The sequence below is a fragment of the Lathyrus oleraceus genome, chromosome 1, assembly GCF_024323335.1.
Source record: "Lathyrus oleraceus cultivar Zhongwan6 chromosome 1, CAAS_Psat_ZW6_1.0, whole genome shotgun sequence".
Taxonomy (NCBI): Eukaryota; Viridiplantae; Streptophyta; class Magnoliopsida; order Fabales; family Fabaceae; genus Lathyrus; species Lathyrus oleraceus.
In genome coordinates, this window is record NC_066579.1 from 113447395 (window position 1) to 113519483 (window position 72089).

General features: G+C 39.0%; 1 protein-coding gene, 1 long non-coding RNA gene and 1 pseudogene across 10 annotated transcripts; 2 read left to right on the forward strand and 1 right to left on the reverse strand.

Annotated features, from left to right (window-relative positions):
- The first annotated feature begins 25091 nt into the window (after positions 1-25091).
- LOC127094556 (uncharacterized) lies at positions 25092-50557 on the forward strand (annotated as a pseudogene).
- Positions 50558-52619: 2062 nt separating this feature from the next.
- LOC127115502 (probable endo-1,3(4)-beta-glucanase ARB_01444) lies at positions 52620-55050 on the forward strand. Its single transcript, XM_051047033.1, has one exon. The coding sequence runs from the start codon at positions 52868-52870 to the stop codon at positions 54956-54958; it is 2091 nt and encodes a 696-aa protein (XP_050902990.1). The 5' UTR covers positions 52620-52867; the 3' UTR covers positions 54959-55050.
- A 2368-nt stretch (positions 55051-57418) lies between these two features.
- LOC127120494 (uncharacterized) lies at positions 57419-59962 on the reverse strand. Of its 9 annotated transcripts, XR_007803218.1 has the most exons (6): positions 59048-59958; positions 58809-58968; positions 58575-58715; positions 58337-58455; positions 58017-58146; positions 57419-57917 (listed from the first exon to the last, which is right to left on the reverse strand). It is a non-coding gene; the product is annotated as an uncharacterized LOC127120494 (long non-coding RNA). The 9 variants fall into 9 exon arrangements; XR_007803217.1 differs by having other exon boundaries at positions 57419-57929; positions 58017-58455; positions 59048-59962; XR_007803216.1 differs by having other exon boundaries at positions 58006-58455; positions 59048-59961.
- Between the last annotated feature and the right edge of the window lie 12127 nt (positions 59963-72089).

Consider the following 72089-nt stretch of genomic DNA (forward strand, 5'->3'; position numbering starts at 1 on the left):
TTGCTGGCTTCTCCCCAGCATGTCAAAGATTGTTGTTTTCCCCGTAGAATGCGTTGGTGGTTTCTTCCCCAGCGAAGTCCCCAAGTGGATCGGGTTCAGTGGAGGTCATCCCTGGTGAGGGTTGTCCTTTTCCCAGCAGCAGCGCTATTCCCCAGCAAGGTGGAGGTTGGAGTGTTAGTGGGTTCCTCAGCAGAGTGCCTCGAGCTCCCCAGAAGAGTCCCTTGAGGGGGATGCTTTTTATGCATTCATCATTTAGATAAGCATGGCATATCGCATACCTAATTGCGTAGCATTTCCATAATTATGGAGCATTACGTTGAAAAAAAATCATGCATCATCATTGCAAGCATGAGCTGGTCTCAAGCCGTGGTTACCGTTTGAGATTTGGTTTCGCCAGTTGGTGAAGATGCTACCCTAGTCGTGGTTACCGTTTGAGGAGTGGTTTCGCTAGTTGGAAGATCAACATCAGCATTGCAAGCACCGGTTACTCAAGCCGTGGTTACCGCCTGAGAATCGGTTTCATCGGATGGTGAAGATGTTACTCCGAGGAGTTTAGCATCGTGGTGTTGGGTCAACCGTATTCCCCAGTAGTGCGATACTGGAGGAGATTTCTGTCGTGCGAGATAGAAGTTGGAAGATGTTACTCTGAGGAGTTCGGCATCATAACGTTGGAGCAACAATGTTCCCCAGTAGTGCGATATTGGTGGAAACCTTTCCGTCGGGCGGAGATGGAAATGAAGATCAAAGAACGTTACGCGATCAGCGCGAAAATCGAAGAATGGAGAAAAGGAAGTGTTGCGGCATTTTCTGGAGAGCGGGGTTCAAACGGAGATTGGAGTTGAAGATTATATCCGGGATGAGGTCCTTAGGATGGTCTTCTAATCATGTGTCACCTTAGACTTTGGCTGAGGCCGACAGAAGTCGTTATAGGTGTCTTCTGAGGAAGAGATGCACATGTTACCTTCCTTTCGTAAAGGTGTACCCTCTGATATGTCGCTATCAGAGTGGTGTTTTGGTGTTATTTCCGACGTTGCCAGCAGAATTATCACAAGAAAGGGGAGAACGGGGTCCAAATGGAAAAAGGGAAGTGTTGTGGCATTTTCTGGAGAACGGGGTTTAAATGGAGAGAAGGAGATGCTGGGCATTTTCTGGAGAACGGGGATCAAATGGAGAAAGGGAGACACGAGGTGTTTTCTGGAGAGCGGGGTTCACAACGGCGATCGCGAGTTATCGTCAGGCGACTGGGGTTCAACTGGAGAGCGGGGTTCATTGTTTGGCAAACAAGACTACTATGAAGATGTCGGGGTTCAAATGCGGTGATCGGGGATCATCTGCACGAAAGAAAATATTTGTTCGGGGTTCAAGAAAATGAAAAAAAGGAAATCAATCAGAAAGTTTCGGGGTTCAAGAAAAAGTAAAAGAAAGGATAATATAATCCCCAGCGGATACGGCGTTCAGGCCATGGTTATTCCTGTGTTACCATTTATTTTGGGTATCCAGGTCAACATTCTGTTTCGGTATTCAAGCCGACTTTTTCTGTACCAGACGGATTCTTCTTTTGAGATTGCTTCTTCGCCGATTCTGACAGGCATTGTTAATTATTTCCCATCAGAGTGCAAATTGTTCGTTTGTTCTTGGTATTCAATCACTCTTCACCCTGATCATCTGAAAGCCGAGGCTGTTCATATCGACAGGTTCACAGTGGATTGAATAGGGGCAGCTGTAACACCTCAAAATTTGCCCTCCTCTCTTGGGACTAGCTTAGCATATTGCATTTCATTTTACAGGACTTTAGGCATTACATATTGCATATCTTGTGAGAACAAGCAAGTCACCCTCCAAAGTCTTTCTCAGAAGATTGAGAGGTTAAGAGATGCAAGCCTGAGGGTCTTATTGAATTGATCACCAATCATCTGAGGTTTGTGCTTCAATTAGGGTTTCTTGGTTCTTCAAGGAGGTTGGGTATTATCTTGGTTGAAATGGTACATCACCATCATCATGGTCTTATCATCACCAAGAGGTTCATTGTTCATGCTCAGATTCTTTGGGATTAGGGTTTTGACCTCTGGTCAACCCTAATCAGTTGCATTATACCAGTCAGGGTTTTACAAGGAGATGAGGTCTTTAATGAGATGGAGATCATCATGTGATTTTATTGAGCTTGTATAAGCTAGGGTTTCATGTTGGAGTTATTTCATCAAGTGGTTGAGGCTCAAAATCATCTGTGCATGACCAAGTCCTCTGTCAACCATAAAAGTCAATTGCAAGGTCAACTGTTGGATTTGGAGGTGGAAAGTGATTAGAGACATTTCATTCATGTTCAAACAAGTCTCATTTGACATTTCAAACATCAACATTGAGGAATTTAAAGTCAGGTCAAAACATGCCAAAAATAGAAAGTGACCTGTAATTTGAACTTGCCAAAAATGGAAAGGTTTTCAACTCAAGATTACATCATCAAGAAAGCTTCAAATGAAATTTTGTTGAACATGAACGTTGTAGATCTTTATCTCCCATTTCCAAAACGTCCAAGATCATCAATTTCTCATGTGTGGTTAAGGAGATATGATCAAAATTTGACAAAGTGTACATTGAACTTCAAATGGGCATAACTTCTCAACCAAAACTCCAAATTGGATGGCTCTTTTTGCATTGTTCTTATTTTGATCTCTAGTTTCCAAATCTTGCATTACATGACATGCATTATCATCACATGAGCATTTGGAAATTCACTTGATTTTTGGAGGGAAAATGTGGAATTTAAAATTAGTGCATGGCTTGATCTTTTTTCCATTACCATTGGCTCCAAAATGAAATTTGAAGTGAATTTGAAGGCAAACCCGTGCACTGTTCACCATGCATTTTCATGCATAGGTTGAAAATCACAATTTGCATTTACACTCCATTTTGCTAATTCCACTTAACCAATAGCTTAAGCATGATTAGAGAGTGATTAGTAGGAGGTATAAAGCCAAAACCCTAACTGTTTTTCATAACAAGAATCACAATTTCAGATCTAGATCAAAACACCAAAAAATTTCTCTCACTTTTTTCTTGCAATTTCTCCACATTCAATCCATTCCTTTTGCTTGATCCTTGTTTCTGAGTTGTTCTTGAGCAGGTTTACACGTGGAGTTGAAGAAAACAGTGCAACATTGAAGCATTTGTGAAGCTTGGAAGCATCCATGGCAGATCCAAATTCTGGCAAAATCGTGTGCAATTGAACCTCAATTCTTCCTCCAATCATCCATACAAGTGTTGTAGAAGAACTGTTGAGCATCACAAAGCCTTGAATCACACAAATTCTAAAGCTGCACTTCAAGAGGTCACAAAATCGATCTCTTTATTTCTTAAAATTATTATGCTATTGTTGTAGATCTCTTAATGTTGAGTAATTTGAGCTTCGAATCATGAAAATCCATGCTGTTTTGAGTGAGATCTGCTTGTTTAAAGTCTTGATGTTGAATCTTCTTCACTTCGATTCATGCATGTGTGATGGTTTCTTGATGAAATGATTGTTGATTATTGATGTGTGATGAAAGATCTACACGATGCCATGCTTATTTTTAATTTCTGGACACTTTGAGATTTTCTGGAAAAATTGGATGAAGATCTTCGTGATCTTCATCGTGTTCTTCATATGTTCATGCATCTCCAGATTTCATGTGGAATTACCTGCGGAACGCATACGTCTTCCTGCGGATTTTGTTACGTGTTCGTGCATATTACCTGCGGATTCTTTAAATGCCATGCATGCGCGCGCTAGGGTTTGGGCCAATACGTTGTCGTTTCAGCCTTGGCGCGCATCAGTTTGAATTGTCACTTGGTTCGATCCTCCGTGCCAGCATTTTTCATATCCTTCATCCATTTTCCATGTTTTCAGGTGCTATGTGTAACACCCCAATTAAAATAAGATAATTATTTAATTTAAATTAATATTTTATTTATTAATTTAATTGAATAATTGGAAGTTGGATTATCATTATTATTTTGGAATAATCATTATTGGATTATTATTTTATTGGAATAAAATAAGTTGGAATAATAAAAAGTCCCATTTGTGGTAAAAAGGGTTTTCACGTGAAAAGGAACAGAGAAGCGGCTGAAAGTGGAAAAAAGGCAAAGAGGCAGAGCAAAAGGAGAGGAAAAGCTTGAAGCTAACGGAAGTGCCGGATTAACTCAGGTAAGGGGGGTTTATCATCGATTAACGGGTATTATGGGATAGTATGTGATGGGTAGTGAGAAACCATTGAAATTGCCTCTGATTGAATGATATATGTGATGAACTTGTGACTTATTGATGAACGAATTTGGGTGATGATTGATGAGAAATTCGTAGGAATTAGAGGTAGAAAGGTTAACAATTTGTGAAATCGAGAATGTATGATTCGTGTTAGATGTTATGTGTAATATTGTGTGAAATTTGGACTGTGGAAGGGTAAATTGGATAGGTCTCGTAGCAGAGAAAGCCATTGCAGATCTGAGAGTTCTGGTTTCTGGTCATACGCGTATGGCACTAGGCAATACGCGTATGAGATGGCTGGTACGCATATGGCACTAGGCAATACGCGTATGGATGAGGAAGATGATGTTTTGAACGTGTTTTGGTCTCTGTTGGTACGCGTATGGGAATGTGATACGCGTAGCATACGCGTATGGGCGTGGGCATTACGCGTATGGATTTGGTCAGGCGTGGGCAATACGCGTATGGGCATAGGCAATACGCGTATGGGCAGAATTGTGATTTTCTGTGCTGTTGTTGTGCAGTTTTTGGTTGTTTAGGCTGAGTGATGTACTTAGCTGATGTATGATGTAGTAGGGATCATTTCCCGTTGTTTTGAGTAGTATAGGTATTAGTAGAATGTGCTAATACTGTATTTGATTATGTGGCATGATGTGATATGCTTTTGTGATAAAATGTATTAATGATGTGTGATGATAAGCATGATGCTGTGAATGTATCAGTTATGTATGCATTTGTGAATAGACTGTTTTATGGCTTAGAGTGTGAGCTTATGTCTATTCTTGAATTGTTGCTGTTGTTGTTGCATTGCTAGGTGATTAGCATGCTTATTCTAGCCTTTGGGGCTGTAGCTAATTCCCATGGTGAGGAATTAGTGAGTGAACCATGGTGGGTTTGTTGTTGATGTTTGCATGCTAGATGATTAGTGTGCATAGTCTAGCCTTCGGGGCTGTAGCTAATTCCCATGGTGAGGAATTGGTGAGTGAGTCATTAGATCTCAAATGAGTGGGACTAGTGAGCTTAGTAGCCGTATCTGGATTTGATCGGTGAGCTTGAACTGTATGTTCAAGAATAGTCGGTACCGCATGTGTGGAGTCTCATTTCATGATGAATGTATGGCATATAATATGAATGGATGTATTCCAGTATTATATGTGTGTTATGTGTTGTGTTGTTGATGTTGAGTATGGTTGAGATTATACATATGCTCTATATTACTGTTGAATATGATGTTTGAACGGATATTGCCGTTGCTGAGTGCGTAGTCTGATTAGGGTGAATTGATGTGTTATTTACTTAGCATTACATGTTGTTCTATAATGCTTATTATATTGATTGAGGAACTCACCCTTACATCTATTTTTCAGGTAACGAGCAGTGAGTTGAGTAGAAGCTAGTGCTATGGAGTCTAGTGTCGTCCTTAGTGGGTCATGCTCTGGTAGATGTAACATCGGGAGGGAATGTTTGACTATGTTTTAATTTAGTTGTTGATTCAACTTTACATGTAATGTAGTACATGATTTGAATGTCGATGTTTTGTACCCGCTGCGAATTATGCAAAAGAGACTTATTTTGATTTAATAAATGAGCATGACAGGATATTTTGATAATTGTTGGGAAATGATTGTGTGACACCCTTCGGGGCATAATTACTCTGATTGATATGTTATTATTTTAACTAAATATTTTGGGGTATTTAGAAGGGTGTTACATTAGTGGTATCAGAGCATAGTCGGTCGAGTCGAGTCGTAATTATTCTGTTTCCCCTGTACGGTATAGGTGTTGTGTAACCTATCAGTACTCATTGTTTTAGTTTGTTTGGGTTTTCAGAGTAGAGATGGCTGGAAGAGGTAGAGATGATGCTGCAATTGCTGAGGCTCTGGGTATGCTAGCTGGAGTACTTGGAGGAAATCCGAATGTTGTGGGAATGGGAGCTGCTCGTCAACTGAGTGAGTTCCAGAAGAACAATCCTCCAATGTTTAAGGGAGCATACGATCCAGATGGCGCTCAGAAGTGGTTGAAGGAGATCGAGAGAATCTTCCGAGTAACTGAGTGTGCCGATAACCAGAAGGTCAGGTTCGGTGCGCATATGCTATCAGAGGAAGCTGATGATTGGTGGGTTGCTACCCGCACTGAGTTGGAATCTGCTGGAAATGCTGAGATCACTTGGGCTGTGTTCAGAGAGAGATTTCTGAGGAAGTACTTTCCAGAGGATGTCAGAGGAAAGAAAGAAATAGAATTCTTGGAATTGAAGCAGGGTAACCGGTCTGTTACTGAGTATGCTGCTAAGTTCACAGAGCTGTCAAAGTATTATACTCCCTATAGTGAGGCTACTGGGGAATTTTCCAAATGTGTGAAGTTTGAGAACGGGTTGCGTCCCGAGATCAAGCAGGCGATTGGATATCAGCGGATCAGAGTGTTTTCTGATTTGGTTGACTGTTGCAGGATTTTCGAACAGGATTCCAAGGCTAGAGCAGAGAGCTATCAGCAAAGGGTTGATAGGAAAGGTAAGAATCAGATTGATCGTGGAAAACCGTATGCAGCTGGCAAAAGTTTCCAGCGGCAGAGTGGGATGAAGAGGCCTAGTGGGGGAGACTCTAGTGCTCCTGTTAAGTGTTACAGATGTGGTCGGGCTGGACATCGTGTTCATGAGTGTACCAGTGCTGAGATGAAGTGTTTCAAGTGTGGAAAAGGTGGTCATTTGGCTGCAGAGTGTCGGTTGAAGACTGTGACTTGTTTCAACTGTGGAGAGGTGGGTCATATCAGTCCACAGTGTCCTAAGCCGAAGAGAGAGAACCAGTTGGGAGGCAAGGTCTTTGCTTTATCGGGTTCTGAGACTTCTGCAGATGATCGTTTGATCCGAGGTACGTGTTATATTAATGGCTTTCCTCTTGTAGCTATCATTGACACCGGTGCTACTCATTCCTTTATATCTTTGGATTGTGCTGTGAAACTTAAGTTAGAGATATCTAAGATGCTGGGAAGTATGGTGATTGATACTCCTGCGAAGGGTTCAGTGACTACTACTTCAGTTTGTTTGAGTTGTCCTTTGAGTATTTTTGGTAGAGACTTTGGGATAGACCTTGTGTGTCTTCCACTAGTGCAGATTGATGTTATCTTGGGAATGAACTGGTTGGTGTTTAACCGGGTTTCCATCAACTGTTTTGATAAGACTGTAATATTTCCTGAGGTTGAGGCAGGAGAGAGTGTGGTTCTATCAGCGAGGCAGGTGAATGAGGAAGTAGCAGATGGGGTAGAGTTGTTTATGCTGTTAGCGACTTTAGAGGCTAAAGATAAACTAGCAATTTGTGATCTAGCCGTGGTGTGTGATTTTCCTGATGTGTTTCCTGAAGAAGTGAATGAATTGCCGCCAGAGCGTGAAGTTGAGTTCTCGATTGATTTGGTACCTGGTACTAGACCGATATCGATGGCTCCGTACCGTATGTCTGCTGTTGAGTTAGCTGAATTGAAGAGTCAGCTGGAAGATCTGTTGGATAAGAAATTTATTCGTCCGAGTGTGTCACCGTGGGGTGCACCAGTGTTGTTGGTTAAGAAGAAAGAAGGTACTATGAGGTTGTGTGTGGACTACAGGCAACTGAATAAAGTGACGATCAAGAATCGGTATCCTTTGCCGAGGATTGATGATTTGATGGATCAATTGGTTGGTGCGAGTGTGTTCAGCAAAATAGATTTGAGATCTGGGTATCATCAGATACGTGTGAAAACTGAAGATATTCAGAAGACTGCTTTCAGAACAAGGTATGGACATTATGAGTATTCTGTAATGCCTTTTGGTGTGACTAATGCGCCTGGAGTATTTATGGAGTATATGAATAGGATTTTCCATCCGTACCTAGACAAGTTTGTGGTAGTGTTTATTGATGACATTTTGGTGTATTCGAAATCTGAAGAAGAGCATGCTGAGCATTTGAGAGTGGTTTTGGGAATTCTACGAGAAAAGAAGTTATTTGCTAAACTGTCTAAATGTGAATTTTGGTTAGAAGAGGTTAGTTTTCTTGGTCATGTGATTTTAAGAGGTGGTGTTGCTGTTGATCCTTCTAAGATAGAAGCGGTGTCTAAGTGGGAAGCTCCGAAGTCAGTTTCTGAGATAAGAAGTTTTCTTGGACTTGCAGGTTATTATAGGAAGTTCATTGAGGGATTTTCTAAGTTGGCGTTACCGTTGACAATGTTGACTAGAAAGGGGCAAGCGTTTGTTTGGGATTCAAAATGTGAAGAAGGTTTCCAAGAGTTAAAGAAAAGGTTGACTACTGCTCCTATCCTGATATTACCGAGTTCGTCGGAATCATTCGAGGTTTATTGTGATGCTTAATTGTTGGGTTTAAGTGGTGTGTTGATGCAGAATAAGCAGGTTATAGCTTATGCTTCGAGACAGCTAAGGGTTCATGAGAGGAACTATCCGACGCACGATTTAGAGTTGGCAGCTGTGGTGTTTGTTCTGAAGTTGTGGAGGCACTATTTGTATGGGTCAAGATTTGAGGTTTTCAGTGACCATAAGAGTTTAAAGTATTTGTTTGATCAGAAAGAGCTGAATATGAGACAGAGGAGATGGTTAGAATTTCTGAAGGATTATGACTTTGGTTTGAATTACCATCCGGGTAAAGCAAATGTAGTGGCTGATGCATTGAGTAGGAAATCATTGCATATGTCTATGTTAATGGTTAGGGAATTGGATTTGATTGAGCAGTTTAGAGACTTGAGTTTGGTGTGTGAGAGTACTCACAATAGTGTTAAATTGGGGATGTTGAAGTTAACGAATGGTATTTTGGATGAGATCAGAGAGGGTCAGAAATCCGATATGCTTTTGGTTGATAAGCTGACTCTAGTGAATCAAGGTCAAGGTGGTGAATTCAGAGTTGATGAGAATGGTGTTTTGAGATTTGGTAATCGGGTGTGTATTCCGGATGTTACTGAGCTTAAGAAGAGCATTCTTGAAGAAGGACATCGTAGTGGTTTGAGTATTCATCCTGGAGCCACGAAGATGTATCATGATTTGAAAAAGTTATTTTGGTGGCCGGGAATGAAGAAAGAAATTGCGAGTTTTGTTTATTCCTGTTTGACTTGTCAGAAGTCAAAGATTGAGCATCAGAAGCCGTCTGGGCTAATGCAACCGTTGGCTATTCCAGAGTGGAAGTGGGATAGTATCAGTATGGATTTTGTTTCTGGTTTGCCGAGGACAAGTAAGAATTTTGAGGCTATATGGATAATTGTTGATAGATTGACGAAGTCGGCTCATTTCATTCCGATCAGAATGGATTATCCGTTAGAGAGATTAGCCGAGTTGTATATTGAGAAGATTGTAAGTTTGCATGGTATTCCGTCTAGTATTGTTTCGGACAGAGATCCTAGATTTACATCGAAATTTTGGGAAGGTTTGCAGAGAGCTTTGGGAACTAAGCTGAGATTGAGTTCTGCATACCATCCGCAGACTGATGGTCAGACTGAGAGGACGATTCAGTCATTAGAGGATCTTTTGAGAGCTTGTGTTTTGGAAAAGGGAGGTGCTTGGGATTGTTATTTGCCTTTGATTGAGTTTACCTACAACAATAGTTTTCATTCGAGCATTGGTATGGCACCGTTTGAAGCTTTGTATGGTAGGAGATGTCGGACACCGTTATGTTGGTATGAGGCCGGTGAGAGTGTTGTGGTTGGACCGGAGATTGTTCAACAGACTACAGAAAAGATTAAGATGATTCAGGAGAAAATGAGAATTGCTCAGAGTCGTCAGAAGAGTTATCATGATAAGAGGAGGAAGTCACTTGAGTTCCAAGAGGGAGATCATGTGTTTCTTCGTGTTACTCCGATAACTGGTGTTGGTCGAGCTTTGAAGTCGAAGAAGTTGACACCTCGATTTATTGGTCCTTATCAGATTTTGGAGAGGATAGGAGAGGTAGCCTATCGTATCGCTTTACCGCCATCGCTTGCGAATTTGCATGAGGTTTTTCATGTGTCTCAGTTGAGGAGGTACATTCATGATCCGTCGCATGTAGTCCAAGTAGATGATGTACAGGTGAGAGATAACCTGACTGTTGAAACATCACCTATGAAGATCGAGGATCGAGAGTTGAAGCAGTTGCGGGGTAAAGAGATTGCCTTGGTGAAGGTAGCTTGGGGAGGACCAGCAGGTGGCAATGTGACTTGGGAACTTGAGAGCCAGATGAAGGAGTCTTATCCGGAGTTGTTCGCTTGAGGTATGTTTTCGAGGACGAAAACTCTTTTAGTGGGGGAGAGTTGTAACACCCCAATTAAAATAAGATAATTATTTAATTTAAATTAATATTTTATTTATTAATTTAATTGAATAATTGGAAGTTGGATTATCATTATTATTTTGAATAATCATTATTGGATTATTATTTTATTGGAATAAAATAAGTTGGAATAATAAAAAGTCCCATTTGTGGTAAAAAGGGTTTTCACGTGAAAAGGAACAGAGAAGCGGCTGAAAGTGGAAAAAAGGCAAAGAGGCAGAGCAAAAGGAGAGGAAAAGCTTGAAGCTAACGGAAGTGCCGGATTAACTCAGGTAAGGGGGGTTTATCATCGATTAACGGGTATTATGGGATAGTATGTGATGGGTAGTGAGAAACCATTGAAATTGCCTCTGATTGAATGATATATGTGATGAACTTGTGACTTATTGATGAACGAATTTGGGTGATGATTGATGAGAAATTCGTAGGAATTAGAGGTAGAAAGGTTAACAATTTGTGAAATCGAGAATGTATGATTCGTGTTAGATGTTATGTGTAATATTGTGTGAAATTTGGACTGTGGAAGGGTAAATTGGATAGGTCTCGTAGCAGAGAAAGCCATTGCAGATCTGAGAGTTCTGGTTTCTGGTCATACGCGTATGGCACTAGGCAATACGCGTATGAGATGGCTGGTACGCGTATGGCACTAGGCAATACGCGTATGGATGAGGAAGATGATGTTTTGAACGTGTTTTGGTCTCTGTTGGTACGCGTATGGGAATGTGATACGCGTAGCATACGCGTATGGGCGTGGGCATTACGCGTATGGATTTGGTCAGGCGTGGGCAATACGCGTATGGGCATAGGCAATACGCGTATGGGCAGAATTGTGATTTTCTGTGTTGTTGTTGTGCAGTTTTTGGTTGTTTAGGCTGAGTGATGTACTTAGCTGATGTATGATGTAGCAGGGATCATTTCCCGTTGTTTTGAGTAGTATAGGTATTAGTAGAATGTGCTAATACTGTATTTGATTATGTGGCATGATGTGATATGCTTTTGTGATAAAATGTATTAATGATGTGTGATGATAAGCATGATGCTGTGAATGTATCAGTTATGTATGCATTTGTGAATAGACTGTTTTATGGCTTAGAGTGTGAGCTTATGTCTATTCTTGAATTGTTGCTGTTGTTGTTGCATTGCTAGGTGATTAGCATGCTTATTCTAGCCTTTGGGGCTGTAGCTAATTCCCATGGTGAGGAATTAGTGAGTGAACCATGGTGGGTTTGTTGTTGATGTTTGCATGCTAGATGATTAGTGTGCATAGTCTAGCCTTCGGGGCTGTAGCTAATTCCCATGGTGAGGAATTGGTGAGTGAGTCATTAGATCTCAAATGAGTGGGACTAGTGAGCTTAGTAGCCGTATCTAGATTTGATCGGTGAGCTTGAACTGTATGTTCAAGAATAGTCGGTACCGCATGTGTGGAGTCTCATTTCATGATGAATGTATGGCATATAATATGAATGGATGTATTCCAGTATTATATGTGTGTTATGTGTTGTGTTGTTGATGTTGAGTATGGTTGAGATTATACATATGCTCTATATTACTGTTGAATATGATGTTTGAACGGATATTGCCGTTGCTGAGTGCGTAGTCTGATTAGGGTGAATTGATGTGTTATTTACTTAGCATTACATGTTGTTCTATAATGCTTATTATATTGATTGAGGAACTCACCCTTACATCTATTTTTCAGGTAACGAGCAGTGAGTTGAGTAGAAGCTAGTGCTATGGAGTCTAGTGTCGTCCTTAGTGGGTCATGCTCTGGTAGATGTAACATCGGGAGGGAATGTTTGACTATGGTTTAATTTAGTTGTTGATTCAACTTTACATGTAATGTAGTACATGATTTGAATGTCGATGTTTTGTACCCGCTGCGAATTATGCAAAAGAGACTTATTTTGATTTAATAAATGAGCATGACAGGATATTTTGATAATTGTTGGGAAATGATTGTGTGACACCCTTCGGGGCATAATTACTCTGATTGATATGTTATTATTTTAACTAAATATTTTGGGGTATTTAGAAGGGTGTTACACTATGCTTCATACATTTTTTTATTTTTTCTTCATCTTGAAAAATTCATATCTAATTGAAAATTGATCCAAAAATTATGAGGTTTTTTGCATTGTGTTCCTCATTCTGTCTATTATTTTTTGATCATTAAAATGAAAATTGTGCTTGGCTGGATATTTTTTGGTGCTAGAGGATTTGAACATGTGTCCATATTTGACATTGTCTTGCTATATCATTTGTGAAATGTTGGTCTTTGATCCAATGCTCATGAAATTTTGCATGCTATAACTAGACTCATTGCTTGAAATTATGGTGTTGATTTGGTATTTTTATCATGTGTCATTGTTGTTTTATGAATGTGCTAAGTTAGGTGTGACAATTTGTGTCACACCTTGTGATGTTCAACTTGATTGATGAGTTTGCCATGCCAAATGATCTCCAAATGTCCTGATTTTTTGTGTGATGCATGCTATAGATATTGTTAATGAGCGTGATTTTTTTTGGAATTTTTGAGATCATTTCTGATTTAATTGAGATTTTTCATTCTGGTTGGTCACATTTGAGCTTCCAAATTGCCTTGAACTTCATTTGATTGTGAAATTTTGCACACTATTTCTAGACATGTTGAATGATGTTTTGGCTTTGGTTTGAGGTTTTTACCATGATCCATCTCTGTTTTATGCCTATGCTAACTTGGTGTGACAATTTGTGTCACACATGTGCTTGTTGTGCTTGTCTTGACTTATGCTATGTGATTGCCATGCCTATTGATGTCCAATGCCTCTAATTTTTTGTGTGATGATCATGTTGTATGTCCTGTTTACTCATGAATTTTGCCAAGATTATTTGAATCATTTTTTATTTAATGTGCATTTATTTCTTATGATGTCACAATGTGGTCACAATGTGCATACCTTGCCATGTTTGAGTCTTGAAATGCTTTTGGTTAATGATATTGATATGGGACCTTTTGAGTTGTGCTCTTGATTGGATAAGGTTGATTCATGTTAAATTTCATGTTCTGTTTTGAATGTTTGACCCTCTTTTGACCCTAGGCTTTGACCTAGTGGTTTGGACTCACTGATTGGGTTGTGGATTTCAGGTTAAGAAGCATTACCATGGTGAAAGTGGTTCACTCATTTGGATTGATTAGTTGATGGATGTTGGCTAACCTTATGTTGTTTTGTAGGTTGATGCCAAGTTATTTGTGTTGTGCATATTGGCTTGTGGCTTGCACATTGTTGCTTAATGTCTTATCTGTCTGTTTGTGTGATTGACTGTTGTTTGATTGTCTGAACTTTGTACTGATTTGTCTGATGTTTCCACAGGTACATTAGTTGCTTTGAGTTCACTTTGAACTTTTCTTTGTTTGGTTGCTTAACCACTGAGGTATAACTCCTTTGACTTCATGTAGTCTGGAAGACCTGTCCTGTTATGTGGGCAGGCACCTGTCTGAAGTCCTCCTTAAGAGGCAATGCTTGTGAATGTTTATTTTTGTGCCAAGCAGGAAAAGTCATCTTATGAGGCAATTGGCAGATAAAAGAGATGTGTAATCCATCTCCTGCTACTCAGTGTGTCATTCACTTTACTCACACACCTTGTGTTGATGCATTGTGGATAATAGCCCAAGATCTATGTTGTGTCAGTCATCTGTGGAGAAGAGTTCCTACATTCTGAACTCCCACATCTTCTATTCTGAGTCAAGCTCTCCCAGGCCAGGGATAAGAGCTGTGAGGTCTTATCCTCACTTCCCATTTCATCTGCTTCACCCTAACTCTCAATGTTAGGGTTAAGAGCTAACTACACCCGATTCCAGTTGGCTTGTGTTTCACAGCCTAACCTTGTATGAGCCCAATTGATTGCATATAGTGTGTGTGATTGTTTATTGTGCTTGTGTTGTTTGACTGTGCTGTTTAGGATAGCTTGCTCCCTGTGCAAGTTAGATAGAAGCCTCAACCTAGGACCATTGTGGATTGCATGATAACTATTAGGCTCGAGTCAGGCTCCCTTCTAGTTTGTCATTTCCCAGTCTCTGGTTAGGTTAGAAGTTTTTTCCCTGTTAAGGGGAACTACGTCGCCCTGATCCTCATACCAGATGAGGTACGTAGGCAGGAGATCGTGCGAGATCTCTCCGGGCACTCTTTTCCTTTTTTATGTGTGTTTGCTTGATAGCTAGCAGGCTCGAGTACCAGACTCCCTGTTAGCTTGTTTGTTCAACTTTTTTGTTGCTTTTGACGACTCAGTGTCCGGTTAACCTCTTGTTTTCTTGGAGTCCGACGTAAGTCCAGCGATTGGCAGTCGGTTTCCTATGTGTGCGTTTGGAGTCTGACGTAAGTCCAGCGATTGGCAGTCGGTTTCCTGAGTGTGTTTGTTGGTTTGGAGTCTGATGTAAGTGTAAGACCCCAATTTTGGCCCTAAGATCCCTCATGGCCCATATCATCTCATATCATGGCTTCAAGGATCATTGCATACCCTAGCTTCCCTCCTAGTGGGTGGGCTACCTTGTGAGTGTGAGTCTTGATCACCAAGCATGTATTGCATTTGTATGTCATTGCTTTTCATATGTTTACTAACCAAATGTACAAAAATATTGTCATCTAACCTTGTTTCTTGCAGCTGAAGCAATCATCAGTCAAACAGTCAAATCAGACCTTAAGCAATTGATGGTGACCATTCTTGAAGAATTTGGACACCATGATCATTCATTAAAGAGTTCATATTAACTTGTGATATCATTTGGAATCAAGATCTCGATTGAAAGAGGCTTGGAATTCATCAGAACTTAGCCCAGTCAACCAAAAGTCAACAAAAGTCAACTGTGGTCTACTGTACATTTAATCAGTGATTTGATGATTGGAATTGGTTGAAAAGACCTCATTCATGTCTATATAAACTTCATTTGGCATTTCAAAGGCCAAGGTTGAAGGAATGGAGGTCAGACAGAAAGTTTCCCAAGATAGCAGGTGACTGGTAACTGAAGTTTCCAAAAATGGAAAGTTTTTGACCTCAAAAACAGAAGTCCAAGGAAGCTTCAAATGAAAAATTGTTCAACATGATAGATGTAGATCTTGTTCTCACCTTTCCAAAAAGTCCAAGAACTCAAAAATCCAATGTGTGGTTTGCAAGATATGATCAGATGAATTTCAAAAAAGACCCGTAATCAGGAGGGCATAACTACCACATGGTTTATCCAAATTGCAAGTTCTTTATATGCACAAACTCCATTTGACAAGTACTTTCATGGTGCATAATTGGATTTTTTCAAAAGTGCTCAATGCAAAAGGTCAAATTTCAACTGGACTGTTAATTGAACCAGGGGCAAAATCGTCCAACTTGTGAAATAATTGGAATTTTTGAGTGGGGATTTTTGCAACACCTCACAAATGGCATTTGAAATTTGTTGGAATATTCACAACATACCTAGGCCTTGTGGTTTGAGAATTGGGTTTGAAAATGAATTGGAAAAATGGACACATAAGCCATCACATGGTGAAATTGGAAAATATTGGGAATTTGCAAATGAGGCCAATACCAACAGCTCCCAAATGATATTTTGGACTTGCTCAAAGTGTTAATTTGCTGCTGTCATGCTTCTAAATTCAAAAGAGCTTAAAATCCAAAAATGCACATAAACCATTTCCCACTAATTCATTTTGGTTAATTATAATTAGTGTTAGATTAAGCATTGCATATATTTTTTTAATTACTAACAAAAAGAAAAAAGCTAACAGCAAAGAAATCATTTTTTTCTGCAATTTTTTCCCACAATCTAACAGAATAACTCTAATCCCAATTCTCACAACTTTTTTTTCTAAAAACATCACCCTCTCAAAATCAACTCTCACAAAATTACTCTCTCAAAATCACTCTCACAAAAATTACTCTCTCATAATCACTCTCTAACAACTCCACAGTCATAATTTGCACAAACACGCTTCATTCATAACAGAAAGATCAAAATTCTCCCAAAAATCCTCTCATTTCTCAAAAAGCTTCATCACACTCTTGTTGCATCAATTCACCAAGTTGATAAATCTTTGAGCTAAATCTTGGTGAATTTCGTCAATTACACTTGCTGTTGAGTTTCTGTTTGCAGGTAAAACTCAAGAACAATCCACAAACTGCATCTGTAGAATCAACCTGCGATTGCCATAACAGTCCAAGAATCGGTGCGATTTGGAGAGTTTCGAGCTGCAAGAACATCCTCATTCATCTCCTACGAAGCTATCCAACATCTGTTTCGCATCATCAAGCATAAATCCGCGCGATTCGGTACTGCTAGCTTCGGAAGGTTGGAAATCACAACTCGTAGATGCTTCGATTTTGTTAGGAGTTCTATAGTATATTCATTGTAGATTGCATATCAGCTGGTAGAATTAGGAATTTCTGGAAATCGGTTGAGTTCTTGCGAATTTGAGCTTCATCGCCGTTTTTTCTTTTCCTCCGATTCGTCTTGTATAATAACTGATTGATGAAATTGATGATATATTCGTGATCCTGAGACAAAACCGGTTCGACCGGTATATAGATTGTTGATTTCCATCAAGATTTGCTCGAAACCGTTATTCGCCGGTGATGAACACACCGGCTGCGCATGCGAAGAAGACGATGAACATGATCTTCCTTTCCGTGTTTTCCTTCCCAGATGCAATCACCACCGTCCCTCACATCTAATTGAAACGGCAACGTTTAGGCTGTAGCTTTAAGTTTTGCAATTATGCCACTGGTTTCAATTTAATTAAATCAATTCATATTAATTCGTAATTAAATCTTGAATAAATATTGAAACCCTTAAAAATTTCATATAATGCTCAAAATTAATCCAAAAATACCATAATTTTTTTGTTAATCATAATTTTTTTCCTATTATTTTATAAAAATCAAAAAGGAAATAGTGCTGGAAAAAAATATTAATGGACCTAGAGATGTTATTAATGTGTATTATTTCCATATACTTTGCCATTTTAACTCTATAGTCCACATGCTATATCCAAAATAATTGAAAATTGAGATATTGATTCCTAACTCATCCCTGGAATTTTTGACATAGATTTCATAATTTTTGAGCCTATGGTTTATCATATATGAATTATTGAATTTGGATGTGTAAATATGTGACATAGTTTGATAGGCTGAATTCATCAAATTGATTACCATGCTTCCCATTGGCCAATGGCCCTAATTTTTTGCATGAAGCTCCATTACCATGTTAAGATTCAGTATGATTTTTTGTGGATTTTTACAATCCATTTTCAATTTGATCCCTATTTTTTCTTGCTGCCTAGCATGTTAGAGTTCCATTGGTGTAACCTTTAGCATTTATGTTGCCATATCCTCATAATTAATCCAATGGACATGAAACTTTGTAGCACGGTTCCTAACATGTTAATGTAGCTTTTAGCTTTGGTCCTACTAATTTATAATGCACGATTGCTGTTTGCCATTAGATGGAAGTTGGTGTATAATTTTTGACTTCATTTGATGTAGTTTTTGCATGCTGTACCATGTTTAATTAATTCCTATTGATCTATTAGTCCAAATGACTTGAAAATTAACATGTGGCTTGCTGAATACCTTCTGGTTAGAACATAATTTTTGTGGATTTTTTGGTGCCATTTTGGCATTTATTTGAATGTGATCTTGCTGGTTGTTTGTATGAGACTCCACATTGCATCTTTTGCCTTCCATGTTGCGTAAATTAAAATGTGTACATAGTTTGGATATGGGACCAATTGGGATCCCTTTGTATTTGATATAATTTGACTTTGATCATGAATTGGTTGCTGTTTTAAGATTTTTCCATCCTTTTGACCCTAGGCTAGTCCTAGTGGTCATGTTACTTACATTTGAAGTTAATTGTGCCTTTTCAGGTTAAGGAGTTAATGATTAAGGAATTTGCTCCACATTATGGATTGTATTACTTGACACATATGACTAATGTATTTGTTTTGTAGGATGTTGGTTCATGTGAGCCTTGTGCTATGCACATCATTATTTGTATAATTGTACTTTGTTAATTGATTCTAATGTTGTTATCTGATTATGAATGGGATGCTGATTTTATTGGATTGTTTTCAGGTACCCTTTAGTTGCTCAGTTCTCTTAAGAACTCGCTTTGCTTTGCTTAAATAGCAACTTGCATTGAGGTATAGAACCTTCTTCTTCATGTAGTCTGGAGACCCGGCCCGTTATTTGGCCGGGCAAATTGTCTGAAGTCCTCCTTAAGAGGCAATGCTTGTGTATGTTTATATTTGTCCCAAGCAGGAAAAGTCCTCATTTGAGGCAATTGGTGGAAGGTAGAGATAAGTAGCCTATCTCCCACTATTCAGTGAGTCTTCTCATTGCTCCCATTACATGGTTGTAGCATTGAGATCCAAACCCAAGATCTATCGAGTCTAATTGGGGAAAGAGTTCCATCTTTCTGAACTCCCCCACATTCTTGTATTTACATGCTCTCTCTAACTTGAGATAGAAGCAATGAGGCATACCCCTCATATCCTTTCATCTGCTTCACCTGAGCCCCTCAATGGCCAGGTTAAGAGCGACACTTACCTACTACAGTGGACTTTCATAGTCAAACCCTTTTGATTGAGCCTCCTTGTTTGGCTATAGAGTGTGCTATCTGATTATTTGTGATTTATTATGCATCTATACATGATTGCTTGTATGCCTTAAGGCATTTACTATCATTCATTGCTCCTTGTAGCATGTCCATTATTTCATACCTATGTGACTTGTTTGCTTACCCATTGAGGAACCAGTTATAAGTCCCTGTGAGTTGGCATCTGTTCCCATGACATGGAAGGGGTAGAGTGTAAGACCTCATTGGTCACTCATACCCATTGCCTAGTGCATTCATTTGTGTATGTGAGGATTCATTGTAAGTCCCTGTGATGTGGCATTGGATTTCCTATGATCATACTGTGGAGGTTAACATGAGTCCAGATAGATTGGCAGTTGACTTCCCTGTTTTGTTTTTTTGTTTTATTTTGATGGAGATTAGTGTAAGTCCATAGAGTGGCTTCTGATATCCTTACTTGTTTTAGGAGACAGGTATAAGACCATTGAGTGGCCTCCAGTATCCGCTTTTATTTACTTTCGTCTGTTACCATATTATTGCTCATCTGTAGCCTATTCCTAAGGACCCACTTGAATCATCTTCTATATGATTTCAAGAGGTGGACCCTTCTAAGAAGTTTTACATTCCACCATTATCCATTCATCCCATTGTGTCCTACCTTTTCACACATGTTTTAAAACTCTGAAATAAGTGTTGTGCAAACATTCTCACTCTTTCCAAATTAGAAACTTGGACCTTAAGTCCATGATTTTTCCAAACTTCATTTTGTAAATACTTCATTTTGAATTGACTTTAATCATACTTTGACCTTTTTGTAAATAATCCAAATAACTTCACTCATTCAAATGATTCTGTGGCTTTGTCCATGCTTGTTAAGTTTTCATGCATTAGCTATAGGTTTGATTTACCCTAGTTGGTTGATATTAATCTCACCTATTTGTCCTTAGTAGATGAATTGTAAGCCTTCCTTGCCTATTATAGGGTTAACCCCTCTCTGGCAAGTTGAAGCCTTTCTCACATGGTGGACTAGTTGTCATACAAGGTTGAGTTTTCTCCCGTGGGTAACGTAAGACCTTTGAGCTTGTGTTTTAAAATTGAATCCACTAACTTTTGGAAATTTTTTAGCCGAACTACGAGGTTTTGATCCTGTAAAGGTACGTAGGCAATGGTTATCCATCCAAACACAAAAATAATTAACATGTATATTCTTTCCTCATCATCCCACTCATGTTTGCACATCACTTATGTCATGACAAATAATGATTTTCAACAACAAAGTGTGAAAAGGGCTCCCTAGGAGTACCTAGGACGCATTGGGTGCCTAACACCTTCCCATTGCGTAATTTACCCCTTACCCGATCTCTGATCTTTTCATTGGTTTTCTACGAGTAAAACTTCTTAGGCTTTTGTTCGCTTTTTAGCCAGTCCTGAGGATAAATAAAAGTGCGGTGGCGACTCTATGTTTATTGTATACTTTGCTTATGATTTAATCAATAGATCATATAGTAACGAATACACCGCTACAGAAAAGTGGCGACTCTGCTGGGGATCCTCCTTGGTGGTCTTGCCTACTTTTCACCATTGTTGTGTGATATATTATTATTTGTTATTTGACATATTTTTGTACAATTTGGGATAACTGTATTGATTGTAATGTGTGAATTGCTTGATATACAAATGTTTGTTTGCTTTGGTGGTCTCTGTGAGATGAGTTCTATACCCGAACTCGAGGGCACTCTAGGATAGGAGAATGGCATAGTCTTGTTGACTGGTGTGGAGTAGTCCTTAGCCAGTTGACTTGCGAGTCCATTCACTTGGTGGAGGTCATGTTGGATTGATAATGTCACACAAGTTATTTGTGGTTAGGCATTATTCTTTCAATCATGTGCCTTAGAAGCCAAGGACCTTAGATTACCAAACCCATCTTGGCCTATTTTTTAGGACGTGGTGCGGAGGTCGTTCAGATGTCAGTTCTGATGCGATTGTCACGCGATACTACACTCATAAGAGTTTCTCTTGAGAATATTCTTGGAATACGAGTATTCGTTCCTCCGATAATATTCGAAAGATGGAACGATGATTATGGGAACCTCTGATAGAACATGTCTGGCAGGTTTAAACCCTAGTACACTCCCTTTGGGTGGTTCTTAACCAAGACTCCATGCTCGTGACTCTCAGCAAACCCGTGATTCGTGGTTGAGTCGTTCAAACATCGTTAATATCAATGGATCCCGGATCAGGTGTAAAACCTAAAATCCACCAAAGCGGCTGGTTGATATTAAGGATGTTTGAGCCGGTTCACGCACCGTTAATATCAATGGAACTTGGGTGTCGATAAGGTGAAAACCTAAATCCACCAAAATGGATGATTGATATTAGGGATACAATGAGCTTTCCCACGACCTTTGTTTGGTGTGCTTTGCTTGATCCTTGAGTGTGATTGTTGCATTCATACATTCATGCATTCATCCACATTTCATGTCACCGAAAAAAAAACAGAAAATTTTCAAGGAACTTAAAGGGTTTATTTGCAAAATTTTCAGACATGGAAAGACCAAAGAGGCATACGAAGAAGTACAGTTTCAAACAGCCTGATGTAAAAGAGTTAAGGAACCTGACATCTTATGTACTAGATCCCCTGGGCTTCAAGGCTCGATATGGGAAGCTTCTACCGTTGTTGACTACTCAAGTTGATGAGGGCCTGATGAGCACTCTTGCTCAGTTCTATGATCCGCTGTATCATTGCTTCTTATTTCCGGACTTCCAGCTGTTGCCTACCTTGGAAGAATACTCTCACCTTATTGGGATTCCTATCCTGGATCTGGTGCCGTTCAGTGGCCTGGAGAGTATTCCATCTGCTAAAGAGATTGCTAACCTGTTACATATAGATGAAGCTTTGATCAAGGCTAATCTGATTACCAAAGGTGGGATTAAGGGTTTTTCTTCAGAGTTCCTTGTCGCTCAAGCTACCTTTTATGGAGAAGCCAGGAGTGAGGATGCCTTTGAGGCTTTGTTTGTGCTGCTCATCTATGGATTAGTGCTATTTCCCAACTTTGACAAGTTTGTGGACATGAATGCTATTAGGATCTTTTCAGTTCTTAATCCAGTGCCGACCCTGTTGGGTGATGCCTATGTCTCCCTGCACCTGAGGAATATGAAGGGTAGTGGAGTCATTGTCTGTTGTCTACCTTTGCTGTACAAGTGGTTTATTTCGCACTTGCCGCAGACACTTGCTTTTAAGGAGAACAAGAGATGTCTACGGTGGTCTCAGAGACTCATGTCCCTCACTAATGATGATATCTCTTGGTACGATCGTGTATATGATACTGTGCAGATTATTGATTCTTGTGGTGAATTCCCGAATGTGCCTCTTCTCGGTACAGGTGGTGGGATCAGCTACAACCCTACACTTGCACGTCGTCAGCTTGGGTTCCCCCTAAAGGATAAACCTCATAACATTCTGTTAGAGGGTGTATTCTTTCAGGAGGGTAAAGATCCCCAAGGCTTGAAAGCCAGATTCGTCCGCGCTTGGCGCAATATGCGAAAGAAGAGTAGGAATGAATTGGGTCCGAAGAATTGCATTGCTTTGGAGCCTTATACTTCCTGGGTCAGACAGCGAGCTGCCGAATACCTGATGCCTTATGATTATCCGAGACCTGCACCTTTGGACGTGGCTGGGCCTTCAACCCTCCCTATCCAACGTGTAGAGGAGTCGAGAGAAGAAGACCTTTCACGTGCTTGGATCCGTGAAAGAGAAGAGCTACTTCAGCAGATTAAGGAGAAAGATGCTCTGATAGAGTTTCTTGAGCATCAGGTGATCGATGACCCGAACGACACCTGGACTTCTTTGCTTCCTCAGTCTTCCAAATTCTGGAAGAGGAAGTATGATCAGCTTGCCAAGGCAAAAGCGGATATGGAAGCGGCTTATGAGAGAGAGATCAAGAAGCTATGCGCTTCTCGTCTTCCAGCATCCCGAGCTAATAGGGGTCCATAGGATGTTATTTTCCTTTTCTCTTTGTAATAATCAAAATGCTGTACTCCTTTGTTTCAAATATATTGAATGAGATATTTTCCATTGAAATTAAATTGCTTTAAATGATCAAAATATTGCAAACAATACCCAAAGGGTTCCTTGAAAATAAAACTAAGCATCTGCACAAGCATTTCATGCATCATGTTGCATAAGCAGGTACCTTGTTTCTGGTCTTCTTGTCCTAACCTTGTGATCTTCATTTATTTTGAAGACAAGCTGACTCACCGGTATTATACCCGAGCCAATTCTGCAAGAGTAATGGATCAGCTTGAACAAGAGAACAGAGAACTGAGAGATGAAGTCGCCAGACTTGGCGCCCTGATGGAGCAACTTCTTGCTGCTCAGAATCTACCAACTCAACCGCCTGCATCTCCCGTCCAGAGGACTGTGATTTCAGAGGTTGCTACTTCTGTTGTGCCTACTGCCAATGTTCAGTTTATGCCCAATGCCATGCCAGTCGGGTACCCTTGGGGCATGCCTCCAGGTTTCATGCCTGACATCCCTGCTCCTACCTTCGTTCATATGCCGGCATCTAGCCCGGTCTTTACTGCTGCTCCTCCTGTTGTGCACGCTATGCCAAGGGCAGAAGAACCCATTTATCATTCCGAGCCATCTGAGGGTCCGGACGTTAATGAGAAAATGGATGCTATGAATGACCAATTCCTTGAGCTGAGGAAGGAATTGAAGACCCTCCGCGGTAAAGACCTATTCGGCAAGTCTGCTGCCGAGCTCTGCCTGGTCCCAGGTGTAAAAATACCGATCAAATTCAAAGTTCCCGACTTTGAGAAGTATAAAGGGAACACCTGTCCGCTAGCTCACCTGGTTATGTACGCCAGGAAGATGTCAACTCAGACCGACAACGATCAGCTCTTGATCCACTACTTCCAGGACAGCTTGTCCGGTGCTGCGCTTCGGTGGTATATGAATCTGAACAGTGCCAACATTCAATCCTTCAACCACCTTGGCGAGGCTTTCGTCAAACAATATAAATACAACGTCGATATGGCGCCTGACAGAGATCAACTCAGGTCTATGTCGCAGAAGGACAAAGAAACTTTTAAAGAGTACGCCCAGAGGTGGCGAGAGCTTGCAGCGCAGATCACTCCACCGCTCGAGGAGAAAGAAATGACTAAGATTTTCCTTAAAACTCTTAGCTCATTTTATTATGAGCGAATGGTGGCTAGTGCTCCCTCAGACTTCACCGAGATGGTGAATATGGGGATGAGACTTGAAGAGGGTGTCCGTGAGGGACGTTTGGCAAAAGATGAAGGCTCTTCTAGCAAGAGGTATGGCTCATTTGCTAAGAAGAAGGATGGGGAAGCACATGCTGTGCAGTCCCATAGATCAAGGAAACCTCCGGTTCAGAGGAAACCAGCACGCCGTGCAGGTCATCAGCATCAGGTGGCCCATATTGCTCCTGTCTTCAAAGACAACTCTCAGCAGCAACAATATCAGCAACCTCAATATCAGCATCCGCAACGCCCACAGCAACAGGCTTACCAGCCTCGTGGGAGCACAACAAACCAGGCGAATCTGAATTATGACCGGAAAAAGATCAGCTTCGATCCAATCCCTATGTCATACGCCGAGCTTTATCCTTCCTTGTTGGAGAGGAAGTTGGTAACTCCCAGGGATCCTCCTGCTATTCCTGCTAACCCGCAATGGTGGTACAAACCAGATCAACATTGTGTATATCATTCCGGAGCTCCGGGCCATAACATAGAAAACTGTTATCCACTCAAGACAAAGGTTCAAGACCTGATGAGATGTGGAATTTTGAGCTTCGAAGATTCGGGCCCAAATGTTACCAAGAACCCATTGCCTTCACATGGGAAGTCTGTAAACATGGTCCAGGGATGCCCTGGGAAATATAAAGTCAAATATGTGAGTCATATTCGACAATCGTTGGTGGAGTTACATCGCCTGCTGTGCCAGTATAGCCATATGGTACATGACCACGATACGTGCCGTATCTGTTCGGTGAACCGCTTGGGGTGTAACCAGGTACGAAGAGAGTTGCAAGAACTGTTAGACGAAGGAACCATTGAGATTCTCCATAATCGCAATGTCGATGAAGACGAACCTGAGATAAATGTTATATCTCCGGTGTTCAAATTACCAGAGCCTGTTGTTATTCGCTATGATAGCAGCAAGCCGAAGACTTCTCCTTCCCTTGTGATTAAACCTGCCGGCCCTGTGCCGTATTCCTCTGATAGAGCTGTGCCGTTCAGGTACAATCCAGTTGCTGTGCAAGATGGGGTAGAAGTGCCTTTGCCTTCAACTGCTGTGACTAATATTGCCGATGTGAGCGGCCTGACCCGGAGTGGTCGAGTATTCTCTGCGCCTGCTAAGGCTCCTGTTGCTTCAGAATCTTCTGAGCGTCCAGTTGGGACTGCTGTCAATAGTCAGAATCCGGCACTTGATGTTGCCAGACCCTCCATACAAAGACTCCTACTTCTTCTGCTGGCCCGAGTGGCATTTCGAATGAAGAATCTGATGAGGTGCTGAGGCTCATCAAGAAAAGCGAGTACAACGTTGTAGACCAGCTTCTGCACACGCCGTCCAAAATCTCCATACTATCATTGTTGATGCATTCAGAACCCCATAGGGAGGCTCTGCAGAAAGTATTGGACCTGGCGTACGTTGATCACGACGTCACTATCGAACAATTTGACAGTATTGTTGCAAACATCACTGCTTGCAACACTTTGAGTTTCAGTGACGCTGATCTCCCTGAGGAGGGAAGAGACCACAACATGGCTCTACACATATCTCTGAACTGTAAATCTGATGCTATGTCCAACGTGTTGGTGGACACTGGATCATCTCTTAATGTGTTGCCTAAATCCACACTCACTCGATTGTCATATCAAGGTCCTCCTATGAGGCAGAGTGGGGTTGTTGTGAAGGCTTTTGATGGGTCGCGCAAGACCGTAATAGGGGAAGTTGATCTCCCTATCAAGATAGGCCCAAGTGATTTCCAGGTTACCTTCCAGGTAATGGACATCCACCCGTCATATAGCTGTCTCCTTGGCAGACCATGGATTCACGAGGCTGGCGCCGTGACATCCACCCTACACCAGAAGCTGAAATTTGTCAAAAATAAGAAACTGGTTGTGGTAGGGGGAGAAAAGGCTCTCCTGGTTAGCCACCTGTCTTCCTTCTCATATATTGATGCAGAGGATGAAGTTGGAACCCCGTTCCAAGCTTTATCTATTGATGAACCTATTGAGAAGAAGTCTCCTTCATTCACTTCCTACCGTGATGCAAAACTGGCCATTGAATGTGGTGCAGTTGCTGGTTTAGGGAAAGTGATTGAGCTAGAAGACAATAAATCCCGGGCTGGCATTGGCTTTTGTTCTGGGGCATATAATGAGCACGGTCTGTTCACAAGTGGGGGATTCATCCAGGATGATCAGTCTGTCGAAGAGGAAGCTGCTGCTATCATTGAAGAAGATACAGAGGATATGAGCAATTTTGTTATTCCTGGTGGTGTCTGCCACAATTGGGTCGCTGTAGATGTTCCTACAGTTATCCATAGATCAGAGTAAATATGCTCGCTTTGTTTAAAACCCTTCTCCCATGCCAAAAGGAGAAGTGATGACATTGTTGGCAGCATTTAATACAATGATGTTTTCATTCAATTAATGCATTGTTAAATATTTGTTTTTCCATTTGTTTTCACTTTTTGCTTTTGCATGAAATCAGTGATCACAAAAAACCTGAAAAACAAAAACAGCTTTTTCATCTGCATAAATGATTTGCTTGTTTAAATTCAAAAGCTTTTCATTATCCAGAATCATTATGCAGGGATTTCTAAACCCATTGAACATAATGATCCAACGCCATCTCCCAATCTTGAATTCCTTGTATTTGAGGCAGAGGAAGATGATGTTGAAGGGGATTCCTGATGAGATTACCCACCTTCTTAAGCACGAAAAGCAGATCATTCAGCTGCGTCTCAAGAACCCAGCAACAGTCAAACTGGGGCATTACAAATGTAATAAAAATAAAATAAAATAAAATAAAAAAAAGAGAAGAGGGTGAAAAAATCAAAATAAAATGAAAAAATCAGGAAAAATTTTTCAAATAAAAAAAAAGAATAAAAGAAGCCTGATACCCTCAAGTCCTAAGTTGACTGATGCTGAATGGGTTCAGAGTCGTTATGACCAACTGAATTTGATTGAAGAGAAGAGATTAACTGCCATGTGTCATGGTCAGTTATATCAGCAGAGAATGAAGAAAGCATTCGATAAGAAGGTCAAGCCTCGCGTGTTCAGAGAAGGTGACCTTGTGCTCAAAAAAGTTTTGTCTTTCGCGCCCGATTCCAGGGGCAAGTGGACTCCAAACTACGAGGGTCCATATGTTGTTAAGAGAGCCTTTTCAGGCGGAGCTTTGATGCTTACAACAATGGATGGGGAGGATTTCACTCGTCCTGTGAATTCAGATGCAGTCAAGAGATACTTTGCCTAGAAAAAAAGTATATGCAAATGAAAAACAGAATAGTTCGCTAAGTTGAAAACCCGAAAGGGCGGCTTAGGCAAAAATGAGCGTCTCGGTGGAGAATCCGCAAGGGTAATCCAGGCAAAAGTTAGAGACTTAAAAAAAGAGCATATTTGCATCCCGCTAGACTGAGTACCTCACCCTGGGGCAATCTAGGCAAAAATTAGGGATCAGGCAAGTAACTGCATCCTGACAAGACTTTCTGTTCATCAGTCGTCATTTCGTCAGAGGATTCTCGATTCGTCGTCAACTGAAGCTTCGAATACATCGAGATTCAAATTGGTAGAGAAAGGATCATTATGTTCAATGTAGCCCTCTTCCAATATATATCACTGGTTTCAAATTTGTACAGATCTATGGAGTCTTGCCATTTGCAGGCCACCATTCCATTAAATAAATTTGAGCTTTTATCCAATTATTGGCACTCTTATTTGTTTCAACTCAACAAATGTTTTGCATGTTTTAATTGATAAAAATATCATTGTTTTAAAAACAAAATTTTTCAAAATTATTGTTTTAAACAAAGTGAACATTCACAATGATGAAAGGATACTTAAAGAATTTCCCAGTGCTCTCCCAAGGGCGCCATGATTCCCAACAGGTAATACATTTGTTCATACTCCTGGGTTTGGTTTGTATCCTTCTTCTCCAGATTTGGTTTTTGGGGGTTGTCCCCAAGCAGAGATTTGGTTGTTGGGGTGTTCCCTAAGTAGAGCTTCTGTGGATTTTGACGCCCCGAAGCAGAATTGTGAATTGAAGACTCAGTCTGTTCTCCAGCAGTAGTCTCTCCCCGGCTTGATTGCTCAGTCGTTCGAAAATTTACGGTTAGTGGGTTGATATCCCCGTATCCCGTATTTCCCCCCCAAGTGGGTTGCCAGCATAATTGTAAGTCGAGTTGTTGGTGGGGTTGTTCCCCAAGCAAAGTGTTGTTGAAGCTCCAGTTTTCTCCAACAACAGTTTTCCCTCAGTATGGATGTTTTCCTTGTGGAATATTCGGCGGTTGATGGTTTGCCACCTTAGTGCCTCGCCAATTTCTCCAGTGGGTCGCTATGCCCAGACCTTATTTGCCTCCTTGGTGAGTAGAACAGTTATCGATATCCCCATCGAAGTCGCGAGCAGAGTTGTCGTCACTCTCCCCAGCGCAGTTGCCAGCGGATTTGTCTGTTTTCTCAGCACGGTCGCTTTCCTTTTGGAAGACCCGGTAAGCCAGTGGTTTGATACCTGGTACTTTACCTCTTCCCCGGCGAAGTCGTCAGTGGAGTTGTTTGCTTTCCCTCTATCAGAATGGTTGCTATTCTCAGCAGAGCGGGATTTATTTTCCTACTCCGTGGTTGATTGGGTCGATATCCCAGTATTTTCATCCATCTTTCTCCAGCATTTGTCTGCAGAGCGGTTGTTATGGCAGTATTGCCTGTTGAACCTCTTTCAATCCCCGGTATGGTCGGTTGATAGCCCCGTCACCCAGAGATTGTGTTGATTTCCTGATTACTTTTCGATCCTCAGTAGAGCGGCTTTTATTGCAGAATCTACCGATGTGATCCATCAGATGTGTGTTCGCCTCGAGTAGAGTGGTTTGTTGCAGAATCTACTTGTTTGGTGCTTTCCTCCCTCGGTGGGTTGTTCCCCAAGAGAGTAACTGATATCCCCAGTAGAGTTGCTTGTGCAGCCAAACTCTATCCGGGTGACCTTTGCTCCCTCGGTGGGTTGTTCCCCAATGGAGTTATGTTGGATCCGTTTCCATAGCAGTGTTGCTAGGATCCCCTGCAGGATGTTGATTCTCTTGTTCCCCGACAGATTTGTCTTTGTGGCTCTTTGCCTGTTGTGACTTTCTGTGCCCCATTTGGGGTGACCGCTGATCCATTGCTCAGAGATTTGGTATTCTCCTGATATCTCTGATTCTTTTGCTTCTGCTTTCCAGCAGTACCCGCAGATCTTTGCTTTATAGCTTACAGATCTCCAGCAGAATTGGCTTTCCAGTTGGTTTTCCCCTGGAAGTATAATACCGGACGTTTGATTCCTGGACTGTTGTGTTAGAAATGTCTGTTTTGTCAGCATTCATCAAACATAAATCACGCATACGCATGCATATTCATGAAACATTCAGATATTCATGTTGCATTTTTGCCATATATCCTTTGTTTGTTGTTCCCTGCTATGGATGTAGATCTTTATAGATCTTCCTAAGCAGATGTCGGGTGTTAAATCTCTCCATATAGAGTCAGCCCATAAGCAGAAAATGTCTGTCTGTCCTTCTGCAGTTCCCCACTGAGATATTCCCTCGTGGATGACGGTTTCTTCCGTTTCCTCCCAACACATATATTGGGATGGAGGTTCCTATGTGAGTTATATCCTCATTAGGATGTGTCTTGATTCAGTCTGTCTTTTCGGATCTTTCCTGAATTGACATTTGTCGTCTGTTCATCGTGCTTCCCAGTGGGTTGTTCCCCAGCGGAGTTTTCGGGCCTCTACCCTTATACCGGTAGTTGTAAGTCCTATTGTTCTCTTCCTCTTGGCGGAATTTGTGGTTATATACCTTTCATTCCTCCGCAAGAGTCGACTTTGGCCTCTACCCTTATACCGGTAGTTGTAAGTCCTATTTTCCTGGCTTCTTGGCAGAACTTGTGGTTATATACCTTTTAGTCCCCAGCCAGAGTTGGTGGTTTTCTACCTGATAGTCGGTAGTCGTAAAGCCTATTTCCCTACTCTCCAACAGAGTTTGCGGTCTGTTATAAACCTCCTTTTTGGTTTCTCGTGCGGATTCATGATTTATTCTATCCCCACGCAGAGTTTTTGGTTTTCTGCCCAGTATTCGGTAGATGTAAACCCTAATTTGTGGTTATTCCCACCAGAGTATGGCTTCTACCCCGTATTCGGTAGTTGTGAGTCCTATCTCTTTTCCCCTAGCAGTGGTAACCTTTGTGGTTCGATCTGGTTAGTGGTGGATTTTCTGTTGTTGTGGTTTTATCCCTAACGGAGTTTTGTTCCCTGTGGTGATTTTCATCCCCGGTGGAGTTTTGTGGTCTTCTACCCCGTATTCGGTAGTTGTAAATCCTATGTCGCTGTGATTTTTCTCTCCAGCGGAGTTGTATCTTATGATACAGGTGGATAATTGCCGGTTGCTAGCAATTTTATCCTCAGCTGAGTCTTTGGTTTCTTACCCAGTAGTCGGTATTGTTAAACCCCTTGTTTTCTCAGCCAGATTTTGGTCTTCTGCCCCGTACTCGGTAGATATAAACCCTAATCCCCTTTGTGGTTATCTTCATTCAATATTCGATGTTGATATTCCTCCCTGCTTTTGGGTAGTTGCTCTTGAGTAAGTACTTGTATTCCCAGCAGTCTCCTGGATCATTGCCGGATGCTAGCAATGTTATCCTTTTGAAGTCGCCAGTGGGTCTTTTCACCGTTTGCTAGTGATTTGTTCCCCGGATCATTGGTTATTTATCAATGTATTCCCAGTTTTGTGGATAATTGCCGGATGCTTGCAATTTATCCCTAGTGAGCCTTTCATTTACCCTCTTTGTCGGTAATGTTGTTACTCTCTTTGATTGGTCATCATTATATGCCTGTTTGGTATCCCGATGCCTCTCTTCTCGGACGGTTTATCCTTCATTAACCCTTATACCGGTTATGGATAATCTTCCATGCGAGTATACTATCCACGTTCTGACGGTAATGGATAATATATCTCATGCACTCTTCAGTTGAAGCCTTTTGTGTTTCCCTGGTCGAGTAAGATTCGTTATTTCCCTTTGCGGAGTCGAATATTTCTTGTTGTTGGATAATTGCCGGATGCTTGCAATTTATCCCTTTGAGTTGTCTTTCGTTTACCCGGACGCTTGGTAACGATTGTCTCTCTTTTTGGTTAGTCACCTATTATATACTTCGGTATCTCTGGTGTCTTTTTCCTTTCGAGTATATTATTCACGGTCTGCCGGTAATGAATAATATGTCTCATGCGCTCTTTAGTTGGAATCCTTTGTTGATTTTCCCCAGCTGAGCAAGATTCGTATTCTTTGTAGAATCGAATATTCATCCTTTAACCTGTTCGCGTTTCGGATGTGTGTTTTGGCATATATACCAATTCACGTTTTCGGTAGATCACCTATTATATACTTCGGTATCTCTGGTGTTTCTTACCATGCGAGTTTATTATCTACGTTCTGACGGTAATAGATAATATGTCTCATGCGAGTATCTTATCCACGGTCTGCCGGTAATGGATATTATATCTCATGCACTCTTTGGGGTTGTGTCCCCAGTTGAGTAAGATTCGTTTTCCTGTTGTGGATTCGAATATCCATCCTGTAAGTCGATTTGCTTTTTCAAGCCCTCCTTTCGGATGATGAGTGTCTTGGCATATATACCAATTCACGTTTCGGTCGGTCACCTATTATATACCTCGGTATCCCTGGTGTTCCTTCCTTTCTACTCCCTATTATGACCTTGGTCCCTTGTGGAGTTAGATTTCCCTGAGTTTTATACCCTTCGTTGGTCTTTCTCAGATGTTGGTTGATTGATATCTCTCACCCTTATACCGGTCTTAGATATTCATTCTTCCTGAGTTTGTTACCCTTATACCGGTGACACCTCATTTCTTGCTGCTTCTCCCAGGAGAGTCTCTTTGTTAGACATTCCCCTGCGGAGTTTCCTTTGGTGATTTTTACCCTTCGTTATATGGGTGTTTATTCCCCAATATATGCATTTTCCCGGCAGGGAGGGTCTATGTGAATCTTTTCCTGGTCCGAGTCCGGATTTTTATCCGAAGTATCCCTCGCGGATAATTTGAGTCAGCTTATGTCTTTCCAATGGATTTATTTTCCTTTGGAATTCTTTTCCCCGGTGTGAGTCCTTTGCTTCCCCAGCAAGTTCTCCATTCCGATGTCTGTTTTCCCCACTCGGAGTCGTGCCTAGTTCACGTTGCGTCAATTTTATTTTCCTTAATCAAAGTCGTGTCCTGCTCACGCATTCTTTTTCCTTACTATCCCCTAATAAGAGTCTTATTAGAGTCTCTGTTCCTGGTGAGTATATTACTCCGATGGATCGTCTTTTCTGCTGTGTGAACCATATATTCCTCACAGAATTTGCTGTTGCATGCATACATCTGCATCATGAGGTCTCTTAGGGACCAAAATTCGTCTCATTACTATTATTTAAGCCCATTCTACCGCGTCGATACGAAGATCTCTAAACTTCATTTCTCCGGATAGAATGACCTTAAATAGGGGCATCTGTAAGACCCCAATTTTGGCCCTAAGATCCCTCATGGCCCATATCATCTCATATCATGGCTTCAAGGATCATTGCATACCCTAGCTTCCCTCCTAGTGGGTGGGCTACCTTGTGAGTGTGAGTCTTGATCACCAAGCATGTATTGCATTTGTATGTCATTGCTTTTCATATGTTTACTAACCAAATGTACAAAAATATTGTCATCTAACCTTGTTTCTTGCAGCTGAAGCAATCATCAGTCAAACAGTCAAATCAGACCTTAAGCAATTGATGGTGACCATTCTTGAAGAATTTGGACACCATGATCATTCATTAAAGAGTTCATATTAACTTGTGATATCATTTGGAATCAAGATCTCGATTGAAAGAGGCTTGGAATTCATCAGAACTTAGCCCAGTCAACCAAAAGTCAACAAAAGTCAACTGTGGTCTACTGTACATTTAATCAGTGATTTGATGATTGGAATTGGTTGAAAAGACCTCATTCATGTCTATATAAACTTCATTTGGCATTTCAAAGGCCAAGGTTGAAGGAATGGAGGTCAGACAGAAAGTTTCCCAAGATAGCAGGTGACTGGTAACTGAAGTTTCCAAAAATGGAAAGTTTTTGACCTCAAAAACAGAAGTCCAAGGAAGCTTCAAATGAAAAATTGTTCAACATGACAGATGTAGATCTTGTTCTCACCTTTCCAAAAAGTCCAAGAACTCAAAAATCCAATGTGTGGTTTGCAAGATATGATCAGATGAATTTCAAAAAAGACCCGTAATCAGGAGGGCATAACTACCACATGGTTTATCCAAATTGCAAGTTCTTTATATGCACAAACTCCATTTGACAAGTACTTTCATGGTGCATAATTGGATTTTTTCAAAAGTGCTCAATGCAAAAGGTCAAATTTCAACTGGACTGTTAATTGAACCAGGGGCAAAATCGTCCAACTTGTGAAATAATTGGAATTTTTGAGTGGGGATTTTTGCAACACCTCACAAATGGCATTTGAAATTTGTTGGAATATTCACAACATACCTAGGCCTTGTGGTTTGAGAATTGGGTTTGAAAATGAATTGGAAAAATGGACACATAAGCCATCACATGGTGAAATTGGAAAATATTGGGAATTTGCAAATGAGGCCAATACCAACAGCTCCCAAATGATATTTTGGACTTGCTCAAAGTGTTAATTTGCTGCTGTCATGCTTCTAAATTCAAAAGAGCTTAAAATCCAAAAATGCACATAAACCATTTCCCACTAATTCATTTTGGTTAATTATAATTAGTGTTAGATTAAGCATTGCATATATTTTTTTAATTACTAACAAAAAGAAAAAAGCTAACAGCAAAGAAATCATTTTTTTCTGCAATTTTTTCCCACAATCTAACAGAATAACTCTAATCCCAATTCTCACAACTTTTTTTTCTAAAAACATCACCCTCTCAAAATCAACTCTCACAAAATTACTCTCTCAAAATCACTCTCACAAAAATTACTCTCTCATAATCACTCTCTAACAACTCCACAGTCATAATTTGCACAAACACGCTTCATTCATAACAGAAAGATCAAAATTCTCCCAAAAATCCTCTCATTTCTCAAAAAGCTTCATCACACTCTTGTTGCATCAATTCACCAAGTTGATAAATCTTTGAGCTAAATCTTGGTGAATTTCGTCAATTACACTTGCTGTTGAGTTTCTGTTTGCAGGTAAAACTCAAGAACAATCCACAAACTGCATCTGTAGAATCAACCTGCGATTGCCATAACAGTCCAAGAATCGGTGCGATTTGGAGAGTTTCGAGCTGCAAGAACATCCTCATTCATCTCCTACGAAGCTATCCAACATCTGTTTCGCATCATCAAGCATAAATCCGCGCGATTCGGTACTGCTAGCTTCGGAAGGTTGGAAATCACAACTCGTAGATGCTTCGATTTTGTTAGGAGTTCTATAGTATATTCATTGTAGATTGCATATCAGCTGGTAGAATTAGGAATTTCTGGAAATCGGTTGAGTTCTTGCGAATTTGAGCTTCATCGCCGTTTTTTCTTTTCCTCCGATTCGTCTTGTATAATAACTGATTGATGAAATTGATGATATATTCGTGATCCTGAGACAAAACCGGTTCGACCGGTATATAGATTGTTGATTTCCATCAATATTTGCTCGAAACCGTTATTCGCCGGTGATGAACACACCGGCTGCGCATGCGAAGAAGACGATGAACATGATCTTCCTTTCCGTGTTTTCCTTCCCAGATGCAATCACCACCGTCCCTCACATCTAATTGAAACGGCAACGTTTAGGCTGTAGCTTTAAGTTTTGCAATTATGCCACTGGTTTCAATTTAATTAAATCAATTCATATTAATTCGTAATTAAATCTTGAATAAATATTGAAACCCTTAAAAATTTCATATAATGCTCAAAATTAATCCAAAAAATACCATAATTTTTTGTTAATCATAATTTTTTCCCTATTATTTTATAAAAATCAAAAAGGAAATAGTGCTGGAAAAAAATATTAATGGACCTAGAGATGTTATTAATGTGTATTATTTCCATATACTTTGCCATTTTAACTCTATAGTCCACATGCTATATCCAAAATAATTGAAAATTGAGATATTGATTCCTAACTCATCCCTGGAATTTTTGACATAGATTTCATAATTTTTGAGCCTATGGTTTATCATATATGAATTATTGAATTTGGATGTGTAAATATGTGACATAGTTTGATAGGCTGAATTCATCAAATTGATTACCATGCTTCCCATTGGCCAATGGCCCTAATATTTTGCATGAAGCTCCATTACCATGTTAAGATTCAGTATGATTTTTTGTGGATTTTTACAATCCATTTTCAATTTGATCCCTATTTTTTCTTGCTGCCTAGCATGTTAGAGTTCCATTGGTGTAACCTTTAGCATTTATGTTGCCATATCCTCATAATTAATCCAATGGACATGAAACTTTGTAGCACGGTTCCTAACATGTTAATGTAGCTTTTAGCTTTGGTCCTACTAATTTATAATGCACGATTGCTGTTTGCCATTAGATGGAAGTTGGTGTATAATTTTTGACTTCATTTGATGTAGTTTTTGCATGCTGTACCATGTTTAATTAATTCCTATTGATCTATTAGTCCAAATGACTTGAAAATTAACATGTGGCTTTCTGAATACCTTCTGGTTAGAACATAATTTTTGTGGATTTTTTGGTGCCATTTTGGCATTTATTTGAATGTGATCTTGCTGGTTGTTTGTATGAGACTCCACATTGCATCTTTTGCCTTCCATGTTGCGTAAATTAAAATGTGTACATAGTTTGGATATGGGACCAATTGGGATCCCTTTGTATTTGATATAATTTGACTTTGATCATGAATTGGTTGCTGTTTTAAGATTTTTCCATCCTTTTGACCCTAGGCTAGTCCTAGTGGTCATGTTACTTACATTTGAAGTTAATTGTGCCTTTTCAGGTTAAGGAGTTAATGATTAAGGAATTTGCTCCACATTATGGATTGTATTACTTGACACATATGACTAATGTATTTGTTTTGTAGGATGTTGGTTCATGTGAGCCTTGTGCTATGCACATCATTATTTGTATAATTGTACTTTGTTAATTGATTCTAATGTTGTTATCTGATTATGAATGGGATGCTGATTTTATTGGATTGTTTTCAGGTACCCTTTAGTTGCTCAGTTCTCTTAAGAACTCGCTTTGCTTTGCTTAAATAGCAACTTGCATTGAGGTATAGAACCTTCTTCTTCATGTAGTCTGGAGACCCGGCCCGTTATTTGGCCGGGAAAATTGTCTGAAGTCCTCCTTAAGAGGCAATGCTTGTGTATGTTTATATTTGTCCCAAGCAGGAAAAGTCCTCATTTGAGGCAATTGGTGGAAGGTAGAGATAAGTAGCCTATCTCCCACTATTCAGTGAGTCTTCTCATTGCTCCCATTACATGGTTGTAGCATTGAGATCCAAACCCAAGATCTATCGAGTCTAATTGGGGAAAGAGTTCCATCTTTCTGAACTCCCCCACATTCTTGTATTTACATGCTCTCTCTAACTTGAGATAGAAGCAATGAGGCATACCCCTCATATCCTTTCATCTGCTTCACCTGAGCCCCTCAATGGCCAGGTTAAGAGCGACACTTACCTACTACAGTGGACTTTCATAGTCAAACCCTTTTGATTGAGCCTCCTTGTTTGGCTATAGAGTGTGCTATCTGATTATTTGTGATTTATTATGCATCTATACATGATTGCTTGTATGCCTTAAGGCATTTACTATCATTCATTGCTCCTTGTAGCATGTCCATTATTTCATACCTATGTGACTTGTTTGCTTACCCATTGAGGAACCAGTTATAAGTCCCTGTGAGTTGGCATCTGTTCCCATGACATGGAAGGGGTAGAGTGTAAGACCTCATTGGTCACTCATACCCATTGCCTAGTGCATTCATTTGTGTATGTGAGGATTCATTGTAAGTCCCTGTGATGTGGCATTGGATTTCCTATGATCATACTGTGGAGGTTAACATGAGTCCAGATAGATTGGCAGTTGACTTCCCTGTTTTGTTTTTTTGTTTTATTTTGATGGAGATTAGTGTAAGTCCATAGAGTGGCTTCTGATATCCTTACTTGTTTTAGGAGACAGGTATAAGACCATTGAGTGGCCTCCAGTATCCGCTTTTATTTACTTTCGTCTGTTACCATATTATTGCTCATCTGTAGCCTATTCCTAAGGACCCACTTGAATCATCTTCTATATGATTTCAAGAGGTGGACCCTTCTAAGAAGTTTTACATTCCACCATTATCCATTCATCCCATTGTGTCCTACCTTTTCACACATGTTTTAAAACTCTGAAATAAGTGTTGTGCAAACATTCTCACTCTTTCCAAATTAGAAACTTGGACCTTAAGTCCATGATTTTTCCAAACTTCATTTTGTAAATACTTCATTTTGAATTGACTTTAATCATACTTTGACCTTTTTGTAAATAATCCAAATAACTTCACTCATTCAAATGATTCTGTGGCTTTGTCCATGCTTGTTAAGTTTTCATGCATTAGCTATAGGTTTGATTTACCCTAGTTGGTTGATATTAATCTCACCTATTTGTCCTTAGTAGATGAATTGTAAGCCTTCCTTGCCTATTATAGGGTTAACCCCTCTCTGGCAAGTTGAAGCCTTTCTCACATGGTGGACTAGTTGTCATACAAGGTTGAGTTTTCTCCCGTGGGTAACGTAAGACCTTTGAGCTTGTGTTTTAAAATTGAATCCACTAACTTTTGGAAATTTTTTAGCCGAACTACGAGGTTTTGATCCTGTAAAGGTACGTAGGCAATGGTTATCCATCCAAACACAAAAATAATTAACATGTATATTCTTTCCTCATCATCCCACTCATGTTTGCACATCACTTATGTCATGACAAATAATGATTTTCAACAACAAAGTGTGAAAAGGGCTCCCTAGGAGTACCTAGGACGCATTGGGTGCCTAACACCTTCCCATTGCGTAATTTACCCCTTACCCGATCTCTGATCTTTTCATTGGTTTTCTACGAGTAAAACTTCTTAGGCTTTTGTTCGCTTTTTAGCCAGTCCTGAGGATAAATAAAAGTGCGGTGGCGACTCTATGTTTATTGTATACTTTGCTTATGATTTAATCAATAGATCATATAGTAACGAATACACCGCTACAGTAAGTCCAGCGATTGGCATTCGGTTTCCATGTTTTCCTGTTTGTGTGGAGTCTGACATAAGTCCAGCGATTAGCAGTCGGTTACTTGTTGTAACACCTCAAAATTTGCCCTCCTCTCTTGGGACTAGCTAACATATTACATTGCATTTTTAGGTCATTAGTTATTGCATATTGCATATCATGTGGTTACATTGTGCAAGTTATCCTCCCAAGTCTTGATCAGAAGATGAAGGGGTCATGTGCAAGCTAGGGTTTCATTGGACTGGTCATTAATCATCTGAGGATGTGGAGGTCCAAATTAGGGTTTTTGATTCTCAAGGAGATTGAGCTACATCTTGTTTGAAGTGATACATCATCATCATCATGGTTTGTCAGCATCAGGAGATTGAAGCATATTCCTTGAGATTAGGGTTTTTGACCACTGGTCAACCCTAGTCAGTTGCATTGGGCCAATCAGGGCATAGCAAGGAAAAGGGGTCTATGGTGGATATGAGGATCATTTCATGATTGTATTGAGCCTAGGGAGGTTAGGGTTTCATCCTTGAGCCATTTCATCAGAGAATTGGGGCTCAGATTGATCAGTGCATGGCCAAATTCATCTACCAGTTGAAAAAGTCAACTGTGGTCATCTGTGCTTGATTTTATGGATTTGGAGGTGGAAGTGAGTTGGATACACTTCATTCATGTTGGAACAAGTGTTATTTGACATTGCAAAGTCCAAGAATGGAGAAAATAAAGTCAGAACAAAAATTGCCAAAAATAGAAAGTGACTTAGTTTCCAAAAATGGAAAGTTTTTCACCACAAATTTACATGTCCAAGGAAGCTTCAAATGAAAATTTGTTCAACATGAAAGTTGTAGATCTTGGTCTCACCTTTCCAAAAAGTCCAAGAACTTGAAATTCCCATGTATGGTTGGCAAGTTATGGTCCATTCAATTTCAAAAATGACCCATAATCAAAGTGGCATAACTTTCACATGGAGTGTCCAAAATGAGTGATCTTTTTATGAGCAAACTCCATTTAACATGTACTTTCATGGTGCATAATTGCAATTCATCAAAAATGGTCAATGCAAAAGATCAATTTTCAAGTGTACTAATGAAAATCCAAGGGCAAAATGGTCCAACTTGAGAAATAATGGGAATTTTGGAATGGGAGTTTTTGCAACACATCACATATGCCAATTAGAAATGGTTTGAACTGTCATAAGTTTCCAAGGTGCAATATTTGGCAAGGCTACTTTTGAACATTCACTTAAAGTACAAATTTGGCATGACATAGTGAAAATGAATTGTACAAGGCCAATCAACATGGGATCAAAGCCAACACATTCCAAATGGCATTTAGGAGATGTATGAGCTGTCACATAGCTGTCATGAGGACTAATGTGAAATGACATTTTTGCCCTTGCATTGAAAATTGGCATTACACTAATCAAATTCATTTTTGTTAATTGGTGATTAAGGAGGTGATTAGAGTGAAGTATAAAATCATAATTATAACTGAAATGCTGAAGAATCACAAATCACAAGAATTTCTAACTGTTTTTCCCTCCAAAAAGTGCAAATTCATCAAGAACCTTCATCAACCAAATTCATTGAAACTTCATCAATTCTTCATCATTTCACGAAATTCCTTTTGCTTCATCTTCCATAGATCATAATCTTCAACTGTTTTGGTAATTTGGAGCAAGACAACATCAAAATCGCAGCTGTCCAAAGTATGTGCATCAATGGCATTTCGAGATTTCTTCTAACTGAGGCATCTTTGAGCTGAAGTACGCATTGCATTCATCTTCCTAAAGCTTCTCCTTCATCTGTTTTGGACTTTGGCGCGTGGAAACTCAAAGAACATCAACTGCCATTGCAAGGTGCATAAATCTCGAATCTCATCATTTTCTAAATTTTCATATGCGTTTTGTAGAGCTTGCAATGTAGATTAACATGCTAGGTGTAGTTTTTGAAATGATTAACGGATGAGTGAGATATCTTGATTTTTAGTTTGATGTTCAAAACCTAAATCGATCGATCCGTGAGATACAGGTAGAATTAGGTTAAATAGGTTACATATTTGAAATCCTGGTGTTCAGACGGTTTGATTGGTTATCCATTTGCCAATTTTAGTGAAGATTTGATGTTCATGTTTTTCTGCACTTTTCTGGAAAAAATTGATGAAGAACGATGAAGAAAGCTGTGTTTGATCCATTTCCTTGCAATGCCAATTTGAATTTCTGTTTGGCGCGCGTATTAGCCAATGAGAACATTTCATGGCCGTGTCTCAAAACGGCGTCGTTTCGCTTGGATGTTTAAAAATTACAACCGTGCCATTGTGACATTAAATTATATATTATTTCATTTTTATTTTCTTTTGTTATTTCATTTAATTGCTTGAACTTAGAAAAATCCTAGAGAGTTCATTTTTCATCCAAATTGAGTGCAATTTTTGGTATTGTTCTTCTTGTAGTGTGTAGAATTTAATGATATTTTTTGTGGATTTTTTGCATGTGTAGAAAAATAAAATGCTTAGGGATTGTTTGATGTGTCACAATTTTGTACACTTTGCCATTTTTAATATGAAATGCTCATACTTGTAAAGAAATGAATGAAAATTTTTGTGCTTATTCTGGACATGTTGATGGTGATTTCCATGTAAAGTTTATGATTTTTGGATACTTGGTGATGGAGATATGATTTTTTGAATAGAGGTGTGACAATTTGTGTCACACCAAGCTAGGTCAACTTTCTGGTTTTATTTGCATGACCTAGGATTGTTGAATTGCTCCAATTTTTTGCATGAATGATCATTGATATGTCAAGATAACATGTGATTTTTGCTGGAATTTTTGGATGGAGTTTTCTAATTGATTGATAATTTTCTTCTCTATATGCTCATTTTGCAACCTTGTGTGACACATGTTTGTATTTTGTTTGTGAAATTCTCATAGTGTATTGGATTAAGATGAAATTTGATATGTGGATTATAGACACATTATAGGACATCATAGTTTTGATCCCATTCATTTCTTAATTGTTGTAACTGTTTTATGAATTATTGAAGTTGATGCTTATGTTGATGTCTTGAATTGGCTTACATAATCTTGTCTGGATTTCTTGATTTTCATTGACCTACTTTCTTTTGTCCAATTGAGCTGAAAATTGACATGCTATACCTTGAATGTGTCCTGTTTAGGTGTGAATTATTTGAGGATTTTTGGAATTGTTTTGGTATGCTTTTGATTGAGGTCATTCTGTTGGGACATTTGATGTTGCATTTGACCTAATTTGACATGTTTTGGTCATGATATGATAATGGAGAATGGTATAAGCATGGGACCAATTGCATTTGCTTTTGAATGGTTTTAATTTGATTTTGGATTGGTTTGGCTTGCTGTTTAGATTTTTTTCTCCCTTTTGGACCCTAGGCTTGGCCTAGTGGTCTTGTTTCTCACATTTGGTTTGACTTTTCAGGATGAAATGCACAATGCTTAAGGAGATTGCTTCAAGTCAATTAAATTGAGATTGTTTGATGTTGAGAACTAATTTGACTTTGTTTTGTAGGTTGTGAAGCTTGAGCTTGAGCTTATAGCTTGCATTTGTGTGCATTAACCTGTGTTGTTTGTACGGATTAACTGATTAACATTTGCTGTTTATTGTTTGTCTGTCTGACTACTGATGATACTTGATTGATTTCAGGTACATTTAGTTGCTTATAGTTCTTTAAGAACTTGCTTGCTGCTGCTTGGTTTTTAAACCACTTGAGGTAGGACTTCTATTCTTCATGTAGTCTGGAAGACCTGGCCTGTTACTTGGCCAGGCAACTGTCTGAAGTCCTCCTTAAGAGGCGATGTTTGTGGTTGTTTACATTTGTGCCCAAGCAGGTAAAGACCTCTATGAGGCAATTGGTGGAAGCCAAGGGATATGCAATCTATCCCCCACTATTCTGTTGAGTCGTCCCTCTGCTCACACGGCTGTGTGTTGATGCATTGGGACACAAACCCAAGATCTTGTACTTTGTACAGTTGTGTCAGAGTCTTGAGCGTAGAAGGGTCCCTCCATTCTGGACCCACGCTCCTTTGTCTGAAGCTCTCCCTGGTCAGGGATAAGGGCTGTGAAGTCTAATCTTCACTCACCTTTCATCTGCTTCACCTTAGCCTCGCAATGGCAAGGTTAAGAGCGAATACTACCCATGTACAGATGACTTGCTTCGGCAGTCAAACCCATTGTTTGAGCCCACTTGACTGGTTATAGTGTGTGCTTTGTGAATATTTGTTTGCTCTGTTTGCTTGTATGCTTGTATGCTTGCTTTCTTCCTGGATAGGATTAGCTTGCAGTTGTGCAAGTAGGTAGAAACCTCAACGTAGGGCAATGATGCATGACAACACTAGGCTCGAGTACAGCTCCCTGGTAGTGTGTTTTCCCTGGGTTTCTGGCTAGAATTTCTTCCCCTTGAGGGGGAACTACATCGCCCTGATCCTCGTTCCAGACGAGGTATGTAGGCAGGAGACCGTGCGAGGTCTCTCCGGGCACTTTTTTTCCTTTTTTGTGTGTGTTTGCTTGTCAAAGCTTGTGTGTCAGGATATGGATGTAAGCCCAGCGATTGGCTGTCCGTATCCTGATTGTGTTTGTTCTTGTGGTGTGCTTGGAAGCCGGTGTAAGTCCATCAAGTGGCATCTGGGTTCCAGTGTGTGTCTGTTTTGGTTCGGATGCTGATGTAAGCCCAGTGATTGGCATTCAGGCTCCATGTTTGCCTGTTTGGGTGCGTGTGTTGTTTGGCGTGCGTGAGCCGAACTACAGTAGCTCTGATTCTCGTTCCAGACGAGATATGTAGGCATAGAATGCGATGTCCTAGCGATCCCTCTTCCTCTTAACCCCACCTGCGTTCCTTGTGTGTGTGTGATGTTTTAGCAACCTTTTCTTTTTTAGAACGTGGATCCCGTCGAGTACGACGGACGTGAGGGGTGCTAATACCTTCCCCTTGCGTAACCGACTCCCTTACCCTTTCTCTTTGGTCGCGAGACCATGCTTTTTCCAGGTTTCTCTGAGCGTTTCCTTTCCCTATTTTGGGATAAATAACGCGCAGTGGCGGCTCTGTGTTGTTTTTTGTTTCAGCTCGCCGGTTGTTTTTTCGCGGATGCGACACCTGTGTGTGTTTTGTTTCGGCGTGCGTGAGCCGAACTACGGTAGCTCTGATTCTCATTCCAGATGAGATACGTAGGCATAGGATGCGATATCCTAGCGAGCCCGTTTGCCCCTATTCTTCCATCTGTGTTTTATTTCAGCGTGCGTGCATTCTTTTGAGCAGTGTTTAGCAACCTTTCTACTATTCTTTTGAGCGTGGATCCCGTCGAGTACGACGAATGCGTAGGGGTGCTAATACCTTCCCTTCGCATAACCGACTCCCGATCCCATCTCTCTTTGGTCGCGAGACCATGTCTTTTCCAGGTTTACTTCGAGCGTTTCCTTTCCCTCTTTTGGGATAAATAACGCACGGTGGCGGCTCTGTTTGTTTTGTTTTTCCCGCCGGTTGTTTTTCGCGGATGCGACACCACTATGTAACACCCTAAACCCCACATACAATTTTTATGCATAATTATAATAAAATTGCAATCGCATAGGGTGTCACGCACATCACAAACACATCCTGCTTCGTAACACGGGTTACAAAATATCATATAACACTTGTCATCACATGCTTACCTTCACTTAGGGTATCATCGTAGCGGAATCATTATCAAATCAATTAAAACAAAGAATAATTGCATTCATAACACAATAACAAGAGTCATAATATCCAACTCATCACCATGTTTAAATCTCATCAAACACAAATAACAGTTTCACCAAAACAAAAGAAATTAGAGCAAACGTTCCCAACCCGATGTTACATTGATAAGAGAAAGACCCTACTAAAGGAAATGATAGCTATAGGAATTTACTCCAAGAGCTACCTTCCACTTACTGCAGCAAAGCTACTCCTGAGTATCTGCATGATGCCCATGTAAAGGCAACATTTAAACATAAGGGGTGAGAATACACTTCAATAATTACTATGGAAAATAAGGGAGAGTAAATTATTGCATAACATCAACATACATATTACTTAATCAATACAAACATACTAAGCATTCTCATCCAACAACATATCAACAATAATGAATATAAATGTAACACTTATGTAATGTACTCAACACCGACTTGACATGCATGTGGTACCAAATATGAACACTCGGGTTTTTTTTCGCTTCTCGATCCCCACCATATGATCATATTCCCTCTTGGAACCAGAGGTCATCAAATCACTACCATCACCATAGGTAACACTTCAACAATCCCCCATAATAGGAATTAGCTACTCGCACCCGATCCATCACCATAGGATTAAGGCTCAAAACTGGAATGAAGCCCGTAAACCATGATGCATGACTCTAAAATAACATGCATTAACATAACAAGGTTCAACAAAAGGATCTCCACACACATCTCACCATTTTATGCATCACATCATTCATCATGCAACCATCGATTCATGTTACAATGTCAATAACATCGACAAACAACAACAACTCATCTTACATAGTTTCACGACATTCATTCATATCACTTCACCTAAGAACAACAACACATCATCGCATTCAATATAACAATTCACTAACTAATCAAACAAGTCATCATAAATATCTCTACGGTAGACAATTGACTACTATGAGTATAACTTAGCATTATGAAGCATATAAGCATTTAAAATTAAGTTAGAAAAGGTTTCATACTTGAAAAATAAGTTTTTAAGTGAAAAAGCAGTCTATGTGCCGACACATATGATCCATAGGTCGACTCGTGCTGCGAAATTTTCCAAAAAAATCATTTCTGAAACCATCCAAACACTACCTCATGTGCCAAAACTTATGTTACGAAAGTTCATTAAATAAATCCAATTTTTCATGGTTATAGTTTCCTAATTAATCATTTACTCCATAGTTTTAATGAACAAACATCATATTACAACACATCATCATACTCGTCATCTCTAAATCTCCAATAACACAACCAAGGTTAAAACCTTCAAACATTAATCAATGGCATCACGTCATCAACAAAATCAAAATAAAACATATGTATACATAAGGTACACAAAGTCCACACCAATTTCATCATACAATCAACAATTATAACATGAAAATCATAATATAAATTTAGAACACCCAATCATAATGAGTAAGGAGGTTAAGGATTCCTCCATCTACCCCACATGCTTTACACCTAGTTGTTATACTTTTCTCCCCCTTACCCGATTTCCAGCAAAATCCCTTTGATCCTTTGAGTTCTTCTTCACCCTTAAGCCTTAACTCTCCCTTTTTGCCTCTTTTGCTCCAATTCTCCAAAATACGTACTCACTCTCTCAAGTTCTCAAATTCCCTATTTTATTCCAAGACCTATTTCCTTCCAAATAAACTCTTCCCTTTTTACCCTTCAACTTATCCTTGCATCCCTTTCCTATCCTCCATATTTTCCTTAATTCCAACCTTGCTCTAAATTTCTCTACACAACTTATTTCCTCATTATATAATTTATTGATTCAAATAAAAATATTATTGTAATATATCATTCATTCTAATAATCAATTAAAATTTAAATGAATATGGCATGCTATTACTCTCTATGTACCTCTACTTCAAGGACACTTATCCCCACAATTATATAAAAAAATAATCTAAAATACCAATTATTCAATTAAGATCCTAAATAATTCAATTAAATTGATTAACTAGATTCAGGGTGTTAGAGATAGCCTTTCCCTTTGTTGGCCTATTAGGTGTTAGCCCTAGGGTTGACCAGGTCATAGCCCTGTAGGGAGGTTCCCGTCCCTTATTTGGGCTTTCAGGTGAAAGCCCTGGGACAGACTTTCCCCTCGTCGGGCTATGAGGTGCTAGCTCTGTGGGCGACCAGGTGCTAGCATGGAGGGAGGATTCCACCCCTTCTTTTTTCTATTAGGTGCTAGCCCTAGGGAAGGATCTAACCCCTTCTTTGGGCTATCAGGTGCTAGCCCCAAGGGAAGGTCATACCCTTCTTTGAGCTATTAGATGTCAGCTCTAAGGCGGACACTTTCGGGATACCAAGTGCTAGCCCTAGGGGGAGGCTCCCGACTCTTCTTAGGGCTATTAGGTGTTAGCCATATGGGAGGCTTTCGCCCCTTCTTTTGCTATCAGGTTCTAGCCATGGGGATACCACTTTCAGGCTACCAAGTGCTAGTTGTGTGGGGAGGCTTTTGCGCCTCATTTGAATATTATGTGTTAGCCCTAGGGCGACCCCTTTTGGGCTACCAGGTGCTAGCCATAGGGGTGGCTCCCCCTTCTTTTGGTGATATTCCTTGTTTGGGTGCTAGACCTTTTTTAGGTACTCCTTATTAGGGCCGAATAAAATATAACATTAGTTAGTCCCTCAAGCACAATAACTTGGTAAAGAGTGAAGTGATTAATAAAAGTGCTTATATCCTTAAGACTCCATCGTATAGATCTATACCAAGATGGCTTACAACGAGCCCCTTAAGTATAACTTGGGACGAGTCACTCAGGAGAGACTTAATAATTTAGTCTCTTAGGAGAGACTTAGTAATCAAGTCTTTTAGGCGATGCTTAATATTTGAGTGTCTTAGGCGAGACTTAATAGTCGAGTCCCTCATGCGAGACTTAATAGTTGAGTCTCTTTATACGAGACTTAATAGTTGAGTCTTTCTATGCAAGACTTAATAGTCGATTCTCTTAGAGGGGACTTAATAGTCAATTCCCTTAGGCGAGACTTAATAGTCGAGTATCTTAAGGGAGACTTAATATTCGAGTCCCTCAGGTGCAACTTAATATTCAAGTCTATTAAGCGATACTTAATAGTCTAGTCTCTCAAGCGATACTTAATATTCAAGTATCTTTAGAAAAAACTTAATAGTCGAGTCTCTTAGGTGAGACTTAATAGTTGAGCCCGTCATGCCTTAATAGTCGAGTCCCTCATGTGCTACTTAATAGTCGAGTCTCTTAAGTGAGACTTATTAGTCAATTTTCTCTAGGAGAAACTTAAAAGTCGAGTCTCTTAGGAGAGATTTAATAGTCTAGCCTATCAAGTGTGACTTTATATTGGATCTCGCCTGAGGAAACTATAAGTCCCTCAAATGGTGAGTTTGCTTAAGCTTGTCCGATAATACTCTCATTCCTTCGGGAAAAGTTATATAAAGAGCATGACTGAAGAGACTATAAGTCCCTTAGACTAAGAATTGTACCTCTCAATCGAGACTTCAATCAAGGTCTCAGACAAGACTTATAACCAAGTCTTTTAGGATAGACTTCATTCACACCTCCTGGGCGAGATTTACATATTTGGTTCCGCTCGAGGAAGCTCTAAGTCCCCAAGAAAAAAAGTTTAGATAATCTGTTTGGTGGGGAATTACTACCACATGTGAAGTTATATTAAGCTTGGATAACGAGACTATAAGTCCCTCAGGTGAGGCATTGGACCTCTCAGGCGAGACATTTATCAAGCCCTTAAACAAGACTTAAAAACTAAGACTCTTAGGCTAAACTTTGGTCATGCATTTAAGCGTGAGTTCTATGTTTGATCCCACCAGAGGAAACCCTAAGTTCCTTTGGAAAGATTTTAGTTGGCCTGAGGAATCTAAGTCCCTTAGGTGAAGTTATATGTAGCCTGGATGATGAGAGTATAAGTCTCTCATGTGAGGCATTGGGCCATTCAGGCGAGACTTCTATCAAGCCATAAGATAAGACTAAAAACTAAGTCTCTTAGGCTAAACTTTGGTCACACCTTTGAGCATGAGTTCTATGTTTGATCCCGCCTGAGGAAAGCCTAAGTTCCTCATGTGAGAGTTTAGTTAGCTTGGGATATCTAAGTCCCTCAAGAGAAGTTATATGTAGTTTGGCTGATGAGACTATAAGTCCCTCAGGCGAGGCGCTGGGCCACTTGGGCGATACTTCTATCAAGCCCTTAGATAAGACTTTACTTAAAGTCTCCCGAGCCAGACTTCATTTACGTACCTTGAGCGAGACTTTAGGTGAGGTTGTCCCTAGTGGATAATATAGTTGTATTTCCCTTAAGGGAGACAATGATCTTCATGTGGAATACATGCGTATTTATGTTGTCTTGAGAGGTGGCAATGATCTTCTTATGGAAGTACATCTTATGTATTCGCCACGTTAGGCGTCAAGGATCTTCCGGTGGAATTACAAAACTCAGGTATTACCTTAGGAGGCGGTAATGATCTTCTGGTGGAAACCCAAAATTTGTATTCACGTTGTAGGGCGGAAAGGATCTTCCAACAGAAGTCTAACATTCGTGTTTTTCCTTATGAGGCATAAATTATCTTTTGGTGGAAGTACAACATTCATGTATTCACCTCATATGGAAGGCAAGGATCTTCCGATGGAAGTTTAACATTCATGTATTTCCTTAGAAGGCGTCAAGGATCTTCCGGTAAAAGTCTAACATTCATGTATTGCCTTAGTTAAATTGATTGCAAGGGATGCAAGGTTGGCATTGATAGCATAAGAGGTGAATTACCTTGATATAATTCCAAATGTGAAGAAGTATTTGAAGGAAACCATTGAGCCTTGGCTTGACGGAAATTTTAAAGGAAATGGATTTCTCTATGATGACAAATGGGGAGGCCTTGTAACCAAACACGGTTCTGCTGATTCTCATGCAGATTTTGGGTTTGGAATTTATAATGATCATCATTACCATTTAGGATACTTTCCCTACGGAATCACAATGCTTCCAACGGTTGATTCGATCTAGGCTGGAAAGTATAAGCCTCAAGCCTATTCACTCATGGAAGATTTTATGACATTGAGTAGAAACTTGAATTCTAGTTATACGCGTCTAAGGTGTTTCGATCTTTACAAGTTACATTCATGGGCTGGAGGGCTAACCGAGTTTACAAATGGAAGAAATCAGGAGAGTAATAATGAACATGTGAATGCATATTATTCTGCGGCATTGATAGGTATCGTATATGATGATTCAGAACTTATGGCGACTACATCGACACTTGCATCATTGGAAATTCTTGCTGCTAAAATATGGTGACATGTGAAAGATAATGGAAATATGTATGAGAACGTGTTCACTAAAAATAATAAGGTTATTAGTGTACTTTGGTCTAACAAAGAGACAATGGTTTATGGTTTGGTCCAACTAAGTGGAAAGAATGTAGGCTTGAAATTCAACTTTGACCAATTCTACCAATTTCGGAAGCATAGTTCTCTGATGTGAAGTATGTGAAGGGACTAGTGGAATGGACATTACCTTCTTTGAAAAAGGATGGTGTTAAGGAAGGATGGAAGGGGTTTGTATATGCATTGTAAGGAGTTTATGATAATGAATGTGAATTGCAGAAGATAAGAAAGTTGGAAGGTTTTGATGATAGAAATTCATTAACTAATCTGTTATGGTGGATTCATACTAGAGGTGAAGGTTTTGATAATGAAGTGTTTGAATGATTTCACTATGTGAGTAATTTTTGCAAAGAAATGGAGAATAATGAATCAATGTTATCTTGCATTTTTTGTTACCTTCTGTTACTGTATTTGTTAGATTAACAATCCTTTTTAGTTATCTTGCACATGTTACTTTGTTAGTATATGAATATATTGAGTATTTATGTGTTTTAGATTGTCATGAGTTTCAAGGTTTTATTATGTAAATTTGTTTATCATTTTTAAGACAATTAAGTGATGATAAGAAAGTGAATATGTTTAGAATGCTATCCATTCTCAATTTTGGGTTCTTAGGTTAAATGCTTCAATGATATCATCCATTCATTCTCAGTTTCAGGAAAAGACTCGTCAGGTGGAAAAGTACCAGAAAGACGAAGAGAGCTTGAAAGCTCTCCAGGGCGAGGTGGCCGGTCTAAGGCGGGCGCTTCATGATGCTCTTCAGCAGACTATGCAGGACATACTCGGAGTCTAAGGACGAGTCATAGACAGGTGAGGCAGTTTTGCCCTGATGCTGTGATTTATGCCGATGTGCTGGACCCGTTTAAGTTCGGTTCTAGGGTGAATCGATAGGTGATCCTGGTGTCTAAACTTCAAATGCTCCAAATTGATTTTCTTTTTGCATGTGTTGCTTATTTTCTGCAACATTTCCTAGGGTTGTATGCCTTGGGTGTAATAACTTTTTATTTTCAATGAAATATTTTACCTTGATGTTTCAAGTATTGTTAGCTTTAAAGCCTTGGGCCAAATTTTGCTTTATAAATATCGTTGTTCACGGATCATTGTAAATCTGGGGCTAGTTTTCTACCCTGCAGAATCTTTATTCACTTGAGAGTTTAGGTCGATCTGTCGGTGTTCATTAGCGATGATGGAGTATTTGTTATGGGTATGCAAGTCTTTATTGCTTTGCTTTATGAAAGAAATAATGCACTTGACTCTAATGATATGGCGGAAGTGATTATGAAATTTCTCGCTTCTTTGTGACTCTGCCTATTGAATGATGTTGGCTACCTTTCTTGGTTGTTGTATTTGCTTGATGCCTTTAGCGTTTGTTGTGGTAGTATATATATATATATATATATATATATATATATATATATATATATATATATATATATATATATATATATATATATATATATATATATTCATGTTAATAATAAATTAAATTATTTATAAATAAATAATGAAATAGCCAGGCAGATGAACCTTCAATGGAGATTCCAGCTTAGATGGACGTTATTTGACGTCTAGCCGTTGTCCTTTTTTGGGGTTTTGGGTTGAGTGTAATTCGCGCTTTAATGCACTTTCTTTGGTTAAACGGCGTCTGAGGTATTTTGTACTCGTCTCTCCTCGGGAATTTGAGGTGGAAGATCTTACTTAGAGATTCAGGTAAGACTCCTTTCATATAAGCGTATCCTTGAGTTGGACGGGACGTTGCAGTATCCCGCTTTAAATTTGTTCGTTGATATGTAGTAAGGTGGCCGACTTTCCAAGAGAGTAGGTTGAGGGCAACCCTTGATTTTTTGATTTGTCGAATTGCTCTGTCTGACGTTTAGGCGAGGCATTTTTTTATTATCGGGGTTGAGAATCCTCGCCTTTCTTCCGACTATGGGTGGATATCTACCTCAAGTAGATCACCGACTTCTTTAATAAGTATGTCCAATATTTCCTTTGGAACAGGAATGTTGAGTGACAGTCGTGTTTTTTGGTAGACCTATGCTCTTTGGTCTTGCTTGGGGATACACAAGTGCATCAAATGGAAATCATGTAGCATCCATAAGATGAAATTGAATAGCGAACATGATTCGTGGAGATCGATGAAATCCATAGTTGAATGCGTTTTGGATTCGGTAACCTAAGAATGCTACCAACTGGAGAATAGAAGGTTAAATATGAAATCGTGGAAATTGTAGGTATCATAAGTCGTTTCCCACAAATGGCGTCACTGTTCCGTTCGGGAACCATAAATTGATGCACTAGCTCTGCGAAGGAAGAAAAAATAAAGAGTGTTTGTTAAGTGGTGATCTTGAGCGGTGACTCCGATCTTCTTTACGGCGGCGCGAGATGGATTTGCATAGTTAACATTCTAACGTCCAAGTCAGTTCAAGATTTAAGATGAGTATAGTGAAATTGAAGATCAAATATTATGTACTAGTACCTTCTCATGGTATGTGAAATGTTTTTATATTCTTAGTTGAGTAGAATGAACTTTAGATGGATTAAATCTTGGTCAATTGAACTGTAAGATCGGTCCAAAATATTTTTATTAAAAGATTATAATTAATTTTTTTATTGCTTTATTCAACACAAATTTTTTATTGATAGATTTCTTAACCATACAACTATTAGTCTAAACCAGTGCAAACATACCCGATAAAGAAGACAATGTTATCTCCATTGGTCTCCTTTGAAAATCTTCTTAGATTACATGCGACCTTTCAATCTTCCAAAAAGACAAACTAAACGAGTTACACTAATCATAAGTTCTATTAATTTAGTCTTCCAGTAAACATCGCAGAGAACCCAAACCATGCAACTTCTAAACCATTAAATACTCGACCAAGTTCCAATACTAGTGATGAACACAACAGTCACAAGGAAGATAACATGATAACTCTCCATCACCATAACTAACCATTACCACCTTAAACAACAACATTACTACTCCAGTATAGTACGTATATAAAAGAATCTCTCAATCACAATAACCATGACTACAAACAAACCTTAAACAACACGTAACCTTTCAAAAACATCATCACACAGCACAATCACCATAACAATGTCTACTACTAACAACAAAAACAACAAACCTTTTCTATTCCCACAAGCTAACTCCAGTGTCCTCCCTGACCCCTCCAACTTCTTCTCTTCAAATCTTCTATCCACACCCCTCCCTACTAACTCTTTCTTCCAAAACTTCACTCTCAAAAATGGTGACCAACCTGAATACATTCACCCTTATCTCATCAAATCATCTAACTCATCACTTTCTGTTTCATATCCATCTCGTTCTTCAAACTCTAAAGTCATATCCCAAATATTCAAACCAGATCTTACAATCACTTCCTCCCCTCAAGTACAAATAGTCCAGCAACAATTCAACACTTTCTTACCCTCGTTCATCAACAATGCTTTGAATGTTTTTCCTTTCAAAAGAGAACCCCACAAAATATCTTCCTATAGTGATCTCAGTGTAACCTTAGATATCCCCTCTTCAAATTTGAAATCTTTTCTTGTTAGAGGAAGTCCCTTCTTGACTTTTTCTGTCACACAACCTACCCATCTTTCCATCACTACCATCCACACCATTTGCTATTTTTCTTCCAATAATTCCCTAAAAAAGCACACTTTTCACTTTAACAATGGTCAAAGATGGGTTCTGTATGCTTCTTCACCTCTCAGGTTGACTCAACGTCTTTCTGAGATCTATTCAGTAGCATTTTCTGGTATAATTCGGATAGCTTTGTTGCCGGATTCCAAATCAAAAAGTGAGGCTGTTCTTGACAGGTATAGTTCTTGTTACCCTTTGTCAGGTGATGCTGTCTTCAGAGAACCATTCAGTCTTGAGTATAAGTTTAAGAAGAAAGGTTCAGGTGATTTGCTTCTGTTAGCACATCCTCTTCATATTCAACTTTTGTCTAAGATGGATCCTAATGTTACTGTTTTGAGTGATTTTAAGTATAAAAGCATTGATGGAGACCTTGTTGGTGTTATTGGTGATTCATGGCTTTTGAAAATTGATCCTGTTTCTATAACTTGGCATTCAAGCAAAGGTGTCAAAGAAGAATCTCGCGACGAAATTGTTTTATCTCTTTTGAAAGATGTGAAGTGTCTTAATTCATCCAAAATAGCAACAAAATCTTCTTACTTTTATGGTAAATTGATTGCAAGGGCTGCAAGGTTGGCATTGATAGCAGAAGAAGTGAATTACCTTGATATAATTCCTATTGTGAAGAAGTATTTGAAGGAAACCATTGATCCTTGGCTTGATGGAACTTTTAAGGGAAATGGATTTCTCTATAATAAAAAATGGGGAGGCCTTATAACCAAAAAAGGTTCTACTGATTCTCATGCAGATTTTGGGTTTGGAATTTATAATGATCATCATTATCAGTTGGGATACTTTCTCTACGGAATCGCAGTGCTTGCAAGGATTGATCCAATTTGGGGTGCAAAGTATAAGCCTAGAGCCTATTCACTCATGGCAGATTTTATGACATTGAGTAGAAGCTCGAACTCTAATTACACACGTCTAAGATGTTTCGATCTTTACAAGTTACATTCATGGGCTGGAGGGCTAACCAAGTTTACGGATGGAAGAAATCAGGAGAGTACTAGTGAAGCGGTGAATGCATACTATTCTGCAGCTTTGATTGGTATGGTATATGAAGATGCAGAACTCGTGGCGACTGCATCGACACTCACATCATTAGAAATTCTTGCTGCTAAAATGTGGTGGCATGTGAAAGATGATGGAAATATGTATGAGAAAGTGTTTACTAAAAATAATAAGGTTATCGGTGTACTTTGGTCTAACAAAAGAGACAGTGGTTTATGGTTTGGTCCAGCTGAGTGGAAAGATTGTAGGCTTGGAATTCAGCTTTTACCAATTCTTCCAATTTCTGAAGCATTGTTCTCTGATGTGAACTATGTGAAGGGACTTGTGGAATGGACATTACCTGCTTTGAAAAGGGATGGTGTTAAGGAAGGATGGAAGGGGTTCATATATGCATTGCAAGGAGTTTATGATAATGAAGGTGCATTGCAGAAGATAAGAAAGTTGAAAGCTTTTGATGATGGAAATTCATTGAGTAATCTGTTATGGTGGATTCATACTAGAGGTGAAAGTGTTGGAAATGGAGAACAATGAATCAATGCTATCTTGCATTTTCTGTTGCCTTCTGTTACTTTATCTGTTGGATTAGTAATCCTTTTTGGTTATGTTGCACATGTTTCTACTTGCTAGTATATGAATATGATGGCATAAATGTTTGAGTATTGGTGTGTTTTAGATTGTCATGAATTTCAAGGTTCTAGTAATGCAAATTTGTTTCTCTGTTTAGAATGTTATCTATGTTCGTTTCATCCATTGAATGCTTCAATGATATCAAGCATTTTTTTCTCTTTCTGTTTTTTTATGTTATTGATATTTGTTTGACTTGCACTCCTTTTTGGCTATATAGCACTTCTCATTTCTTATGCAGTGGCATAGGGTGCTCTATTTTGCTGAAGGAGAAAACTATGCAGAGTACAAACGTTTTGAGACTGAATCGCAATTTTTTGTATCCGTCTCTAAAATTGAAAACTATAAGTCCAAATAACCTTTCTATTATTTATTTTCATTAGAGAGTTGTATAATGTAACATGTTAACCATGCATTTCACGTATTATACTATCTTTAAGCAAATTCTCTTAAAGAATTAATTTATCTCTAGCCGACACAACATGTTGCACATGAGTCTTTGGATTTTTTTTTATTTGCCTTTCTAGAAAGCATTATACAAATGATATTGTAATACGTTGATTCTCCGAACATGCTTTAGTTTGTTTGATCATTTTATTTGAGGTGATTTTGAGAGTTGTTTATTATATAGTAAAATCTTTAGTCCTCGTTTTCACAAGTGGAGAAACCTCAGTCAAATTCATGCATGTATGTTTCTCTTCTACCCACTCGTACACCAGAATTTCAGCTAACATAAATGTCGATCTTCTATCATGTAGGTCGGTTAAGAAATTCACATAAACTCTTGTTCGTCGAAATATATCAAACATAACATCACTGACAAAGTCATGTCAATATTTGAATTCTAGAAGCTCCCTACAATTGTATCCAATCACAACTTATGACAAACATGGCAAATCTCATCAATAAGAAATAAGGGAATTTATACTCACTAAAAGTAAAAATGTTTGACAACCCTTAGTGGATAAGGGTTGTTAGAGGCTTTAGTGTTGTTATGGTATTGAGAGCTAGCATGTGAGGTGGGAAGCTACTGTATTTATGTATTTTCTCTAAATTGTTAATCCTTATCAAGTATCACAATACTTATGTATTTATAGTTCAAGAGTCTGGAATCGAGTCTCCATATGATGTAGCAACCATTCTAGGAATGCATGGTTGATTCCTTGAAATCCATAAGGTATATTTAAGTTCAATGACTTCCTATGTAACGTATGTTGATCCAATATATGCTCTACGGACGATCGTGCATCATGGACGGAGAGATTGCAGGTTCGAGCGACATATCTGGGTGTTGTACCCCAAAATTTGCCTCCCCCTTTTCATATTTCCACCCAACCACTTGACTCGGGGATCAGTTGCATACATTAATAACTCATGTATAAGCATCATTCATTCCCTTAAGGGATCACCATAGATTCCAAATTCTTGGCTTGTGGAGCTAGGGTTTGCATGTGTAATAACTTGAAAGGTGTGGCTTGGACTTTCATCAAAGCTCAGGGGCCTTCAAAACCCTAATTTCTTGATGATGGAGGTATGGATTCAACAATGGGGTATCCAGGCAATCCTCGAGGCTTTCCAACCATAATACTTGATGATATGGTCATGAAGCTTTGTAGAGTTTCTTTGGGCTTTATCTTGGCTATCAAAACCTAATTGGGAAGGTTTATCCATTGAGGATTTGTTTATGAAGCATCTTGATTGATTCAAAGATCTTGGTTAAAGGGCATGCCTCATGTAACCCCAATCAAGGAGGATTTGGTCCAAAGGTATCTGATAACTTTACCCTTCATCTAGATGGTCTTCAAATCCTAGTTTCACCCAATTCATCACCCAATGTGTGTTTGACATTCTTGCTTGGTCATTGCCTCTCATAACCTCTTGTATTTGGTTCATTCATGTTGATTTTAATTTGGTTTCATTTATCTGTGCTTAAGGCCATTGGTCCTAGCCCAAGCCTTTGGTCCTATAAACTTCCACCCTTTGCTTGTATCCCGTGGCATTTCATTTGTACATTTCAAGTGCCTAGCCCTTGATTTGTTTGGTTTCATCTGGTTAAGTCCATCCAAGTCCACTTCATGACATTTTCAATGTTTAGTGTTTGGTTTATGGATTTTTGGTTCATGTTTATCATTGTTTATGCAAGTCAAGTTGATTCATGTTATTGGTTTATTCAAGTCATTCATGTTTATCCAAAGTCATATTATTGGTTCATTTCAATCATATCTATTCAAGATTCAATCACATCCATTCAAGATCAAGTCAAAACCAATTTCAATCCATTTACAAGTCAATACATTCAAGGTTCATGTCAATTCAAATGCCAAATTCAATTCATTCAAGTTCATATACGACTTCATTCAAGAACCATTTCACTCATAAACTCCAATTTCCATTCAAATAACCATCTATAGTCCATTGCAATGTTCATTACATCCAAAAAGTACAAAAAATTGCATGTTGACCAAATGTTGACTTTGGTCAACAATTGACTTTTTTGTCAACTTTGACCAAAGTCAACCCAAGCCCTTTTCATCCTAAAACCCTAAGTCCTAGTTCTAATTCTAATCCTAAAGTCAAATTTTGATCCTTGACCTTTGAATCCTTGCCATTTGTCATGAATGCTTCAAACTCCAATCTTGGTCATCATATTGTAAGCCCTTGTTCAACCATCCTCCAGGTGCATGATCAATGTTATGAACCTAGCTGTTATGCCTTTACCAAGTCAGAACTGTAAAGCTAATCATGGCCATGCTGCATTAAACCCAAAACCAGAAATGGAAATGAATAGGTAGCAAACCAATTGAACCACTTTGCACATGATCATACAATTGCCCTGCTGTCATATCAACAAAAGGCCATGATGAACCTACAAATGACCCTGCATTAGACATTGGTTCAAAGAATCTTTAAACACAAACTGAACCACAAAACATGAATGGAAATATACAGCAAACCTGCTATATACCATTGTGTGTTTTTGAGCCAACCAAGAACCATAGTATGCAACCTGTAGCACACCCTGCCAAGACCAAGTTACACTTGCACAAACATGATCCAAGTCTAACAATAGCATCACACAATACCTTGTAACCAACCTGTTACAGTTCCAGCAATGACAACAAAAACAACAGAACTTGTAACAAACAACCAAGCTAGAAGCAGGCACACTTTAATTCAAGACCAACAACATAGCAGTACATGTCCATGAAAATGCAGAGTTTATGACTCAATTCACCAAGATAACAAACACCAAGTAGTACAGGGTGTGAAGTCATGAAGCCATACCATACATACTTGAAGCCACTGGCTGCATGACAAACCTAAATCGTGAGTTGAATACCCCACTGCATGACCATATGAAGTTAGGACAAGTCCAGGTGAGGTCCATAATTCAACCACAAAACCTGCATCAGAACATCACATTGTTTAAACAAGTCCCAACAATCCAATGCAGTTCAGGATAAAGTCAAAATAAGTATTTGCAATGCAGTAAAAGCATAAATACATAACAACATATACTGACCTGTAGGAAGACATCAACACTAGCTGCACACACCATCAATCCATGACCAGGCCATAAACTTCATGCAGTAGCAGCAACTACTAAGCAACATTCACATGGCATTCCCAATCCCATAACTGAGTTGCATCATACCATCAAAACCTAATAGGTCCATTCAAACAAGTCAATGTAGCATAGTTAGATTAAGCAACAATCATGCTATAGATAAACACCTAACCAAGTACATAATCTAACCTAAATTCCATAAGCTAAGCAACCACACACTAGCAACACTTGCAAACTCCCCATTGCATGAGTGTACCACTTACATTAACAAAACTAAACTCATCATATCATAGCATCCAAATCATCTTATGCAAGTTCTTGCTACTGCACTACCATAGTAGATCCATTTCTGCAGAAAATCCAATCCATGAGATGCACATAAATCTAACATGGCTTCAACACCTGCAAAACATCAACGTTGTCCTTACCATGTCACCATGCACAAGCCAAAAGAAATGACTTGCAACCAACATTATTAAGCTACAAAACCACCCAAGCAAAGGTAAACTGATGCCATGCTTAGACTTGCACTAACATGTTGCAATGCCAGACCTACATAAACAAACAAATAAGTTCGAAACCAGGCTTAGATCAACATAAACAGGAACAAATCAATGAATAAATGATGCAGACTAAGTTCAAGCACAACCCTGGTATCAGTTTACATCAAGAATGCAACATGAACACTACAAAAAATCACATGACAATACAATAGTTTTGCAAGCATCACAAGTAACATGTGCAGATGGAGTTCAATAATTTGGTTTAGACAGGTTGTGCACAATTCCACTTGTTACCCTGCACCTGAGCTAGCTGAACACATTAAAATATTACCTACAACAGGTTCAGCAGGTCACCAACCTAGGTCCACATAACTTCAATTCAAGCACAACCTGCATTGGCCAGTCACTAACATAATCACTTAACAGTCACCAAGTAACTAACCAATTGCATTAAGTAACTGCCAACTCAGTGAGTTAATAGATTGAACTCACTGAGTTCATCTTAACCAACTCCAAACCAACTCCTAACTAATTCCAGACCTGAATCCAAACCTATCCTCATCCAATCCTAACCACTATAAATTGACATCAGCTCCATCATTTCTGGACCCTTAGAAATCATTACACTCTCATTCCAATCATTTACGAATCCTCTCCCTCACCCTCACTACACGCACTCTCTAGAAACAGTTGAAACTCACCATTAAAGCTTCAAATCTATCGTGCTTAAACCTCCTCAAGGTCTCACTCAATTCAGAAGAAGAGGAAGAAGAAGAAGAAGTATCGAGAGAAGAAGAAGTGACAGGCAAACCAGAGGCAAGGATATAGGGTTAATTGTAGGGGTACAAGGTAAAATTTTCTTCTTTCAGGTGTCCACCTCCCTTGATCAATGCATGAGATTTTGGGCTTTGTTGTAAGCCCACTGCTCCAGAATTCAGTTTCTCACACCCTTTACAGGGAGGGCCTGCACCCCCTTGGCCCATTTTGTTATAATTGCATTTTAATTTCTATTTTTAATATTGTTTTGTCATTTTATTATTTGTCTTTTTAGCATTTTTAATTAGGGATTAATTAGGCTAGGTTTTATTAGATTTTAGAATTTAATTAGATTCTTTAGATTAATGTAATTTTAGTTAACAATTACGAAATGATTAAATTTAGAACATAGTGTAACTCCTAAATAGTAGGTTAAAATCAAGCTTTAGGATTTAATCGATTTTAGGCTATAGGTAGATTTTAACTAGAATTCAATTTGTGCTAACATTTGGATATCTTTGCAAATTGACCATTTTATCCTTTTAGGGCTTATTTTGTTTTTTTTACCATGAGTACACTCCCTTTTAGGAATAGAATTAACATAGAATTTTAATCAAGACTTTGGTTAACATTAACATGACCCCCTAGGATCTTTCACATAGAATTTTCAATCAACCATAACATGTACCCTTAGGTTAGTGTGACTTAATTTCTCACCATTAGATTAGGACTAACCTAGTTTCTTAAATCATTTCAAACCCCCCAATTTAAATTGATCAAAAGCAATTTTGATCAATTAAATCCTTTGAACTTGTATAATCCCACAGTCTAATTTTAGTCACCAAAAGACCCTTGGTCACTTAATGAGACTTTTATTCTAAGTTGTGGAGCTCGAAGCCTCAAGTCAAGATCTTCAATCAAGGCATCCTCGGTCACATCAAGCAGCGGATTATACAAGATAAATCAAAGGTCAACACTTAGTAAATACAATTCAAATTATACGAAACAAGCCATAAGTAATAGGGAATGACGAGACGAAGTCTCTCCTATCCTCGTCTAGAGTGACTTTTGTGTATGGGCTGTATGCCCTAAATATTCAAAGCGTTCACCCTTATTCATAGACTTTAGTGCAATATGAATCGATTAAACTACCAAGTCTTCTTCACACGAAACCAACATCAACACAAGGGTCAACAATGAAGATTCTTCGCCAATAACTTGTCAGTTAAGAGAAGTATCATGCGCTATGAGTCTTAAGTAATAGGGAATGACGAAACGGAGTCTCTCCTATCCTCGTCTAGAGCGATTTTGCATATGGGGCGTAGGCCCCAAATATTCAAAGCGTTATCCCTTATTCATAGACTTTAGTGTGATTCCTATCAATCGATAGTCAAGTCTCTCGTTTCATCTCTCTATTCTAGTAATTTCAATTCAATCATTCAATCATTCTTTTGCCTCCAATCATTCTTGCTTTTATCTCTAGTGGGCTGAACTACGAAAGCTCTGATTTCCTTATTGCACTATAAGGATACATAGGCAGGAGAGCCCAGTTTCTTCTCGAGCTACCATATTTATCAATCAATCATTCTATCAATACCATCCTTTTGAGATCAACCATACTTCTCCTTGGACTCCTTGTCTATCCTTTTAGGACGATCTAGCGACAATCCACCTCATCAATTGAGAGTTGTTTGGGACTACGCCCAAACACATAATTCAGTCTTTCTTTTTGGCTTTACCCTATAGTGGCGGTCTTACTAGCCCACATACTGGTAAATGCCTACCTTGCTCTTCGATTCAGAGTCCATCTCCTTCTTGGATCCAAGATACTATTCTTATTTGATCTCGAACTGTTTGTTCCCCATCCAGTGATACACTATTCCTTGTATTATACAATACTACAATCATTCCTGGAATTAGGTTTGTCTTGTGAGTCCCCTATTGCTTAGACAAATACCTTTTGATACCATTTTGTTGGTACATATTACACGCTTCATCACTGCATGTCTCTTTTTCTATTATCATGGTTCCGAACTACGGTTGCTCTCACTTTCTCATTGCATAATGAGAATACGTAGGCACAAGGATGAGAATCCTTGGCGAGCATACTTCTAATTATTCCTTCTTCCGCTTCAGGGAACCATCCATATCTTTCACTAATCATTACCTACCTTCGATCATAAATCGTTCACCCAGTGACATACTATTTCTTTGACATCAAAATACACTTCCTTTGGGATTTCATACATACCCTTTTAGGACGTATAGTGAATAGTCTGCATTTCTACCTAGAACACTTAATTCCTTCTTTTTTGGCTAATCACCCTATAGTGGTGGTCCTACTAGTCCATGTATCGGTTAAAGTTGTTTCCCTCTATGGTACAAATCCCATTTCTCTTATGGATTCCAATACACTTTCACCTTTTGGTTTCAAACAATACTTCTTCAGTCACTTATTTCCTGATATTCAATTTTGTGACTTTAGTCACTTCATTCCGTTTATATCCATGATACATCCATATTCTATCTTTATTCACTCCATGTGATATATCAGTTACCTTTGAGGCAAATACACTACCTTTTTGTGCTCCTTCTTGCATCACCTTGTGAACCAAGATATGTTTGGGACCGTGCCCAAACACCTATTTCTTCGTCTTTTTGGCTTTACCCTATAGTGGCGGTCTTACTAGCCCACGTACTGGTAATAACCACCTTACTTTTAGGTTCATCTTTTCACCCTTGTTGGAATTCAAAACACTATTATTTGGTTCAGACCATACTTTGATCACACTTCTTATCATCTCCCGCCTCTAGTTCCTTGAACTACGAAGCTCTGAATTCCTCATTGCACCATGAGGATTGTCGCACCTCGAAAAATGTGATTCCTCCCGATGGTCACGGAAAAATTTAATGTTCGAACAGAGTCGCCACCGAACTTTATTTATCCCAATGAAAGAATAGGAAAATATCGATAAAACCTTTAGGAAATAGAATAATGGTCGTCGCAACCATATTCGGGTTCGGGAGTGGATTACGCAAGAGGAATGTATTAGCACCCCTTGCGTCCGTTGTACTCAACGGAAACCTTTTAGTTCTAATTTGTGTTTCGAGTGTTAATTTATGTTTGTTTGTTATCTTTCGGTTATAAAATATTGAAAATAGAAATGGATGAGAACCTCAGAAAGGAGAAAGGGGAGGTTTTTTATTAGTGTGCTCGCGAAGATACAACAATCTCCTGCCTACGTATCCTTATGGTGCAATAAGGAAGTCAGAGCATTCGTAGTTCGGGCACTACGACTGGTTGGTGTTTTTTATGACCGACTGTGTAGATCGCGTCCTAAGACTAAACGTTGGCTTGTCTATTCTCGGCGGAGGCTTAAGCACTAGTTTGTTGTGTGCATTAGAAAGGATTAACAGTGTTCTTTCTGAAAAGAGTTTTGATCACACGAGGGTGACAAGTTGGATTAATATGTTTGACGTTTTGTTTGATTGAGATGTTTTGGTTAGATGACGACTACTCTGATAGTCGAGTAAAACAACTCGTATCCTAATAGTCGGGAAAGGGAATAGAAGACTCTAGACCACTTATTTTTCATCCTTAATTATGAAAAGACTTAATAATAATTAAGGTATTTTGACTGGATGACGATTTCTCGGATAATCGAGCAAGACAACTCGTACCCTAATAATCGGGAAAGGGAATAGAAGACTCTAGACTGCTTCCTTTTTCATCTGAGCAATTATGAAAATAGGGTTATGTATGATTGATGTTTTTTAGAATGAACGACAAGTACTTGAATTACTGAGTAAGATAACTCATATCCAAGCATTCGAGAAGAGGAATTGAAAACTCAAAACCATCTCCTTTTTTCGTATAGTTTGTCATAAAAATGGTTTGATTAATTTATTAATTTACGGAAAAATGACAATTGTTCGACTGACCGAGTAAGAGAGCTCGTATTCAAACAATTGGGGAGAGAGGTTGAAAACTCAAAGTCATCTCCCTTTTCATTTCTTATCATAAAAGGACTTGATTTGTTTGTGCTTAAGTGGATTAGAAATGACGATTATTCGACTCACCGAGTAAAAGAATTCGTATTCAAATAATCAAGGAGAGGAATTGAAAACTCAAAACCATCTCCTTTTTCATTTCTAAATGAAATAGTATTTAATCGTGATTATGTATTTTAATTTAATTTTAATAAAGAGTACTCGATGTTGGATCGAGGTTTTAAATTTATATTTTGTGAATGAATCGTATTTATTTAGTGAATAATTCATCTAATCGATTAATTAAAATCGAATAGGTCTCATTGTAAGAAGGCCCAAGAGTAAGCCATGTGAGGTTGATGGCGATGCTTTAAAAGCGATCGACTTACAAAGGTGTTTGAAAATGGGCTCGACTTTGAATCGAGAAATATGTGATTTATTTTTTAAATAATTTAATATAGCAATTAGAGTGATTATGGGATAAGGGTCAATATGAAAATATAACTTAAATCATGGTTCAAACGAACTTAAGAATTGCACAACTGAATTTAATCAAGCATATTCAAGATGATATCTTAAACAAATTCTACAACTTGAAATAATGATTAATTTTCAATTAACAAATAAAGCATTTAAAATAAAAGTTGAAATAAATAAAATAAAAATATTGTTTTTTATAATGATAATACTTTAATATATATTTTATATGTATATATGAAAAATGTAATAAAGAAAAACAATTGAACACGCAAAAAATAAAAGAAAATGGGCTGATAGTAAGGGAGGCCCAAATCTGGGCGTTGTACAGAATAACAAGGGGGTTTAAATAACAAAAATGTCTTTGGGCCCAATTCAGAGGAGATGTTGGGCCCACGAATCCAATGGATCACCTGGTCAACGAATTGATCATGCATCTGAATCAAAGGCCGATAGATTTCATGACTTGATTAAGTCAACAAGGGTAGACGGACGATAGCTATGCTGGGACACGGTAAGGATCCATGAGTGTCACACAGAATCCACCATAAAGAATCAAATAATTGGTGACAATGTCCATGGTGGAGACACTTGTCACCACCGTGCTCATCCAAGGAACACGCCTTAAATTCCCTTTTCAATAAAAAAAACCTCATTTTCAATCTGCTCTCTGTCTCTCTCTCTCTCTCTCTCTCTATCTATCTATCAATCTATCTATCTATCTCTATCTTCACTTCTTAAACCCTAAAACGCTCTACAACTGAGCTTCTCTCTCTCTGACCAGTTCATCGGAGAAGAGAGGGGTGAGCGGCCGTCTACGACGGCGCCGCCCCTACCTTATGGTGGTCCAACCACACGAAACCCTATCCTACATAAAACAACATTCTGAGTTCGAATCCGGGCTCAAATTTTCCAAAAAAACAACTCCAATCGTCCAGATCGGAGGTTTCAACCGAAACCCTAACACTACAACCAAACCAACGGCGACAAGGGTTTCAAGCAAACAAGAACATGGACTTGGCATACAACGAAGGCGATGTGAAAGGAAGAAAATAAAAGAAAAGGAAATACCAACTTGGAGCTAGTCCGACAGTCACGATTACAGCTAACCCAGGTAAATGGCTTCTCTTTTTTCAATGTCCTTCTTCTTCTCCATCTTTTGGCGCGTTTTAATTCTTCTTGTTGTGCTAGGTTTAACGTGCTTGGAGCTTCACCGAGAAACCATGAGTCGTTTGGTTCGAGTTACGTCGCCGGCGACGCGAGCTTCTCCACCACGCTTCAGATAAGCACCTTCTTTCGATCTTCTCCTTCTTCTGCTTTTCCTTTGGATGCTGTTTGGTTGTGTTTGAATGAAACAATATTTTTTGATTTCTTTTTTTGTTTTTATGATTCACCATCCTCTTTGTTTCTTTTTTATCGTTATGTGGTTGATGTTCAAAACAAAAAATTATTTTTGATTGCCTCTTTTATCATTCAACCTCCTCGTTTACCATCATCTGTTATGGGTATTTAAGCTCTTTTTCATGATGAGTTCATTAGGTTTTAAAATTATTTGTCAGGTTTACTTTTCATCCCTGATTTCGTGGGATTGTTATTTTGTGGATTTATTGTTGTTTGAACTGGGTGTTCGTTATGGTCTTCTGGGCAAAGCTTTAACCTATTCAATTCATCAATTTATTTTCCAGCTTTTTTTAAGTGCTTATTTGAAAAGACATTTAATCTTGAGTTGATTTTTGCAGGTCACACAAATGAAGTGACCTTAATTGAAGGGAGAAGTCTGCGTTAGCTTTTGGAGGAGGTTGAATTTTGGGGCGCTTCACTTCAAAAGACGGTTTTGGCAATGTCTTTCGAAAATTTTGTCTTCAATCTGCTGGATTTACAACATCTTTTAATTTTTTTAAGTTCACTTTGATGTAATCGTTGGACTTTTGGATAATGTATTAACTTTGGAATTATTTGTAATATCTTAGACTAAAAATTCATTTATGTAATTAATCTCTTTTTTAAACATTTAAACTTTATTTTATTTAGAAACTTGTTTGGACCATCATAAACACCTAACTAGTGGTTGCCTTTAGTATATTACCATCAGCAAAATACAAACGTGACCAAAAGATTTAAAATGAACCACAAGTCATAAGTATTGTAACTTCAATTCCAATCACAAAACCAACAAAGGATTTTGGTACATGAGTCTTAAACATGGTGACTTATCTTAAATCCAACACATACATGCTTAAAAAAAATGCAAATTTAATTTAGGGACCTATGAAGGACTTAGAATTTGGCATAAATATTTGGGATGTGTAAATGGACTAAGAACAAGTGATCATAGAAAAAACATGGCTCTTAATACCTACTAACAAGAAAAGTGGACTTGGATTAGTAACGTAAAAAATTTGAAACATATTTTGGACTTGCAAATGTGTTGACAAGCGTGGGCTTTTTTCAAACTATCAAGTCTTTATGGATAAAACAAAAAAAATGGGCCTTTTAACCAGTAAATCCCAAAAATGTGCATATCATCCCATGCTTTAGTAACAATAATAAGAGACAAACGCAACAGATGTTTTTTCTTGAGTCATGTACAAGGATCTTAACAGATGAAATGCTACAGAAAATTTATTGTCACTAAGGGCTGAGAAACCCTAAGATAGAGTTTATGCCTTAAGATAGAGTTCATGCCTTATAACATCCGGTAGTGAATGCTGGTGAAAGATTTTTTTTACCCAGACAAAATTGGGGTATGACAGCCGCCCCTATTTAATTACCTCGAACCGGAAAGTAAGAATGACAACAGTCTTCGTGCGTTCACGGTGGGAGATAATTAAATACAAAAAAGACCCAAATTTTGTCCTAGGAAATGCAAGGAAGAAAATACAGGAAGAAAATGCAGTGAGAAATAGTAAAAGACATTATCCTAAAGTAAAACGGAATAGCCAAGACTTTCTGGGAGTCGTCAAAACAGTATCTTGGACATCACAGTCTAGATTTATTAGTAATGGAGTGACATCCCTAGCTAAATCTCAAGACTTTTCCAGGATGCTAGAGTAGTATAAAGAAAATCTGGCATGAGACTCTTCATATTGATGAAGCAGCATCTCAACAGTAAAAATGAGATTCTCTGTATCGAGTCGAAGCAACATCTTATATGATAGAATTAAGACGTTCCAGCAAGGGAAAGATACCTTAATTGAATCTAGGACTCTCCGAGGATATTAGATTAGTATCTCTTAAAAAAATATGAAATGAGACTCTTCATATTGATAAAGCAGCATCTCAAACAGTAAAAGTGAGATTCTCTGTATCGAGTCGAAACAACATCTTATCTGATAGAATTAAGATATTCCAGCAAGGGAAAGATACCTTAATTGAATCTAAGACTCTCCGAGGATATTAGAGCAGTATCTCTAAAGAAATTTGAAATGAGACTTTTCATATTGATGAAGCAGCATCTCAAACAGTAAAAGTGAGATTCTCTGTATCGAGTCGAAACAACATCTTATCTGATAGAATTAAGATATTCCAGTAAGGGAAAGATACCTTAATTGAATCTAAGACTCTCCAAGGATATTAGAGCAGTATCTCTAAAAAAAATCTGAAATGAGACTCTTCATATTGATGAAGCAGCATCTCAAACAGTAAAAGTGAGATTCTCTGTATCGAGTCGAAGTAGCATCTTATATGATAGAATTAGGATATTCCAGCAAGGGAAAGATACCTTAATTGAATCTAAGACTCTCTGAGGATATTAGAGCAGTATCTCAAAAGAAAATCTGAAATGAGACTCTTCATATTGATGAAGCGGTATCTCAAACAGTAAAAATGAGATTCTCTGTATCGAGTCGAAGCAGCATCTTATATGATAGAATTAAGATGTTCCAACCAGGGAAAGATACCTTAATTGAATCTAAGACTCTCCAAGGATATTAGAGCAGTATCTCTAAAGAAATCTGAAATGAGACTCATCATATTGATGAAGCAGCATCTCTAACAGTAAAAATGAGATTCTCTATATCGAGTCGAAGCAGCATCTTATATGATAGAATTAGGATATTCCAATAAGGGAAAGATACCTTAATTAAATCTAAGACTCTTCGAGGATATTAGAGCAGTATCTCTAAAAAAATCTGAAATGAGTTTCTTCATATTGATGAAGCAGTATCTCAAACAGTAAAAATGAGATTCTCTGTATCGAGTCGAAGCAGCATCTTATATGATAGAATTAAGATGTTCCAGCAAGGGAAAGATACCTTAATTGAATCTAAGACTCTCCGAGGATATTAGAGCAGTATCTCTAAAAATATCTGAAATAAGATTCTTCATATTGATGAAGCAGTATCTCAAACAGAGAAATGAGATTCTTCAGATAAATGAAGCAGTATCTCAAATATTTGTGTGTTGGGGGAATTTTTAAGAAAAGACTCCTTTTGAGGGAGATTTACTAGAAATGCTCTACAGGGGAAAAGCTCATAAGAGACTTTTTAGGGAAACCTCTGCTTGGGGAGCAATGATTGTAAAGAAAAATGTTGGGAATATCATTATTAATCATAAAGTTAAAAAATGATTTGCTGAGAAATAATTCCACGAGCACATGCAGGGAAATAACTTTATCTGGAAATGAGGAATGTCTAAGATATACATGAATGACCCTGGATCCTGGTATTTCATGTTTAATTTTTGTATGAGGTTCCACTTTGGGTGGAAATACCATGCATGGGATGATGCATGAGACTTATGCAAGTATGCAATTGTTGGGGATATTTAGGATGTGTATGTAGGAATGCGAATCGTATAAGGCTATGCATATGTATGCCAATGATTGGTATGATTATTTCTTGGTGAATTTTCCTATTTGGTAGGAAGATAATGTATGTAATTCATGTACATGGCGCATGTGATGTATGCGGGTATGCAAACGGGTAATTGGGATATGCCCCGGTTAAGGCGTTTTTGGCTTTGAGGAATGATGGCACTAGTGTGGACTTTTATTATTGAGGTGACCAATAAAGATCAAGTTTTGATGCCCACTAGGTGGTTTTAAGAATATATTTGGGTTTCTCCAAGCCACTGAAGGGTTCAGACTGCTCAACACGCGATACTCCGATCACGATTTATTAATGTTTCTGCTGGAAATGCAATGGTGCCCTGCCCCGGTTTGGCTATACCATGAGTACATTTATGAGAGGTGTGAATTCGTGGTTGAAAGGAACATAGGTGCCTACAAACAGTCTTACACCTCTATGAAAAACAAGAATGATCTTGGAGGCTAAGGGATTTGTCTGTTTACTGTTTCAAAAGCAATTTTATCACTTTGTTCAAACATGTGTTTTATTTTCTCCAAAATTTTAAGAGTAATGTTTATCAAAAATAAAGGTGCTTTGCAAACAAACAGATAAAATACAAAAATGATTTGGGCACAACTTTTGTTGAGAAAATTTATCTTTTATTGATTCGACCCTTAAATGGGCGATTGTACATAAAGATGTAATTCCTTAATGAGGTAATTGCTGTGCATAGAAACAAAATGGCAATGAAAATTGAGTTCTTATTGAGTTTCCACACTGCTATGATCGTTACGTCTTTGATAGTCCAAGCACCTTGCTTTTGAGAAGCGAGGTAGATTGATTCTTTGTCTTCGAGGGGTATGTTAGACACCTGAAAGTACAACTCTTTGCCTTGGAATTAATCCCTAACTTTTTCCTGGACCGCCCTTTCGGGTTTTCGATCCACCGGGATACCCATTTTTGCCTGAGTCGCCCTTTCGGGTTTTCAACTCAGCGGGTCAACTCTTTTATTTTTATCCCTAATGTTTGCCTGGACCGCCCTTTCGGGTTTTCAATCCATCGGGATAGCCATTTTTGCCTAAATCGCCTTTTCAGGTTTTCGATTTAGCGACTTTTATTATTCCACTTTTTTAGGCAAAGTACTTTTTAACGGCATCAGTATTGGTGGGAAGTGGCAACTCATCACCGTCCATAGTTGCTAGGATTAGAGCGCCTTCGGAAAAGGCTCTAATCACCACAAATGGACCTTCATAATTTGGTGTCCATTTCCCTCTGGAATCCTTGTGAATGGGCAAGATTTTCTTCAGCGCCAAATCTCCCTCTTGAAACACCCTAGGACGAACTTTCTTGTCGAATGCCTTCTTAAGACGCATCTGATAGAGTTGATCGTGACCTAACGCTTTCAAGCGTTTCTCCTCGATAAGGTTGAGCTCGTCGTACCTTGATTGGACCCATTCTTCCTCGTTTAGCTTAGCCTCCATCAAGACTCTCATCGAGGGGATCTCCACTTCTATAGGGAGAACTGCTTCCATGCCATATACCAAGGAGTAAGGGGTTGCCCCTGTTGAAGTTCGTACCGACGTGTGATAGCCATGTAATGCAAAAGGTAATATCTCATGCCAATCCTTGTACGTGACAACCATCTTTTGGATGATTTTCTTGATATTTTTATTCGCAGCTTCCACAGCCCCATTCATCTTAGGTCGATAGGGTGATGAGTTGTGATGCTCGATCTTGAACGTTGTGCATAACTCATCCATGGTCTTGTAGTTGAGATTGGACCCATTATCAGTGATGATTTTGTTGGGAATCCCATATCGACATATGATGTTGCTTTTTAAGAAACAGGCGACTACGTGCTTCGTGACATTCACATAAGATGCGGCTTTCACCCATTTGGTAAAGTAGTCTATGGCCACCAATATAAATCTGTGTCCATTAGATGCTTTAGATTTTATCATTCCAATCATGTTGATGCCCCACATAGAGAAAGGCCAAGGTGATGCTATAACATTCAGTGGGGTAGGTGGTACATGTATCTTGTCAGCATAGATTTGGCATTTGTAGCATGCTCTAGTGTAATGATAACAGTCGGCTTCCATTGTTAACCAATAGTAACCTGCCCTTAGGATTTTCTTTGCCATGGCATGCCCATTTGCATGCGTACCGAAGGACCCCTCGTGTATGTCCTTCATAAGCTGATCAGCTTCGTGTTTGTCTACACACCTCAATAAAACCATGTCATAGTTTTGCTTGTACAATACCTCCCCGTTCAAGAGGAACTTTGATGCCAACCTCCGGGGGGTCCTTTTGTCAAGGCTGGAAGCCTCTGTCGGATATTCTCGCTTCACCAGATAATGTTTGATATCAAAGAACTAGGGTTTACCATCTGGCTCTTCTGCTGTCATCAGGCAATGTGCAGGTTCGTCAAAACGCCTAATTTCAATGTGAGGCTGATGGTTGGGCCATATTAATTTATACATGGAAGCCAAAGTTGCTAAGGCATCTGCCATCTGACTCTCTTCTCGAGGAACATGAGAGAAAGTGATTTTGTCGAATTTTGGGAGTAGCTTTAGCACCTAATCCCGGTATGGAATTAGGTTAACATGTCTTGTTTCCCATTCACCTCTGATCTGATGTACCACTAGAGTGGAATCCCTAAATACTTCTAGTATCTTGATCTTTAACTTAATAGCTTCTTCCAACCCTAGTATGCAAGCTTCATACTCGGCCATGTTATTTGTGCAGGTAAAACAGAGCTTTGCGCTGAACGATAGATGGAAATTCTTGAGGGACATCAGCACTGCCCCAATTCCATGGCCTATTGCATTTGAGGCGCCATCGAACATGAGAGTCCAGCCTGCTTTGGGCTCAAGACTTTCCTGTAGTTCGAAATCTTCAGCATCCTTAACAACCATGATGTTCTCATCTGGGAAGTCAAATTCCAAAGGCTGGTA

Coding starts and splice junctions, on each gene's coding strand:
- LOC127115502 (XM_051047033.1), top strand. CDS start 52,868: ATGTCTACTACTAACAACAAAAACAACAAACCTTTTCTATTCCCACAA.